Below are 60,948 nucleotides of genomic sequence, written 5' to 3'. Positions count from 1 at the left end.
TCCCATTTGTCCACCTGTTCATGCAGCCACTCATTCCATGAGTACTCCGTGAGCACCATCTTTGTGTCTGGCACTGGGGATACCATGCTGAGTATGGGGCCTGCCCTCCTGGAGCTTTTGCTTTATGTGGGGGAGAAAGACTTTCGCCAATGAGTCGCATACATCAGTACAGATTCAGATTTAACAGGTGCCAGGAAGGAAAGGGATGGGGTGTTGGGGGAGTGCCTAACAAGGGCCACCTCCTCCCAAAGGTCAGTACTTGCTGGGTATCTGGCAGTGACCTAAGTCCTTGATGTTGACTCCCTGGGTCCTTGCTGTGTCCATGTGGGCCATCGTCATCTCCATTTTACAGACGAGGAAACTAAGCAGACCCAAGATTTCAATTGTTTACCCTAATTCTGTGCCATGGCCGGTGGGGGGGGGGGGGACGGGAGGGAGGGGCCTTCCCTCTTCCCTCTTCCGTTTTCCACAAATGAAGCAACTGAGACTTTAGTGGAAGTCAAATGTTTGTCTCAAGGTCACAGAACTGGAATGGCTGAGTTTCCTGGCTCATCTCCTCCAACCAAACTCCAACCAACTTGGGACAGAATTTTTAGCCCAGTGAAGATAAATCAGCCAGTTAAAGTTGGAAGATTGATTATATTTATGACCTCGCAATTTTTCACCCGTCCCTGTATCCACATGCTTTGCTCAGTAAATCTGCAATGCTCTGCTACCGGGGTAGAATGTTCTGCAGTCCTTGGCTCTGGACTCTGCCCTGTGATTTGCTTTGGCTGATGGGATGTTAGCCGACTCAGGGCAAGCAGGGGCTTTGCAAAGTTCTTGCACATTTCCCCTTTTGCCCGTCTCCTCCGCCACATGACTTTCCTTGATGAAGAGAATGTGGTGGAAGTGCCTCTGTGCCCATTCCAGGTGTAGCCTTAAATGGCCCGGGGCCTTCTGCTTTCTCTCTCTCATTTGGAAGTCGGCCGCCATGGAAAGAAGCTCGGGCAGAAGGACAGGGACAAGGAAGCACGCAGAAGGAGAGTGGAGAAACCCCAGCGCAGGGGCCTTGAGGGAGGCCTCTTGGACATTTGGGGCCAGCTGAGCTCCCGGCTGAACGCAGCCACGCCGATCGCACGTGAAGCTGGGGCTCCACGCAGCCCACCTGCAGAACCAAGAGTGGGACTAGAGCACTGTCATTTCAAGTGCTGAGTTGTGGGATGTTTTGTTATGCGGCAGAGGTGACTGAGACAGGTGGCCTGGCAGACGCCTAGTTTCTGGGAGTCTCTGGGACTTCCCACCTCCTCCAGAGCCCTGAGCTCTGTTCCCATGGTTCCCAGTCAACTGGCAAGCACTTTTCTCCTGTTTTATTCTTGCCAGGGAAGGGGAGGGAGGGGAGTTGTGTGGTTTCCTCACATCCCATTTTGAAGGTGCTCCTATGACAAGCTAATGGAGCTCCTATGATAAGAATAACAGACTATGAGTTTGGACTCTGGCCAGTCAGACTGCTGGGATTTAAGTCCCAGCTCTGCCCATTTCTAGCTGTGTGACCTTGGGCAAGTTACTCAACCTCCCTGTGCCTCAGTTTCACATCTGTAAAATGAGGTTAATGCTCATACCTACTCATTGAGTTCCTATGAGGATTAAATGAGGTAATGTACACAAACTCTTAAAATAGTGCCTGACTCATCGTAAGCCCTTGACAAATATTATCTATTGTTTTACTACGACTATTACTTCTACTACCACCACGACTCCCCTTGCTGCTGGTTCTAGGAATAGCAGGTAGTAGGTTCCAGGGATTCTGAGCTGGATAGTTCAGTGTTCTTGACCTGAAGGAGCTCCCAGTCTCACCAACTAGGAGTAGCGCTGACACCTGAATAGGTATGTTGCAATACAGAGGGATAAAAATAAAAACGGGAGAAGGATCAAGTCTGGGAGTGGTTTATCCTACCTGGGAATTAAGAAGGCTTCCTAAGGGAGGTAACAATTGAGCTGGGTTTTGAAGACTGACAAGGAGTTTGCTGGCTTTATCAGTTAGGTTTATGCTCGGCTCTGAGTAAAAGCAACCACCACCACCAAAACAAAAACACAAACACAAAAATAACAATAGCTTAAACAAGATAGAAGCTTATGTCTGATCCAAGTAGGAATCTGGTGGTGGAAGGCCCAGGGCTCCTAGGCTGCTCCACGGTAGCAGGCACCCAGGCTCCTTCTATCTTGTTGTTCCAACATGCATAGCTTCCCCCCATGCTCTCCTCCTGGTGCAAGGTGGCTGCAAGAGCTCCAGCAACCCGGCTCATTAGGGACACTCCCAGATGTCTACACTGCATTTACAAGCTATTGTCAAGGCTTCATCCCATGGCTGATCTAATTGCAAGGGGGACTGAGAACATATTCTTTATTCTGGGTGGCCTTGTGCCCAGCTAGCTAAGAAGTGGGTATTCCATTACCGAGGGGGATGTGGGGACACCCCTAGAACCTGGAGGTCTAGGTTCCCACAAGAAGGAATGGCACGTCCAGAGGCCTGTGTATGTGGGGCACATGGCCGGTTCTGTCTTCACCAGGCCTTCAGAGATCCTCATTCCTTCTCTGCAGAGGCATTCACGGGTTCCTCATGGCCGGTTCTGGGGACTTGCATTTCCACCAGCCTCCTGTCGGGCAAGCACACCCATTCCCAGCTCTCCTGCTGCTCTGGAGGCTCCCTCCCACCCAGTGCCTCCTGGGAGAAACTGAGACACCCTTGAGGAGCTCGAGCTCACTGAGGAGATGGAGCTGCTGAGTGGAGGGGCTGCAGAGAGAGGGCCCCCAGGCCAGGGGAAGGCTGTAAACAAAGGCCGGGAGGTGGCTTGGTGTGGGCACTTGGGTGGCCCTCGAGGAGAGCCGTCATGTTCATTCAGGGGGTCTGAAGCCTCAGGGGCCACATGCTTGAGGGATGAGAGCTCTCATCCCTACAGATGACATCACACCTATGTGGGTCGTGGCAGGTTGGGACCATGGAGTCAGTGCTCTTGGAGAAGAAAGGGAGCCACAGAGGATGGCGTCTTGGAGTGGGCAGGACGAAGCACAGGGCGAGCTCGGGGCTTGGAGGCAGAGGAATGGGAGACTCCTGTGGCACAAGGTCTAGGCATGGAGCTCCAATTCGGCCTTGGACATGCTGGGTGACTTGAAGCCTCAGTTTCCCCATCTGTCAAGTGGCGATCCACTTCTCAAGGGCATAATGAAGGTTCTGGATGGTGGCTGGGAAAGGCCTCGGCAAGAGCTCAGGTGCTGTGCACACACGTGTGTCCCGTGGAGATTCTGCACGAAGGGCCTTGCACAGGGCGCCTTCTCAGGCCTGCGCTGGGGCTTCCCAGGCCTCCGCCCCTGGCCACCTGCGCACCCCTTCCTCACCTCCCAGCCTTTCCTGTCCCCTTGGTCAGAGGTCCGCATGCAGACTGGAGCCAGGCCAGGATTCCATGCACCTGGGGCATGGGCGGAGGTGGCCGAGAGAGCTGGACAGCCCGAGTGCTAGGTGAACACTCAGGTAGGACTCCTCACTCACACGCGCACAGGGAGTAGGCAGGCAACCAGGGTGCAAAGGGGCTCAGGGGGTGGCAGCCTCCGGGCACGCAGCCCGTGACACGCTGGGAAGCACGTGCCCACCCAATTCAAATGAAGTGTTTTTATACACTCGACTACGAAGCAGAATGGCAAGTTGGAGGCTTTGTGATCTGGATTCCCAGTCACGGTATCTGCTCTGTGAGGGTTAGCGGGGAGGGTGGGTATGTGTTTCACAGACCGAGAACATCAGCCGGCCTGGGGAAGAGGCCATCTGCTTCGCTTCTGTGCTGGGAGGTGGGGTGGGGGTCCCGGGGGGGTAGAATCTGAAGCATAAAAGAGACACCTGTATTTGTTGTTGTCGTTGCGCCTCGCGTTGTCCCTTTGCTGGAGCTGCTCCACACCCTCATTAACCACACATTTCCAGTGGGATTTGCCACATTGATTCTCCCCAGGTGGTGAGCACCTGGCCCACGCGGAGCCAATCAGTGTCTTCTGCAGAGAATTTGGAATCAGAACCAAAAGACCTCAGCTAAGGCCAGCTGTCTTCACATCTAGAGGCCACGTCAGGCCAGGAGCTGTTGACGGACCTGATTTCCACTACTGACCGGAGGAGTGGACCGAGCCGGCCGACAGCGGCAAGGTAGGAGAGGGAGGGGGCCTGGCTGGGCATCCACGGCGCTCCCAGCCCTGACAGCGCCCTTTCCTGAGGCCCACTGGGTCCTGTGCTGGGGTTCCGGGAGACACTGCTGGCTCCTTTCAGGGACTTCCCTGCCCCTCCCTCCAACATTTTCTTTTTCTTGCTCCAGCTAGTGTAGGTGAGTTTCTGTTGCAATGAAAATAATCCCACCTGATATAAGGAGGAGCACAGTGAGATCTATTTTTATATGACTGCCACTCCCTGAGCCAGCAGCTTCACCTGCATGATTTCCTTAGCTCCTTATGAGGACTGTGAGGTAGGTCTTGTTATTTCCAGTTGATGGGCGAGAACAGAGGCCCAAAGAGGCTAGGCGACTTGCCTAGAGTCACACAGCTGACAGGAACTTGAGTTTGGGCTGGCTGATTCTAGAGGCAAAGTAGACCTCCTGTGCACTCAACCCACCTGCTGTTAGGGGTTGCATTTGAAAGTCACTGGCCTGGGAGTTCTGCTGGGCCTCCCGCATAGCCCATGAATCTGGGCTTATTGGACTCTGTTCTATTAAATAAGTTTGTACATCTCGAGAAAGAGCCCGCTGGTTGGGCTTTACGTTTTCAGTACTGGGCTGGAGGTGGCCTCCTGGGGGAGCCCAGGCAGAGCCCAGCCGTGCCCCTAGACCAGGCTGGCTAGTAGAGGAGGCTGATTCTATGTCCTGCCAAGGCTCTGAGGCTGCCTGTGAGTAATGGATAGCCTGGATAGCCTGGGGCAGAAATGGTCCTCCCCGAGACCCCAGGTGGCCGTGACCTTTCCTCTGTTCTCCGTCATATTCACTTTGCCCTTGTTTGGGTTCTCCTGCTGAACAGCCATGCAGGGCAAAGCTGACACCTGGGATAGGCTTGGCCCCCTCCTCCCCAGGGGTGGGCGGTTGACTTTAGAAGGTCAGATAGAGATGACCCAACACGGGCTGGATCATGGGAAGATATGGGTCCTAAGAGAAATAGCAAGGGGCTTGGCAGCTCCAGGAGGCTCAAGGAAGACTCTCGGGTATAGGCTTAGCCGTGTGTAGACCGGTAGGCTCTCCAGAAACAGGGACCAGCCATCCCTGCCCTTTGAAAATCTTTTAAAGTTCGTTCATTTGAATTCTATGAATGTAGAGTTTTCAAAAGAAATGGAGTCGTACTATATGACACATACAATTTGTTTTTCCACTAAATAGATTACGGACATTCTTCGAAATGAACAGAGGTCTGAGTCATTCTTGTTAATAGTTGCCTAGCAGTCTATAGACTGGACAGCTTAAAAAAAACTCAGGACTGGTTTCATTGTGAATGTAGATATAAGAATTCTAAGTAAAATATTAGCAAAAGCAATCTAGCACAACAATAAATGAAAAGAGTCCTTCATAATCCAATAGGAGTTTATTTTAGGAATGCAAGGATGGTCAGTATTGGGAACTCCACCAACAGTGTTCATTACATTGACAGTCGAGGGAAACCATGTAATTCTCTCAATAGATAGTAGAAGAGGTTTGCATGCTGACTGGCAGCCCTTCCTGATGAAGTGGTGAGAAGGAATCTGAAAGATGGTCAGAGTATTGCCTAAACCCCAAGAGCCAACAGAGGGGGATCTATACTAAAGACATTCTTGTTAAAGTCCAGAGCAGGGGCGCCTGGGTGGCTCAGTCGTTAAGCGTCTGCCTTCGGCTCAGGTCATGATCCCAGGGTCCTGGGATCGAGCCCCGCTTTGGGCTCCCTGCTCCGCAGGAAGCCTGCTTCTCCCTCTCCCACTCCCCCTGCTTGTGTTCCCTCTCTCGCTGTCTCTCTCTGTCAAATAAATAAATAAAATCTTTAAAAAAAAAAAAAGTCCAGAGCAGACAAGGCTCCAGGGTCCTCCATGATTATTAGTCCATGTTGTCCCAGCTAGAGGCCCGGGAAGAGTGACTGTGAGTGGGGCAGTGGTGGGGAGAAGCTAGTGCCCAGAGGCCTCTGGGGAAGGTCCACTCTCTGGAAGCCCTTCTACCAGAGGTGAATTTACCCAGAAGTTAAAGAAATTCCAACCTCAGGGCTCCTTACTTGTGGCTGTCCCTTCAAAGTCTCTGTAACCAAGTCTACATTCATAATTTGGTATTCTTATTCTTACAATACTTCAACAGTACATGGTTCAGGCCCCCGCACCCGGACCCTTCCCTGACTCTAGTTCAGCACGCCCCCTCACCCCCCAGATTTTCATCATGGCGCCACCTCGAATCCCCAGCAGCCAGCCTGGGCCTGTCCAGGTGTGCAGAGCAGACTGTGGAGTGAATGAATGAGGAAAGTGGAGGAATTTGACTTGTCCCAGGATACTCTGTGGTCTTTGGCAGAGCCAAGACCAGAGCTTGGGTTTCTACTTGCCTTGTGTGGGGCCCCACCCACTTCACCAGGCAACTGCTTGGCTTGGTTTTGCCCCATGACATCCAGGAGATGCTAAAAGCATAAAGCAGGTTGAACTGCGACCTTTAGTGACTGGAGGGACACCCATATGAGGAAAGATACTCAGGCTGCCCTGTGTGTGGGGCTGCCAGCCGTGGAGACAGAGAGGTGGTAGTCTTGGCCCTTGTGCTCCTGACCTTCCACCTGCAACCTCCTAGGGTCCCTGTACCAAGGGGCCTGGGGGCTACCTCGCGACAAGCCCACTTACCCCAATCCTCTTCTTGGGGCCTTCAAGAGCATGTTGAGTTTCTGGCACTGCTGGGGCAGGCTTGAGGCAGTAGGGACAGGGAGAACAGTGACAAACATGGCCCTGTGCCTTCCTTTCTGAGGCTGTCTTGTATTAAATGAAAACAGCCGCTTGGACAACAAGGGGACCCCATTTTTGTAAAAATAAATATATATTTATATGTGTGTATTCACATGGGCGAACATCTAGAAAGATATTCACGGAAAAGTTAACAAAAGTAATCTCCAGGTAATGGAATCCTAGTGGGTTTCTTTTATTTTTCTTTCAGTTTTTCTGTATTTTCTAATTTATCTATAATGGTTATGTGTTACTTGAGGAGGGGCAGCAAAGAGCAGTGTTTAGGAGTCAGAATGGGGGGCAGGCGCCTGAGTGGCTAAGGTGGTTAAGCGTCGTACTCTTGGTTTTCACTCAGGTCCTGATCTCAGGGTCGTTAGATCCAGCCCCGCGTCAGGCTCCCCGCTCAGCGTGGAGTCTGCTTGATGATTCTCTCCCTCTGCCCCTCCCCCACTCGCTCATCCTCGCGCTCAAATAAATAAATAAATAAATCTTTAAAAAGAAAAAAGAATCAGAATGGGGTTAGCATCCTAGCCCTCCTTCATTCTAGCTGTGTGTGTGTGCACATGTGTGTGCAGGGGGGAGGTCACTGGACCCCTCTGAGCTTTGGGTTATTTATTTGCAAAAGGAAGCATAGGTGACCTTGACATGCCTCATGCGCTGTTTGGGAAATCCTGTCCGACTCCACCCAGGGATCAGATTTAATCGAACTCATCATGGGGCAAATGCCCCTGAGAAGCATACGGTACCAAGATTCCTGCTGAAAACATTGAACCTGACCCTAGTCATGAGGAAATGTCAGACAAACCGAACAGAGCGACACTCTGCAAAGCACCTGGCCTGGACTTTTCAAAAAAGGCCAATGGCATGAAAGGACTAAAGAAAGAAAAAGTCTGGAGAACGATTCCGGATTATAGGAGATGCGAAGCGTGGTCCTTGATTGGATCCTGGGTAGGACAGGGAAGCTATAAAGGACATTATTGAGACAATGGGGCACATTTGCATATGGACAGTAACATTAGATAAGAGTATGAAAATGTTAAATGTCCTGAGTATCATCACTATGTAGGGGTTGTGTAGGAAGATGTCCTCCTTCTTAAGAAATAGTTGCTGAAATACTTAGGGGAAAATACCATGATGTTGGCAACTAATTCTTCAATGGCTCAGAGATAAAGTCAATGTAGCAAAAATTAAAATAAATTAAGTTAAATTAATTAAATTAAAGTAAATGCACAGCGCAGATCTCAATAATCACTAGCCACTGCTCCATCCGGCCTAGAGCTGCCTCTGCCCTGCCTCCTCCCTGAAAGGCCTCTTTTCTTTCCAATCTCTTCCCTGAGGCCGCTTTTCCAGAAGAGGTGACCGCAGAGAAGGATCTGGGAGAATAGGAGGAATCAGACCGTGGCCTTCTCCTGAAATTCAAGGCTTCCCCAGACTCATGCTCCAAACAGCCTCATCCCACCTCCATCCACAGGCCCTGGGTCCTCATTCATCACACAGACAAGCCACGGGCTGTCCCCTCTCTTCCAATTTGCTCCTACAGTTCCCTTGGCCTAGAATGCTATCCTTCCCTGTCCTATCACCTAAATCCAAATTACCCTTCAAAGAAAGCCCACTGAAGTGTTCAGAGACCTCCCTCTCTCCCAGCGCAATGAAGAAGCATCCTTTCCTGGAATGACCCTTTTGCTGTTACTCTAGTCTGCAATGCCTAGTCATCCTGTTGCCTCCATGAGCCTGGGAGCTCCAATTTGCATGGACTGGTGGCAACCCCCGGGTATCTCTAGGATGTACTGAGTGCCTGAGCCCTAGTAGACACTCTATACATGTTTGTTGACAAAAGTCTAGAGGCCCGTATGAATCTGCTACCATTTTGGAGACTAAATACATGTTGATATATTGATAAAATAGAATACTATGCAGGTGCCAAAAGAATGACATAGATTGGCATGGAACAATCCGAGATACAATAGTAAGTGAAAGAAGCAAGTTGTACTACCGTGAACGTAGTAAACTACTATTTGCGTTAAGAACAAAAAGTGTATATAAGGTACGAGCCAAGACTGCCTCAGGGAGGAGAATGGGAGCTGGGGAGATAGGGAGGGAGTATGAAGTTTCACATTTGTGCCGTGTGTATGTGAACCTATGCACAAATTTTATGATTTATAATAGAGCTCCCACTCTTTGGGGGAGGTTGAGGGAACCCCAGGAATTGGATGCTGAGGGAAAAGGGGAAAAGCAGGTGAGCATCCCCCTAGGTGGAGGAGAAGCCCGGGCTGCCTGCCTGTGGCTCTTGCTAGAGGATCCTGACACTGAGCCCTGGATGGAGCTGGCAATGGTGCCACGAAGCAGCCTCCCAGAATCCTCAGCGCCATGGGCATCTCCCGCTTCTGTGATGTCCCATCCTCTGGGCCTGCAGCTCCTCATGCCCCCGACTTCCACACCTCTGCCAGACTTGCGTCCTCGCTGGAAATGCCCTGCCTCCACTTCCACATGCTAAGTCCTATTTGGCTTTCAAGGTCCCCCTCAATTCCTGCCTCTGCCCCGTGTTCCCTTGACCCCCTGTCAGAGGCCTTCCTCATGCCATCTTGCTGCCTCGGCCCTCAGTGTTTGCTGTAAAGTCCTCAGAGCTGAGTGGGCCCAACTATCAGAGTAGAAGGTGGGAAGAGCTTCTAGAGAATTCTGGCTCCGCTGGCCTTTCTCAGGCCCAAGGCCTCCTGCTGCCCAAGCCCTTTGCTTGTTCCTGGTGTTGGGACAACGGACGGCCTGCCTCCAGCCTACACTCCCCTTTCACCACCCAGGGAGCGGTGGGAATGTTGTGCCTCCTGGAACCCCTTTGCATGGGGAAAGGACTAGAATACGTATAACAAGATGCATGTTTTAAAGAAAAATTATTTTTGACACTGGCTGAAATGATTAAAACAGTGGGTAAGGAAGATTTTATTCAGCTGGTAAGGCTATCACAGTAAGGAGAGAGACTGGGCTGCACTCTGAACACAGCAAAGACAGCTGGGGATATAGGACAACAAGCAGAATTAGGGGGCAGTGGATAGAACATCACTAAGAGCTGACATCAAGAGTATGGGTCTTCTTACTAAACTGACTTAACAAGGTTCTTACTGAAGGCAGGAAAGGGTGTTCAGATAATCCAGGGTCGGGGGATTCTTGCTAACACTGGACTGGGCGGGCCAAAGACAAGGCCCCAGGATGAGGCCTAGTGGAAAGGAGGCTCAGAGGAACCTGTCTGAGGTTTGGCCAAGGAGATAGTCTTTGTCACATGTTATGGGATCTTGGGGAAATTCCCCTTTTTACAGGCAAGGAAATGGGGGCTCAGAGAAGTAGCCCTTCTCCTGAGGCCTGCTTTAGTCCACCTTCCCCTCCAAAGGCTCAGCCCCGAGCCCCCTGCTGCCTTTGCCCCTGGTCCACAGGCCCCGGGGGAAAAGGCCCTGGGCTCCAGACCTGACCTTGCCACTGACTCATTGCCACGTGACCCCGTGTAAGTCCAGCCCATCTCTGGGCCTCTCAAGATGACCCAAGCACAAAGCTCCTAGAGTCTTCTGGCCAAGCCACGGGAGCTGGGGGGGAGCCGGGTGGTCCAGGCCTGGGACGGGCAAGGCAATAATTAGCTGAGCGCTCCTCTGGAATGTTAAGTACCCAGCCCTGGAATGCAGCGCCTGCTGGCTGCAAATACCACCCCCTCCCCATCAGACAGGCCCTGCAGGGAAGATAAAAATCAGGGTGTGCAGACACTGGGGACCCTGTCTTAGGAATCCCTGGAGCACCAGCATGTAGCACCGCTCTCTGACCTCTCCCAGGATCGCCCTCCATTTGGAGCTCCCTCCCTCCGAGGACTTTGCTCAGAGTGTGGGGCGCCTCCAAGGTGACCCCCAGTGGCCCTGCCTCCCGGTATTCATGCCCTTGTGTAATAATCCCCTCTCTGTCGGTGTGGGCTAGGCTTCGTGACCGCCTCCAGCAAACAATACAGCAAAAGTGATGGAATGCCGCTTCTGATATTAGGTTACAAAAAGACCACGGCTTTCATTCGGGACACCTTTTGCTCTCTTTGAATGAAGCCAGCTGCCATGTTGTAAGCTGCCCAGGAGAGAGGCCCATACACAAGGACCTGAGTGGGGCCTCTGGCCAGCAGCCCGAGAGGCTGGCAAGATCAGTGAGGAAGCGGGGTGGGCAGTCCAGCAACCCCTGAGGCAGCAAATCCTGCCAACGAGCACGGGAGTGAGCTTGGACAAAGACCCATCCCTGGTCAAGCTCAGACGACTGCAGGCCTGGCCGCCAGCTTGATTTTGGCCTATGAGAGACCACGAGGCAAAGGGCCAGCTGGGCCATGCAGACTCCTGACCCACGGACACTGTAAGACAATACGTGTAGAGTTGATGCTTTGGACAGTGGACAATTGGTGGATCTATGGACACAGACATAGGTTTTTATGGAGATATGGATTTGGATACAGATATAGCTGCAGGTGCTGGTAGAGGTGAAGATACAGAAGTGAGGTCCCTAAGGAAAAAGGGCATGCTCCTTCCCTCCCCCTCCCCCTGCCCAGGATGTGGGTGTAGTGTGGAGAGCCAACTTGGACACATCAAGATGGCAGACAACAAGGTAGGAGGGGCCTGGGTACCTAGACACCCTCCGGGAGTAGGATCACTGTCCCGATCCTGGACAGTTTACTCCCGGGTCATCCTAGGAGAGAGTAAACTCCACTCTGACTTGGCTCTGACCAATACATCACGCTCCCATGTTCCCCAGCAGACAACAAGCTCCTTGAGGATAGGGACAAAGCCTCCGTCTTTCCCACCAGAGCTCCCAGAACATAGTCTAGCAAGTTTCAGTTCGGGTTCTGCCCTTCATTGGCAGGCGGCCTGGGGCAAATGACCTCCCTGGCTATTTCCTCTTCTATAAAATGAGACTAAGAAACAGTCTCACCAGATTGTCATCAAGCTTAGTGAGATGCTGTGTGTAAAACACTTAGCCCTCTGCTGGCACATAATGGGAGCTAGATCAATGGTGGTTATTATCAGCTATTAGTTTTCAGAAATCTGATCCTGTCCCCTCCCACCCTGCTTTACACCATTGTTCCCCATTTCCCTTAAGATAAAGTCTAAATTCCCTACCATGACTCATAAGAACCCTCTATGCACCAATTCTGCCCACCTCCCCGGTCCCATCACTCATACTTGGGACAACACAGCCGGATAGGGTTGCTCTGGCCCCCCATCTTTCCCAGGGAGCTGTCCTAAGGTCAGAATAAAAGGTAAGCAATGTGCTAAATCCAAATGACCCTTGAACATCTTTTAACCTGTCCAAAGGTACAGTACCTAGACCTAGCACCTCTCAGGAAGTCCAACATAATTTTCCTCCAGTGGGGCTGTATCTTCAGCTGAGCACCAAAGTAGCTGCTTTGTGTCTAGGGGCCTCACTGGACCAAAAACACGCATCTTTAATCAGTGAAGTCACATTCGGAATGAAACGTTCATGCAATGCTTCTCTACTGAACATTCAGTCCCATAACACGCATTGTCCTACCTCCCAGCATTTGCACATGCTGTTCCTTCCACCCCCAATACCTTTCTTGCCTCCCCCTCCACTTGGCCTGGCCAATCCTTATTCCTCAATCAGGGCTCTGTGCAGATGCCACTTCCTGGAGGAGAAATTCCCTAACTACCTGCAGCCCCCCCCCGTCCGCCACTTGTCTGGCAGGCGTAGTCCCCTAAAACTCCTCTGCCCTATGCAGCAGGCCTCCCACTGCGTATCACTGCAGGCCGCTGGTTGCACTTTTCCACCAAGTCCTTCCTTCTCTCTTATTCAGCGCTCAGACCGCAGCGCCCAGCACAGAATTAGGTGCACGGAGATGCCCAATAAATGCCTGCAATGAATGGACCCGAGAGTGACCGCTGGTCAGGAATGCCTTTGCTTCTATCATCTGGCATCCTGGGGAGGGCAGGAAGGGGACAGGGGCCACCGTGGGGGCCTCTCCTTCCCCGTCGTCGTCCCAGACCCTTTCCCTGCCCAACAGGGCGCCACTGGCCTGTCCCACACCCTCTCTGCCGCCTGCCCAGTGACCTAATTATTGTTTTTTCTTCCAGCCCCGCGGAGGGGAAAACAGAAATTCCTGGTGGATGACACAGGCCCGGCGGCCGCCTGAGAGCCGAGCACGGGACCGGCTGGGCCGGCTTCGCCCGCCCTGAACCCGCCGCCCGCCCCGCCATTAGGGCCGCGGGAACCCGTCATCAGGCTAAGTACAGAGCGGGCGGCGGGGCGGGCGGCCGGGAAATTGCCGGTTCCCGCTGACCCGCGGGGCCTGCGGGCGCCCCGAGTCTGGGGGCTCGGGGCGGGCGGGCCGGGGGCTGGGGGAACCTCGGGGGTTGGGGGGCGTCCACGAGCGGCCCGAGGCCGGTTCTCCTGTCCCGACCACGGGGTGGCCCTGCTGGGGCAGGATCCCGGGCCACGCTCAAGGGAGGGTGGGGGTGGGGGTAGAGGGTGCAGGGGTGGGGGTGGGGGTGGCGCCAGGCGGGGGCGGGGGTGGGGCGGGAGGAATTCGGAGCAGCTCGGCCCAGGGTGTGGCTTGCGAGGCGTGAGGCCAGAGCCTGGTGGCCACACCGCGACAACACGCTGCCAGGGCTCTGGGGGCCTTTGGCATCTCTTCTCTTTTCTGGGCACTGCCCCCACGCTTAGAAGGAGCCCTGGGCTTGGAGCCAGCCCGCCACGGGGTCGAAGGCCCTAATCCTGATGGACTGCTTAATCCGCCACTCACCCTCCGTGGGTCTTTGATGCTGGAGGGAGCCGCAGTTCCTCCATCCATGAAATGGGTTAACAAGGGCTGTGGAAGAAACGAGAGGTGCATGGGTCTGCCCTCTCCTCCATGCCCAGCAGATAATAGATGCTCCATTTTCTTTCACTTATTGGGGAAAAAGGCACTCAATCATGCATGCCTTCCATCAGCAAATATTGATTGCACACGTACTATGTGCCATGCACTGTGTTAGGCCTTGGGGTTATCGTGATAAATAAGACAGATAAAATCTTACATTCTCAAGGGAGACAAACAATAAACAAATAAATAGACACATCAGACAAGATAGTGCTTCAGATGGTGATTGGTGTTATGGTATAAAGGGAAAAGGCATCGTGGCGGAGGGGGGGTTCTATTTTAGACTCAGCGGTCCTAGAAAGAAGGTCTTCATGGTAAAATGCCCTTTGGCCTGCGACCTGAGTGAGGTGTGGCAGTGAGCAAGGCCATTTTCTAAGGGAAGCCTTTTTGTTCCAAGCAAACAGCAGGTGCAGAGGCCCTGGCTCCCCCTCCCCACCCCTTGCCAGCAGAAATAGTCTCTCAAGCTCCTGGGCTCCTGAAGAACAAGATTGCTCCTTTCCTCCACTAGTCCACAGGAAGGAAGCATGAAGAGCTGCTCTTGAGTTAGACCTGAGTTTTAATTCTGACCCTGTTACTCCCTGGCTGTATGACCTTGCATGAGTCACTTGATCTTTCTGAGTGGTCGTTCTTGCAATAATGGTGTGTTCCTTGCAGAGCTGTGTGAAGCTTCAATGAGGTAACGCTGATGTGCTGTAAGCCCAGGATGCATGGCCAAGTGAATGGTCTGTGGGATCCCTGGGAAGATCTCGGTTTCTTCATCTGAAAATTGGGTCTCTTTGTGGCTTGGAGTGAAAAGCAGACTTACACCCGTCTTGGTGTCACAGGGAGACAAGTCGTAGAGCAGTGAGCAGCTTGGACAAACTCTGGGAGACGGCTCCTAGCTAGTGGTCTGATGTTGGTAACTTTCTGGAACTCAGAGCCCTGTTTCCACAAAGAGAAGCAGTAGAACACAGCTCCCCACCCACCTGCCTGGACTGTCCACACCTCAACCAGGCACTCAGTGAGGTTCAGAAAGGAAATGTCCAGCAAGCGCAGGTCGGGGCAAAGCTGTGACCCTGGCCAGGTTCATAGTTCATGTCCTTCTCCTCTTCCCTTGGTTCCGTCTCCCTGCCTCCCTGGATGAACTTGCTCTTCCTTGGGAAAAGGACAGGAGGTCAGTCACTTCGCTCACACCTGAGCGGGGATTTCAGTCCCTGGAGATAGTTCTGCCACGTTACCTCATTTGACACATAGGGAATCTGAAGCCCAGAGAGGGCAAGACTTTGCCAGAGACACACAGCAGTCCTGGGACATGAGAATTCATGGCAGCAGACCTCTGTTCCAGAGCTGTTTCTTCACTGTACTTCATGGCCAACTTCCACCCATTTTGTAGAAGGAAGCAACTGAGGCCCCGAGCCATAATGTGAATCGGCAAAGGCTTCCCAGGCCGGCGAGTAGCAGTGGGGAATGAAGAATGTATTCTAAGCAAGGGTAGATAGGGATGGGGGAAATAGGGACTTTTCTGGATCCCTCATATCATTCCCAGCCCCACCTATTTTAAAGATCTCTGAGCCCCCACAAGGGAAAAGGCATTTGGGGAGATTTGTGGCCATTGTCTCCTCCTCCTCACCCAAGAATCAAAAATTCCCCTTATCCTGCAACACCAGCCCAGAAGGAGCCCAGATGCACATTGTTGCCCTTGTCTGTCTGGCTCCCATGAGAATTTGCTGTGACAATAGAGCTGTGGCAGGGCCTAGAGGCCACCATGATCAGACTGGTACTGCCTCACCCCACTCAGGGGCTCTAGACCAATGCCCTGTTGGGAGCCTTATCTCAGGACTTAAACATCAGCCTCTGGGACTGCAAACACAGTATCCTCTGGGCCTGTGATTTTTGTCAGTAGCTGCTCCAAGGGGTTGCTATTCATGCATTCATTCATTTACTCATTCATTTGCCAATTCATTCATTCACTCAATCATTCACTCATTCATTCACTCATTCATTAACTCACTCTTTCAGTCACTCATTCGTTCATTCACTCATTCATTCACTCACTCTTTTGTTCATTCACTCATTCATTCACTCGCTCACTCATTCATTCACTCATTCACTCACTCATTCATTCATTCACTCATTCATTCACTCATTCATTCACTCATTCATTCATTCAACAAGTATTTCCAGAGAGCCTCTCAGGTGCCAGGCCTGCTCTGCCTGTTGAAGGTGGAACAGAAAGCAAGGTGGTGAGGCCTGGGCTCTCTGGAGCTCACATTCTGTGATGGAGGACAGGCAAAAAACAAAGATACACAGGATATGAGGTCAGACAGAGTGAAGAGAGAGTTTAAAAGGTAAGGGGACAGCATGTGATGGCGATGCTCTCTTACACTGGGTGATGGGCAGAGACCACAACCAAGTGGGGGATGTGCCATGTGGGTGTCTAGAGCAAGAGGTTCTGACAGTGGGAGCTGAGGTGGAAAGGCTGTGAAGCAGGACATGCTTGGCATTTTCAGGGAAGATAAGGAGGATGATGTGGCTGGGGTGATGGGGAGGGAGAAGGAAGAAATGAGACTGAAGAGCAGAGGGGATGGACTGTGCGTGGCTTTGTGGCTCCAGAGACCCCCGCCACCTCTTCTGTGTCTGCTCGGGGTGGAGCTGTGCCTTCCAGGACGGCCTGGACATCCCAAGGGGCCAATGGCAGAGCAGGCCATCAGAGTCACCCTTCTCCTTCGCCTTTTATTTGGCTTTCTTCACCCTCGCACCTGCTTTACCTGTTCTAGAAAGCAGGATTAAAAAGATCAGCAAGAAAGCTGACCCCTCCTGAAAAGAATTTGGAGTCAGGAAAATCTCTCTGGCTTCCAGACCAGGCCTCGCTACTTAGTAATTCCATGAGCTTGGATAAGCTGCTTAAATTCTCTGAACCTCTATCTCCATATCTGTAAAATGGGACTACACATACCTACTGTCTAAATAGCTGTGAAGGCAAGTGTATGCTCACCTTCTGACCCAGCAGGCACACTCCTAGGTCCATAACCAAGGGAAATAAATGCACATAGGCCCAAAAGGCACTAAGGGGTTCCTAGGGGTTGGTCACAGTAGCCCCAAAGGGGATCAACCCCAATGTCCCTCAGCAGAAGAGTGGCTGGATAAGGTACGGTATCGTCGCACGATGGAATATCACACAACATTAACAAACTACGGATGGATGTGACAACATGGATGAACCTGGCATTTCGCTGCGTGGAAGAAGCCAGACACGAAGGACAGGTATGTGGTATTCCATTCATAAGTTCAACCACGGCTAGAGCAATCTGTGCTGGGAGAGGCTGGGGTGGCAGTTCCCCATGGGGGCTGCTGACTGCGAGGGGGCTTGAGGGAAACTTCTGGCATGTTGGAAGTGTCTTCTATCATGATCTGGTTGGTGTCACGCAGGCTTACATGTATGTGAAAAGTTCACTGAACTTGAGTTCCTTGAACAATTTGAGGTCAGTGTGCATGGCGCTGTATGTTCTATTTCAATAAGAAGGTAAAAAGGAAAAAACCCATGTACCGCCCAGAGAGCTGGTGAAGAGTGACCAAGAGCGAGAAGGTAGACATGCCTGTCTCAGGACAGGCACCGGGGAACATTCCCTACTTCCCCAGTGCTCTCTGAGGGACAAGGAATGCCCTCTGGTCCCCAGGCCCCTGCCTCATCTGTCCTGCCGCGGACCAGGCTTCCGTGGGGGTCTGATGATGCTGTGGGGTGCAACTGAGAGATGGAATGGGATTGCATTGCTTTTCACTTTTTGCCTTTTGGTTTATTTTTTTTTCTGGTGCTTTGCTTCATGATGATAGTCTTTATAATCTTTATAGTCTTTATCATTATTGAATGTGGCAACTAGCTGCAGGTCAGGTCCCCACGTTTAATGTGTGGTAGAGACCCAGAGTGGGAAGTACTCTGCTTTCCAGGCCGGCAGCCTATGAGGTAGTGTTGAGAGCAACCCCCTCCCTCTGAGATGGGCAAGAGTCACTGGCGAAGAGCCCCAGGACCCCGGGTTCACCCTGCAATGGAGTGCCAAGCCCCAGCCCCCTATAACTCTCATTCACCCACATCCCGATGCCCCCAGGATCAGCTGGCTGGGGACAGCTGTACTACTTCACCCCGCCCCCAAGGTACGGTGCCACGCCCAGAGAGGGCAGTGACTTCCCCCAGGCCACACAGGAAGTCTGCAGCAGAGCCAGGCAGCGCAGGGAAGGACGGGAGGCTGAAGGCCTCGGCGCCTGTGCCCCCGGCCGAGCTCCCCCCTCCTGCTCACAGGGACAGGGCCCCTCCTGAACAAAAGCCAGGATGTCTGACTTGCCTCCTGCTCCGAAGAGGAAGGAAGCATATCTATAGTATTAACGGGGGGAGTACTTTCATTATCAACTTGGCATGGAGAGTGGGCTTCTCTGCCAGGTGCTGTGAACCCCATCACCTCGGCCCCTCCCATCTCAGAGCCACAATCCAGGACCCGCCCGCCTCGCCTTTGTGCCATTCCTTCTTTTGCCTTGTATAGAAATACCACAGACTATCCCTGTTTTCAGCCTGTGTGATCTTGGTTTGAGTCCTCCTGGGGGTCCTGGGTGTGAGGTGGGGAGGCCTGAGGGAGGGAGAGGTTCCAGAGGTGAGCGTGTCCCAGCCCAGGGCCAGCACTGGAACTGATCTGCTCTCCTTTCTCACCTGCCTTCAGGTGTCCGTGTCAATGTCACCCCCTCAGAAAGACCTCCCCTGGCTGGCCTGATGTCCCCTGCTCTCTCAGAGCCTGTGCTGTCTCTTCACACCCTTACCACTCACTGGTGGTTCTCTGTGCACTGGTGAGATTGGCTACGGTCTGCCTTTGGCCATGGGAGGGCAGGCTCCTTGAGGGCAGGAGCTGTGTCTGCCGTGGTCACCTCTGGGCCCGGGTGCCCTGCTTGAGGGCAGACTGACCGGATGAATGAGGAAGACGTGCTCTGGCAGGGAGGCAGACAGCAGGTGAGGGTGCCCGGGAAGGAAGCGTCAATCTGGGGGGCTGGAGGGGGGTGTCAGGAAGGAGCACTGAGGCTGAGCCTGTGTGGTTGCAGAGGTTCACAGGGAGCCGGCTGGAGGCCCGGGGAGAGCGGGAGGCCTCTCTTGACACCCGTGTCTGAGAACTCAGGCCCTTCCTTTATGAGCCAGAGGCCTGCCTGGGAAATTGTGTGGGGTCCCCACTACTCAGGGAAAGGCAGTTCCTGGGTCCCCACTCTCCACAGGACTCCAAGCAGAGCAGGCAAGACATTCCTCCTCCTTGGGGAAAGGAAGCAGCCCAGGCCTTCTCCCTCTAGGTACACTGGCTCTGGACTGGGACTCTCTCTTGGGGCTTTTGTCAGAGAGGGCCAGCGGCTTGCCCTGGGTCACACAGCAGGAGAAAGGTAGAGGCCGGGGACGGGGGGGCTCTGGCTCTCATTGTCTACTGAGCATGAGGGCCTTATAGAGGTTGATCATCACGTGGCAGGCAGCCCCAACCCTGCATCCCATGCTCTCCCTGTGGTTCAGCCAGGAGCCCGGTGTCCCCATGCAGTTCCAGGGAGCAAGGCTGCCATTATCGGGGGACATCTTCCCTGGCAGTACCCACAGCCCACCTGAACAGTGCTCGGGACCTGTGAGGCCTGGCTTCCGAAATCCTATTCTCTGTGCCTTGGGAAAGGTGTCTTCCAACTCCCCTAGCAGCCAGCCTGGATCTTCCCCAGGGCGGGGCCTCCATCGGGCTGGAGACTCCTTGCTCATGGGTGCCTCGGGTCTCAGCTCTCCAGCCCTTTGGCACTGAGTCTCGCCTCAGGACCCCAGTACCCCCAAGGCTGGCTAGGTACCCCCTTATACACCTCCTGCTCCAGGCCAGGCTCCTTTGTAGGCCTGGGGTGCAGGCCCAGGTCAGGTCAGGGTGGGGTCGATCTTCCTGTCCCCTCTTCCTGGAAGCTCCAGTGGTCTTGGACCATGTCTTTATTCCTGTGCCCCTGCTCCCCATCATAGAAACTATCATAGAGTAGGCTCTTGCGACATGAAAGAGATGACTCAGGATGTCATTTGAGGGGCTCTAGGAAGAGATTCCAGATCCCCAACTCCCATCCCCCCTAAATCCCCAGGAGCCATGGTCTGGAATTCCATTGAGAGAGTCACATTCCTTGACATTCTCTTCATGGGAATAAATCAGAGGATTAGTTTATTCTGCTCTTGGGCCCAGAGGCCTTAGGAACTTTGGAGAGTCAGACTGAAGATATGAGTGGGGAGGGGTCTGCCAGCCTGTCCCTCAGCCTCTGGCAGGGAAGGCTGAGAGCCCGGAGAGGGGCTGACCTCTGGAGACAGGCTTGGGCTACAGGGGCCCTTGGGGCCGGCGGGAACAGCGGGGCCTGTCTGGGAGGAAGCCTCTGACAGACGCTTTATCAGGCCCTGTCGCCTGTGTTATCTGCGGCTTCTCAGCAAAGAAGGAGTCACAGTCCTCAGCTGCGCTCAGACCACTCCAGGCCTGGAACAAAGCAGCCGAGTCAGCTGGCGGCCCCATGGCTCTGCAGTCAGACCTGTGGGCTCCAAGCTCTGTAGCCCACGTGGGCTGTTCAAGGGGGTGGCCGGCCCAGCCTGGCGACGGCTCGTCTGCTGGGACTCCTCCGCGGAGTGCCTGCCTCGGAGGGACCACCTCCCTAGGGCCTGTCTGCAGAATGAGGATGGGGCACGGGGTCACCCCAGCCCCTCCAGGGCCCAGCTGAAATGTCAGCCACAAAGGACGGGACACAGAGGGGCCTGTCCAGGAACAAGGGCCAAGTGTTGGCGTGGGATGATGGCCGGGGCTGGGCTGGTCAAATGTTTACTTGGAATGGTTCAAGTGGGCACCCTCAGGCCAGGGGGGCAGCTGGCGCCTGGCATGGGGCCCCTCTACCCACCCCCACAGGCTACTGCAAGGATTCAGACCATCCCATATGGGCCCAAAGCCAAAAGCACCCAGAGGGGGCTGCCGGTCTAGGCCCTGGCATGGTCACTCCCTCCCAGTCCCTGCCCACTGCTGGGGAGAGGAAAAGCTGGGAGGGCGGGTTCAGCCTCTCTCATTCTGGAAGCACCTGCTTCTCTGGCCACTGGTGAGGCTACCATGAATGGTTGGGCAGGTTGTGCACTACAAAAGGACACCTTACCACTGAAGCAAGTGGACCTGAAATCCTTGCAACTGGCCAAGGGGCTGCATCAGCCCAGAGGGTGCTTTTTTGGTGACTGTCTGCTAGGAGGGGGTACTTGGGGATGTTAAGAGGATGACATGGTTCTTTTGTAGGAGCTCATAGACTGTTAGGGATGGGGTTGCCAGGTATCAAACAGGATGTCCAGTTAGGCTTCAATTTCAGATAGACAACACATACATTGTTTGAAGTACAATTATGTCCCATGCAATATTATGATGTATGGCGTAGCGAGGAGTGGATGAGGTCTGGTCACAACAGACCTCCCCCCAACACCCCCGGCACATAAGGCCCTAAAGGTCATGGAGAAGACTGTGGGAGGCTGAGGAGAGGCCAGCGTGGCTGGAGAAGAGCCCGAGGGGTAACACAGGTGAGATGGAGTGCCGATTTGGGGTACACGGAGTGAGATGGGGCCACTCTGGAGGGTTTGAGCCTGGAGACTTGCACGGTGTAGCAGGCTCCCTCTGGCGGCCGTGTTGAGAATAGGCTGGAGGGGCAGGGCTAAAGCAGGCTGACCTGTGGGAGGTGATCACCACCATCCAGGCCAGGGGACCAGGGCAGTAGTGAGCGTCAAGCTGGAGAGAAAGGGCTGGTTCTGGACATAGGAACTTTTTGTTATGGAAAACGTCAAATGTGTACAAAAGTAAAGAGAATAGTACAAGGAACGCCCGTGTCCCCATCACCCTCTTCCACCATCATTAGCCCATGGCCACTTTGCTTTCACAGAAACCTTTCATCCCCTCCTGGCAAATGGATTATTACAAACCAAATCCCAGATATCACATTATTTCACATATAAATATGTCAGTGTCACTGAAAGATATTTTGAAGAAGCAGCCTCCAGGAATTTGCCCAAAGACTTCTAGCAGCTCTTTTAAAAGAGAGGGGGCCCCTGACCCCACTAGGCTCCCATTGCTATGCAGCTGGCTTCCCGAGAACTTAGGATGATTTCTCCTAAAGCTTTCTAGTTTTTCCTCCGCTACGTTGAGTCTTCTGAGGCTTCTTCTCTCCCACCCCCTCCTGTCTACGCACTCACCTAGCATGATGCTCCTCAGGCTGGGGTCTCGGGACACTGGCATTGACTTTCCATTGGAAGCTCCTGCCTTCTCCTCAGACCTTAGAGCAGCCCGAAGCCTCCCCTCTTTCTGGTCCCTTGATGACAGGAATGTCCGGTGTCTGGCATAAAGGCTCCCTAGGAGGTCAAAGACACCACACCCTGGGAACCCAGAAAATGTGGGTGCTCTGGCTGAAGGTAAGGGAAACACACCAGAAGTCACAGGATGAGGTACAAGGACACAGAATCAGACATCGAAACCCTAGTAAGTGCAGGAAGGCTCTTTGCTTTCCAGAATGCCATCCCCTCTAGGAAGCAGACTGGCTCTGCTTCCAATTTACTAGGAGACTTTGGTTAGATTCCTTTCCCTCCCTGGCCTGGAGAAAGGAACCAATTCATTATGCAGGGTTTCTACCTTTCTCCCTACTCTCAGATTCTGCACCCCCAAAGTCCCTGGGATGGGAGCAGCTGGGGGGCAAAGCTGGACTCGGGGAGAGGCTGCTGGGGACATGCTAACTTCTGAGCCAGCTGCACACACACACTGAGCCCTGTGAGGCTTGCATCATATCCCCCACATTATAGAAGAGGAAAGCGAGGTACAGAGAAGTAAAGGCACTTGACTAGTGTCCCCTAGTTTGTAGGCAGCACAACCAGGCCTTGAGTTGTGGTCAAATGTGTAGCGTTGGTGCCCGGGGGCCTCTGTGGTTTTTGAGCATCTCTCCCCCCCACACCCCTGCCGCCAGGGCTGAGGCCCAATTTTGCCGACATAGTCCATACTGCAGTCACACTGCTGGCTCAGAGTCTCCTGAAGCCTGGAGCTCCTGGCAGCCTCCTCGCCATGGGACCAGGAGACCAGCTCACCTTCCTGTTCACTTCACTTTCTCCACCTAGCCCTCCCATGGCCTGTGCTCAGTGGGCACCAGACACACCAACCAGTTTCTCTCACTGAATCCTCAGCAACTGAGGGAGGTGCTTGGCCCATTTTGCAGGTGTGAAAACTGTATGCTCAGAGAGGGGCAGTGACACACCCAAGGCCACAGAGCTCTATGGTAATGCAGACAAAATTGAAACCAGAGTTCTCTGAGTCCAGGTTCTCCTTCCACTACATTGCAAGAACTGGCTTAGAACAGAAACCTGTCTCACGACCCAATGCCATTTGGTAGTCCTGGCTTCAGGCATCTTTTTTGCCCCTAACTCCTTTGTATTGTTTCATCTGTGTGATCACACTTGATCTTTCGAATAATCACGAGAGGCAGGTGTGACTACCATTTGGCTTTTACAGATGAAATGCCATACGTGCCCCTGGGGAGACTGAGAACTTCCAGAATCTTCCCCAAGGCTTGAGTTGCGTTGTTGCTCGGCCCACGGATGCTTACGTTCTTCTAGCGCCCCCTACAGCCTGTCAGTGACATTGAATCACCCTGCTGGGTCATTGAGAAAGTCTTCCTTGAAAAGTTTTTTCTCCCTTTTTAACCCCAAACCTCCCTCAGTTGCCACATCTGGGCCTTCCCTGACAAGGTTGGACCCACCTTGTCTTTCTGTGCTCCACATATTCAGAAGTAGTTAAAACACAGTTGCCTTCTGTGACTTCATCTTTAAGAAACGCGGATGTTACAGAGGATCCACAAACTGGGGAGGTGGGCACGCTTAAAAACCACAAGAATGAGTCTGGGTTTCATTCCACAACTGGGCAGCTCTTGGAGTGAGATTAGACTAAGGGTCCTCCAGGGAAGGGACTGTGTCCCCTCCACGGCCCCCACACGCTGGGATGAGGTCCCTCAGAGCAGCGCTCGGGCAGGGAGTTGGGGGAGGTGGCTCTGGGCTCTGCCCCGCACCTGCACTCAGTCAACAGGCTTTAGCAGGGACCCACTCACGCCTTACCTTGCTTCATCCCCCCTCCCCAGCCCAACAGTGACCAAACCATATCTGAAGAAATCCCAGACATCTTATCATTTCTTTCACAAATATTCAATATTACCTCTAAGAGATAAGGATTCTTTAAAAAAAAAAAAAAAAGCCACAATACCCTATCACTCATAACATGTGTGCCATCATCATACTTAATAGCATCAAATATCTAATCGGTAGTCAGTGTTCATGTTGCCCTGATTGCCTTCTGAATGCCATAATTTCTTTTTCTTTCTTTTTCTTTCTTTCTTTCTTTCTTTCTTTCTTTCTTTCTTTCTTTCTTTTTTTTTTACAACTTGTTTGTTTGAATGGGGGTGAAATAGGGTCCACACACTGTGACTGGTGTGTGTGTTGTGTGTCTTTAAGTCACTTTGCTTGGAAGTCACCCGGAATAGTTCTTCTCTTTGTGATTCTATCACTAAGTCCATGCATAGATTCATTTGCTTCATTTTGCTCTCTGCTTTTATGAATTGATTTAAAATGTTTCAATTTTGTTTATGGCTCCAAAGTCGATTGGACACAATAAAGAATATTCAGAGAGGTCTAACTTTTATTTGTGTCCCCTTCACCCACTCCCCCCTCTGCCTAAGTATTAATTTTTTAAAAATTAATTCAAAAAAATTTTTTAAAATTACATTGGTGTCTACGTGTGTCTTATATGTAATACCTGTGTATCCATATCCCTCCCTCCTTTGCTCAGAGGAATGTTAACACAAGAACTCGCAGTCACGCTTGCCTCCACCTTGCTTCATTCACGGAACATCTCGCCCGCGATCTCGCCCGCAGGTGTCCGTCCGGATCTTCCTTGTTCTTCACGGCAGACTCCTCCATTGTGCTGATAAGCACAGCCCCCTGCTGATGGACATTTTCCTTGTTTCCTGTCTTGTGCTGTCACAAATAGAATGGCAGTAAAAAGCCTTGTGCTTCCCGTGTTTCGGGACACCTGCCCGAGGTGGTTTACAACAACGGGATTCCTGAGTCACAAGTCAAATATGCGCATTTTTGCTAGCTTTGGCCACATTCCTCTGCCAAGGGATTACACCATGGCACGTTGTCACCAGCTGTGGAGGAGGGTGATGGTTTCCCTCACTGCCTCCCAAGCAGACGTGTTGCCAAACTTCTGGATTTCTGCCAATCTGATAGGTGGGAAATGGTATCTCAGACTCGTTTCCATTTGCATTTCTTTTATTTGAGCGTGTTGATCATCTTTCCTACGGTTCAGGGCCATTTGCATTTCTTTTCCTGTGAATTGTCTGGTAGTATTTTTAACCCATTTTTCTAGGAGGCTGTTGGTTTCTCCTTTCTACTTTTCGAAGTTCATTATAAATTGGAGACATTAATCCCTTGTCTGATATAAAGGTTCAGGTGTTCCTTCAGTTGCTCATTTGTCTTATTTGTTCATTCATTCGTTCGTCTCAAGCCACTGGATGCTGGAGAGACAGCGGTGAATAGGGTGGCCCCAAGGGGCTCCACCACCATGTGCTGCCCAAGCTGGAACCTTGTTCCCATCCTGGATGCTCTTTACCTTAACCCCCTTCCATGCTGTCCTTTCTGCCCCTGGACCCCTGGCCTCCTGCCTGGTGACCACCCGTCCCCTGTCCTGCCCTGCTCAGGCCCTTAGCATCTTCCACTCTGAGCTCAGCAAGGGCCAGAAATAAGCCCGATTAACTCTGTATCTCTCCCCACATGCCTAGCACCCGATGGATGAGGAAATGAAGAAAGAGTGAGGGAATGAATGAATGAATGAGTTAATAAATGAATCTTATGAGGATAAAACCACATTTGGCCCAGGAAACCAAGTCAGAGGGGAGCTTGGAAAAGCCCCTTCACGATCAAAGTTTCTTTATCCCTTGCCTTCTCTTCAGATCTAATTCAAATCAGAATGCTACTCTTTTTTTTTTAAAGATTTTATTTATTTATTCATGAGAGACAGAGAGAGAGAGAGAGAGGCAGAGAGAGAAGCAGGCTCCCAAGGAGCAGGGAGCCCGATGCGGGACTCAATCCCAGGACCCTGGGACCATGACCCGAGCCAAAGGCAGACGCTTAACCATCTGAGCCACCCAGGCGCCCTACTCTTTTTTTTTTTTTTTTTTTAAAGAATTGTTACTCTTTAAATTGCTCACAGACAATATATTATCTCTGTTATATTATGTCTGTTTCATTTCATGATTTATTTATTTAAGATTTTATTTTTTATTTTTATTTTTATTATTTTTTTAAGATTTTATTTATGTATTTGACAGAGAGAGACACAGCGAGAGAGGGAACACAAGCGGAGTGGGGCGGTGGGAGAGGGAGAAGCAGGCTTCCCACTGAGCAGGGATCCCGATGTGGGGCTTGATCACAGGACCCTGGGATCATGACCTGAGCCGAATGAAGGCAGAAGCTTAACGACTGAGCCACCCAGGCGTCCCTAAGATTTTATTTTTAAGCAATCTCTACACCCAACGTGGGGCTAGAACTCACGACCCTGAAACCAAGAGTCGCAAGCTCTACGGGCTGAGCCAGCCAGGCGCCTCTCATTTCATGATTTAAAAAAACGTCTGCTTATTGTCAAAAGTGTGGAAATTACAGGGAGGCACAAAGAAGAAAATAGATATAACTAAAGGTCCAGAGTGAGCCACTGTGAACATTTGGGTGTATTTCCATTCAACTTTCTTCTTTAATTTACATTTTATTTTTGTCTGTTTTAAACGTATCTGCATATGTATATATACATACATGTACCCCCTTGAACATTCTAACATACTTCAGCACATCATCATAATTTTAAGGGATCATATAATATGTCACTCAATGAGTGTATCATATCCTAGCTAAGCTCTTCCTCCATGTCCTCATCTGTAAAATGGAGATACTATGTGTGTCTACTTTGTAAATTCCTTGTGAGTGTTCATTGTGGTCCCAGGCATGGCAAGTACTCAGTGGGTGTTAGACATTGTCATTATTGTTATTACTATATCCTAATTGTGGACATTTAAATTCTAACCTCATTCTATTGCAAATAACTCTGTAAGGAAACTCTCTGGCTCAAGGCAGTTTTGTGGGGGGCCTCAGAGAGGTTGCTCACCCCCACACTCACACTGAGTACAGCGGTGGACAGAGTGAGCAAGGTGTGCTGGAGAGAACAAAAATTAGGACGGCAGATATGTGGCACTGGGAGCCTGGAAAGAGGGGAGTCTGGGCAGGGGGGAGCAGTGTCTGCAAAGGCTCAGAAGCCTGAAAGATATGGGAATTCTGAAGAGCTTGGTGGGGCAGCAATGCTTGTCTCTACTTTACCAATGGGAAAGCAACTTGTCTGCCAACAGGGATGGGAACTAGCTTTGGACCACCTGACTCCCTGGCCAGCACTCCACACAGGCCGTGGGCCATCCCACCCTCCCTAAAAACGTCTGTGGCTTGAAGGGAAGAGGAGAGGAGAAGAAGAGTTGGGGGAGGAACAGTTTGGGGCCTGGGCAGCTGGTGTGCCTATGAGCTCCAGCTTCATCAAGGCTCTGCTGTCCTGCAAGGCTAGGCTCAGCTCCCTTTGCCTCCACGTCTTCTGGAGGCCTCCCAAATGCAGACCCTCAGGCTGGTGACTGGCAGGCCTCCAGAGACCCCACCCTCACCTCCCACCCCTCAAACCAGCCCCTTGTAGACAAAGGCTGGAAAGTCCTGGGGCCCCTGCAAGTTATCAGCCAGAACACATAATTCAGCTGCAGCCTGCCCTGTGTTTATTTTTTAAAAGACTGTGGCCATGACACCCAGGACTTCTGCCAAGAGGGAGGAGCCTGAGCAGGTCCAGAAAGAGTTGGGGGCTTGAGCAGGGTGAAGGTTCAGGGCCTTCCAGGCCAAGTCAGCCCAAGATGCAGATGCTGACAAGTGAAATTTGAAGACTCTTGCCTGTTACCATTCAAGGTCCAACATTAAAACTGATTCTATAGCATCTCCAAGGCTTTCTAAGCATCAAAAAAATTAGTAATTCTTGGAAAGGAACACTTCTCTCCTTTTGTGGGCTGAATTTGAAAGCATTGTCTGTAATAGCAGCCTCATGGCTGCATGGTCCCCACACATGTGTGTAATTCTTTTCCACATACTGAGGAGCTCCTGTCCCCTGTTCTTTCGAGAAGATAGGCCAAGGACTAGGAGATGGCAGTCCCATGATGGTGGGAGGTCCACACTCTAGGCTTTGGACATTTTCTGCTAAGAGGACCTGACATTTCTCTGAAGGGCCATTGGAAGTTAAACCTCAGATTCAGAACATATGAGTGGGAAGGGATCCCAGAGGTGTTTGGCCTTTCCTCTCATGGGCAGAGGAGTGTTAGGAAGACCTCAGAGATGGGGAGGGACTTAACCACACCAGTTGGTGGTAGAGTGGGGATGAAAACATAGGTCTCCTGATTGCAGTCCCAAATCTCTGGGACCATGGTGTCCCCCTCCATCAGAGAGAAGTGGGGAGACATTTAGCAGCAGCTGGGTGTGGGGGGTCGAGGGAGGCTCTGAGCCAAGTGCCTGGTGTGCCAATGAGGGGCTTATAGTCCCCCAACCCCCCTTGAGGGGCGGCTAGAGGCCGAGACATCTGAATCAGGGTGGGTAGAGGGCTGGCGGGGGCGGGTCTTGAAAGCTGTGGAGAACAGGGTGGAGAGACACGGGAAAGTTTCAAGTGGGAGTTACATAAAAGGTTGAAGGGTGAATGGGATCTCATTACCAGGAGAGGTAGAGAAGGGGCTGTCCAGCCGTGGGGAGGAGCAAGGCGACATCTTGAGAAAAGGAGGTGGACCTTCCCACTCCTAGTTGCAGTGAGTCCCTGGGGCTGTAGCCAGGACCCCAGTATCTAGTGCAGACCTCCCACTTCAGGGCCCCAGGATGCATCTATCACCCTTAGAGGGGCGTATATGTTTATACAGAGATCAGTAGGACATGGGTATTTTATTCAAAAGAGTAAGTGTCTAATGGTGGCAAGGCAGGCATTGTGCCAGGTGGTGAGGAAAACCCTTTCCGGAGCAGTGGCAGTGTGGATCTGTGTGTGCTGGGGGGGGGGGCAGGGGGTGCTGCTTTCTCAGTCTTCATTCTCTTGACTTTCAATTTGCAGTTTAAGAGCCATCTGTTCACGTTCAACTGTTGAGGTGGCTACTCTCTCCTCCTTTCACCTTAATCATGTCCCCCCCCAACCCCTGGCTCTCTGAGCCTCGGTTTCCCCACATGTAAAATGAGGCAGGTCTTAAGCCCAGTCCAGGCTCTTTGCTGGGATGGCAGAGGCGCCCTCTGGTGGCCATCATGGTCCATGCAACCTGGGACCACGCTTAGCTCCTTGCCTGGCCCTCTGAGTGTGCGGCTGTGTGCGTGAGTGTGGCTGTGTATTGAATGGTACGCAGAGGATGTGTCAGGCTTGGGATGCACAAAATGCAGAGCTTCCCTGACTCTCAGTCCCTGATAAAATCACGGACAGAGGGGTAGGGCCATTTAAAACAAAGGAAAACGGGCTCCTCACTCAGTGGGGGTCTGCTTCTCTCCCCTCTCTCTCTCCCTCTGCCCCTCCCCCATCCTCTCTCTCTCTCTCTCTCTCTTTCTCAAATGAATAAATAAACCTTTAAAACAAAGGCAAATACTGCCAAAACCTTCCTGGGGCGGGCCTGGGTTGCCCATTTTGCTAACACACATGGAGAGCATTACTCCTCTGCTCAAAATCTCATCTTGTTACCCCTCTGCTAACCAGGGTAAACATCAAACTCCTGGCCAGGGCATTTAGGGTCCTCCTAAAGGTCCTTTCTTGTCCCCTATGGCCTCATTTTTACTTTTGTTTTCTTTCTTTCCTGTCCCACTTCAGGTGAACTATTCGATCCTTTCCCATCTCCTAGTCTCTCCTTACACTGGTCCTTTTCCCAAGAGTGTCCTACCCTCTCCTTTGGTCCCCACAGTATCTTTCAAAAGTTGCCAAATGCTATCTCCCCCAGGAAGACTTCCTGGATTTTTCCAATTAGGTCTGAGCTCTCCTTCCCCTGAATATCCTGGTAACTTTGTCTACACCTGTCTCCTTGGATGTAGAGAGTTTCCCTAGGTAACTCAGGTCGAAGATGTCCAGTTCTCTAGCCCCTCCCTGGGAATGGCTCCATGTCTGCTTCGTAACTGAGTCCTTTCAAACACTGAACCCTCCCCACTGGCATCCAGGCTGTCCTCTGCAGTGCCCTGACTCCCACAAGGAGTCCCCCTCCCTTGTACCCTAGGTTTTAGCCAATAGCCAAGCTGCTCTTGTGGAAGGAGGTCTGGTGGTAGAGGAGAAAGACATGAGACTTAGGTCAGACTCTTGTTGGGTCCTAACCTTCAGAAGGCAAATGGCTACCCAGTACATAGGCTCCAGCTGCTGAGCTGTGTATGGAAGACTGGTTTCTGCATGCCCCAAATTAAGAGTTAGACCCCACTGGCCTGGCTCTTTCCTTCAAAGACAGAAGTAGTAACTGTAGCCCTAATAGTTAATACTTCTGGCTATTTGTAGAAGTCTGCGATTATCAATGTGTTCTGCACTGTAACATGACATTCTCACACAACCCATTAATAGATGAGGAAACAGGGAGTCAGAGATGCTAAGTAACTCACTCAAGGTCACACAGCTTTGAGTGGGAACGCTCAAACTCAGTCCCTGCTTTCCAAGTGTCTCCAAATCCTGTGCAGTTTCTGGAATACTCTGCTGTCACTGTGCTTTGCACATAGTAAGTGCTTGATAAACTTCTGGATAATAAAACACAGCCATCAACAAATATGCAACTATCTCTTTCTGCTAGCCTTCTAGTTTGCCTCAGTCCCACACATTCCCCTCTGTGTGAGGAAAGAGTCTCAGAACTGGGATTGTCTGAGAGAGGAGGGGCTTTAGAAGCTGAAGGGGGAGGTGGTGCCTGTGTCCCACGAGGGGTGAATTCCTTGAATCAGGGTGTTAGGGGGTAATGGGTCCTGGACATGGTGAGGACAGGCAGGCACCTGCTGGGCCACTGTCCCAGTTGGTGTGTGGCTCACCAATGTCCCATCACTTCAGGCGCCACGGTGTGGCTGCAGGGTAAGGACTGGAATTAATCCAGGTTCTCTGAGAAGCAGATGCCAGGGCAGGATTAGATGTGCAAGAGGTTTATTAGAGGACATATCTGTGAGAGGAAGGGCAGGGTGCTGGGGAGGCTGAGAGAGCAGCAGAGCATGCGGATCTGACCCCGGGGTGGGGGTGGGGGGGGGGGAGGCAGGGAAGGAGGCAGGCAGATGGAAGGGGCAGTATTTTTGAGTGTAGAGCACTTCTAAGAAAGTTGGGCAAGGGGCGCCTGGGTGGCTCAGTCGTTAAGCGACTGCCTTTGGCTCAGGTCATGATCCCAGGGTCCTGGGATCGAGTCCCACATCAGGCTCCCTGCTCAGTGGGAAGCCTGCTTCTCCCTCTCCCACTCCCCTTGCTTGTGCTCCCTCTCTCGCCGTCTCTGTCAAATAAATAAATCTTAAAAAAAAAAAAAGAAAGAAAGTTGGGCAAGACCAAGGCGGGGGGCGGGGGGGTCCTCTGGCCAGGGGGCCTGCGGGCGGGGTCCTGCCCTCCGGAGAAAGGGTCTTCTCCCTAGCCCTGCGTGCTCAGTCACCGCCGGGTGGGGAGCGCCGCCCCTGCAGGCACGTGACCGGGCTGTGTGCCTGGGGTGGAGAGGCGGGCGTTGTGGGCGAGGGTGAGGAAAACCCTCTCTGTCGTAGAGCTGGTGTGAGTGCCGTGTGTGTGTGTGTGTGTGTGTGTGTGTGTGTGCGCGCGCGCCCGCGCTCGCGCCTCTTTCTCAGTGGTAATTCTGTTGACTCCTGTTCACATCCAACTGTGGAGGTGGCCATTTCCTCCCCCCTCCTTCACCTTGACCTTGTCACCTCCCTCTGAGCCTCAGTTTCCCCACATGTAATATGAGGCAGTTGGACTTGCTGGTCTTTAAGGCCTGAAGGGCAGCTGCTGAAGCCACTGGTTAACTATGCTGCCCTGTCAGAGAGCTGAGAGGGGCGTCCTCACGGGCCCCCACAGGCCAGCCCCACCTCACCCGCGGGGCCCGGGGAGACAGACATCCGCGGCCACCGCCGCCGGGAGGGAGAGTGTGCACCTCCGCAAACCCAGCAGAGAGACTGATTGGCCCAGCCTGTGTCACGTGTCCAGCTCCAGTCCAATCAACGATGGCCAGAGGGTGGAGCCACTTGCAGCTGCCCACTCAGCGGGGCTTTGGCACTTGCGCTCCCAAATGAAGGCGCGCACCTTGGAGTAGGGGCGCTCGCGGTGCAGGTGAGGAAGTGTGAGGTGTAGGTGGCATTCTGGCTGGCCGTGTCCTCTCAGCGTGACACACCTGGTACCTCCACAAGGCCAGGAGCTGGACTTTTGTTTTTCCCAGTGCTGGGTTGTGCACACTGCCTGGCCCCTAGGAGTGTCCCGGCGGCCGTGCCCTGCTATTGCCCACCCTGAAAGGCTGACCTCTGCTGGCCAGGACAGGCACTACACCTACCCGGTGGCCGCAACCCCAGGGCAGGAACACGGGGATCTGTCTTCCCATTAGCCTAGAAGCCCCTGGTAGGTGGGGACACTGCAGTTAAATAGCCCAGGCTTTACTGTTGGGCTCAGATGTGGCTCTTTCACTAACTCGAGCAAGTTCCTTTCCTCCTTAAGGCGTTTCCCTCGTCTGTCAAGTGGGTATCATCCCACTGAACTGGTGCGGAAGAGGCTATGTAGTATGGAGGTTGGGGGCTCAACTTTTGAGCTGATTTGAATCCAGCTTCTCCAGTTACTTGCTGTGTGACCTTGGGCAAGTTACCCAATCGCTTGAAGCCTCAATCTCCCCATCTATAAAATGGGAGGGAATAAGAATTTCTCATTTGTTCTCTAAAAGGTGATGTGAGGATTCAATAAGAGAATGCATGGAAAGCTCTGAACATGGAATCTGGCATCACATCATTGTGAGGTGGCCTTGCTAGGCAGTATGCTGGGGGCATGCTCATTTATCCCTTATCCTTCACCTCTTCCCCAGCACCACCTCTCACAGCACCCTGGCTAATGGGCCAACCAGTGATCGGTGTCTGGCCTACAGCGGGGACTCAACCATGCATGAAGAGTGGGAATGCACTGCAGACCTCCTCCCTGGGTGGCCTCAACTTCATCCAATCAGCTTTTATCGAATATTCCTCACCTAACAGGTAAGTCTCTGTTTTGAAGCATTCCCAGGCATTTCTGCACAGGCAGGATGCATTCTACTGTGTGAACACTCACTGCAGGCTTGGAAGGAGCCTGTCTTAGATGTCTGAACATTTGGATTTCAGTCCACTCTTTGCTACTCACTCCCTATTTACCCTCCGCCCAAATAAAGAAAGATTCCATGAACTGGGGTGGGAGAGGAATCATGGGGGAAGTGAGAAAAGAGGAGGGATCCCCCAGTTAGGTCTCAGGATCCAAGCAGGGAGAGGCCTTGGGCCCCTGGTGCAGCCAAAGATGTGGGAGGAGCCTGGACCTCCTTGCACCACAACAGGTAATGGAGTGGAAATGGAAGTTGTCCAATGGGTAACACCCAGGCAGATGGGCCTGATGCGGCCTCATGGAATTGCCAGGAGCAGCAAAAGGTTTCTGGGTGCCCAGGAGGGATTCCCATAACCTGCAGTGGGGTGGACTCAGGCACGTGTTTCTGATGTGCCCAAGAGTGTGGCACAGACAAGGCACAGAGGGCAGGAGGACCCAGAGAGGCTGAGGTGGAGCCTAGAAGGAGACTGCGCATCATCAGTGGGCACCAGTGTCTGATGTCTAGATGTCTTAGGGAAGAACAGCAAGACAGAGGACCAAGAACTGGATCTCCCTCGTGTTCTTCCTCCCCCCACCTCAGTACTACATAATTCCCACCCCTATCCAAGAACTGAGGTATAGCCTTCACTAAGATTAGGTGTCCTCCATCCAAGTAAAATGAGGGCTCAAAAAAGAAATATGTACAGGTTCATACAGGTGAGATGAGGTAGCTTCCAAAGAGAATTAAGCTAACGTTAACCTTTGGATCTGCAATACTGGACAGCAAAATATCCACACGCTATTAGGGAAAAGATTTGTGATCCAAGAGTCTTCGTTCTAGTCAAGATACCATTAATCCTGTCAGGGCATTTTTGGGGCACATAGGGACTGAACAAAATATGCAGGGAAATTCTCAAACCAAATGGAATCTGGGTTAGAAGAAAGATCTTAAAATAGGGGATGAAAAAAAAGATAGGGGATGAAAAAGTATACAGGAAACAGTAGGAAGGAACAGATATGTTAGCTAAGTCTGAATGAATGATGACATGATTAATTTGTTTTAAGTAGGGATTCTTGAAAGGTCATGCTATAAGGGAAGACCTATTAAGAGTCAGAAATGAAGTATGGAAGTTTGCACTGTCCAGTATGGTAGCCACTAGTCACATGTGGCTCCTTACATTTAGATTAATTAAAATTAAATAAAATCAAATATTCAGTTCTTCAGTTGTACCCACCATTTTTCAAGCATTCAGTGACCGTGCATGGCTAGTGGCTACTGTACTGGACAGGGCAGATATAGAACATTTCCACCATTGCAGAAAGTTCTTTTGGACAGTGGTGATCTAAACTGTCAGCAAATCCATGGAGGGGAAAGGATGTTTTGTAGCTTAGAGGATAAAAGTATTCTAAAGATCTTCTAAAAGGATAGGGGGATGTGAACAGGCAAAACCAGCAGCAAAATAGAAAAGAGGGTAGAATTTCTAAATAAACAAGTGACCATGATGGTGGTTGTGGACTTTGGTATAAGGAATAAAGAGAAATTTGACCGAGCCAGAAAAGGGAAAGGAGAGAGAGGGAGGAAAAATATAATCAGTAGTAAATATGAAATTAGGTGGGAGAAGTAAAACTAAGTTCATTAGCTATCACAATCATTATGATCTGGGTGAATTCCCCTATCAGAAATCAAAGATGCCGTTTCCGGTAGATATGTAGAGAAGTATCCCCTAGGACAAAACATCTAAAATGCTGGATAAATTTTTTTAAAATATAGTTTTAACAACATTGCTTAGATGACAAAAAATAAGGGAAATGTCAGTGTTCAGAAGCATCAAGAAATCTTGAGTCTGTAGAGGTAAATACATTTTGGAGTTAGCATTTGCCCAAAGGATATCTGCCTATTCCTGGTAACCCAAAGTCTGGGTTTAACAGGCTATACAGCTCATGGCATAGAAGATAATTCCTGGGACCCAAGCAAGGTAGGAAATAGTTAAGAAGACCTCTGCCTAAAGCTAGGATCCCAGAGGGCTAGTTAACTAGGGTGGAAGAGCGTCCACAGAGATTTGTCTGCCTCTGTCTTCACTGGAGTTGGAGCAGAAGAAAGAAGGGTCTTTCCTGAGAATCTCTAGGACAAGCCCAGTTTCAAGTGGGTGTGGTGCCAGAATTCACCCTGCCTATTGCCCCTGCATTCCCCTGCTCAAAAAAAAAAAAAAAAAAATCTAAGTAAAAATGCAGTTTAAAGTATTCCCCAGATGCCTGATGAAGCAATTGCAAATGCTCCCTGGAGAAACACAGTTTAAATCTAGGCTTCAAAGAATTCTCACACATAAACTTCCAAGGAACAGGAGGTCATACTAAAATAAAAATTAAAAAAATCATTAAACAGAAGAGAAGATAAGCTACATGAAATAAGAGTCAGCAGAAAACAACATTGCTGAATCAGACCAACAGCAACACTGACTGAAGATACTGAAATTATCTGTTATAGAATATAAAATAATTATGTGTGGTTTGTTTAAAATAATTAAAGAAGTGATTGAATGTATGACAAAAGAATGAGAGAGAGTATCAAAACTGATCAAATGATCCGAAAAAGAACCACATAGAATTTCTAGAAATGACAAATACAATTGAAAGTGAAGCCTAATAGAAGAAGGATTGGTTCTGGGAAAGAGGGAGTACACTCTATCTGCTTTGTCTCCTACTGAATGCAGTTATAATCCCTGGACAGAATGTGTGGACCATTGAAAAGTAAATTGTAGTCAATAGATTAGAGAAGGAAACAAGGATTTGAAGTACAACTGAATTGGGTTGTTTCTCATTTTTTCCCTCCTGTATTGGCTGTCCTGGACTCAAAGGCAGCCTGAAATCTGGAAGTGTGTATCATGTACAGGCAGAAAGAGCTTCAAGAGAGCAAATAGTTTACTTTCTGGCCTGAAGAGTAGGAAAGGCGCTCCTAAGGATCAGAGAGAGAAGGAAGTTTCTCTGTTTCTTTTTTCTATCTCACCCATGCCAGCCCCTAGTCAGTCTTGCAGTGGTGGTAGTGGCAATGGTGAGGGTAGCATCAGCAAGTAGATACCTAAAATCCTGAGGGAAAGAAAACCTTCTCTCTATTAGAAGACCTGTGACCACAAGAGCTTGAACAGATTCCTGTTGCTGTTTTCTCTCTTTGTCCTCCCACTGCCTAGTCCCAGACACAGAGGCAGTCATAAGAAGGGCATAGCAGAGCTGGGAAACTATAGCCCCAGATTTCTGGCTGGGAACTGGGAGGAGAGGCCCCAGGGAGCCAGGAAGTTTTGGGGTGATTGTGGAGGGGAGAGAGCACCAGAGAGTAACTCCATAACTTTGTGTGTAAACCTCTGGGGTCACTTCCAAACTGTGCATGCATCGATCTGATGCTAAACAGAATATGAAAGATTTTGAGAACTGAACTATGGGGCAGACCACCACTCAGTTTTCAGACTGGTGTTGCACATGTAGGACACATTTGAATACCACCACAAAAGGCTTTGAAAATTGAACTGATATTGGAACCAGAGCCTACAAAAAATGGGTTGAAGCTTGTGGTTGAACCTTGCTTTGATCATTTGTCTGCTAATATATATATATATATATATATATATATTAAATCAACATTCTTCTTAGTATTTAAACAAGACCCAGAGTCACATAACATGATGTTCAAAATGTCCAGGATACAATCTAAAGTAACTTGGGATATGAGGAACTACAAAAATCCCAACTCACAGCAAAAAGACAATCAATAGCCATCAACCCTGAGAAAATATAGATAGTGAAATGATCAGAACAAGATTTTAAAGCTTCTCCTATAACTATAAGAAGTAAATGTGAACATTCTTGAAATGAATGAAACAATAGAAAGTCTCAATAAAAAACAGAAGATTTGAAGAAGAACCAAATGGAAAATAGAGAACTGGAAAATACAATAACCAAAATTTAAAAATAACTGGATGGGTTCAATAGCAGAATAGAGATGACAGAGGAAAGAGTCGGTGAACTTAAAGATAGATCTGTAGAAATTACTCAATCTGAACAATGGAGAGAAAAAAATTGAAAAAATTGAACAGAATCTCAGGGGCTATGGGACAATACTAAAATGTCAAACATTCATGTCATCAGAGTCCTGGAAGGAGTGGAGAAAGAGTGCAGTTCAGGAAATAATAATAAAATAATGGCTGAAAAGTTCCCAAATTTATAGGTTCAAGAAACTCAGCAAACCTCAAAGAGGATCAACTCAAAAACATCAGCTCCCAGGTACATGGTAATCAAATGTTTTTAAACTAAAGACAAAAAAGAAAATCTGGAAAGTAGTCAGAGAAAAAAATGCATTATCTATAGGAGAACATATATTTGAATGACTGTTGATATCTCATCAGAAGCCATGAAGGCTAAAAGGAAATGAAATAACATTTTGGAAGTGCTGAAAGAAAAGAATCACCAATCCAGAGTTCTATAGCCAGTTAAATTATCCTTTAGGAATAAAGGTGAAATAAACATATCCTCAGATGAAAGAAAACTAAGAGACTTTGTCATCAGCATACCTGTTCTAAAATAAATACTAAACAAAGTTCTTCAGACGGAAGGGAGATGATACCATAGGAAACTTGGAACATCAGGGATGAAGGACAAACAACAGAAATGGCAAATATCTGGGTAAATGACTGTTCACCTTCTCTTGAGTTCTCTAAAATATGGTTGACAGTTGAAAGCAAAAATTATGACTTTTCTGATAACATTTTCAATGTAGATCTAATATGTAAGACAGCTATAATATAAAGAAAGGAGGGTAAAGGGACTTATATGGTGGTAATATTTCTACATTACCTTTAAGGTAGTAAAGTATCTGTTCAAAGTAGTGAAAAATTAAGTATGTAAGTTGCAATCACAAGAAAATTATCAAAAATATAGTAAAAAATACAAGATAAATTAAAATGGAATACTAAAAAATGTTTATGTGACCCAAAGAGAGAAGGAAAGGGGAGACAGAAGAACAAAAGCCAGAAAGAGCAAACAGAAAATAAATAATAAAATGACAGCCCTAAATGCAAAGATATCAATTATTACATTAAATCTAAATGGACTAAACATACCAATTAAAAGACAGAAATAGTCAAAATGGATTTTAAAAAACAAGATACAACTATATGCTGCCTATAATTATATTGATATAATGATATAGATAGGTTAAAAGACTAAGACATAGATACTAAAAACATTGAGCAGTACTCTTTATTTTTTATTTTTTTAAAAAGATTTTATTTATTTATTTGACAGAGAGATAGACAGAGCCAGAGAGCACAAGCGGAGGGAATGGCAGCGGGAGAGGGAGAAAGCAGGCTCTGCACTGAGCAGGGAGCCTGATGTGGGGCTCGATCCCAGGTCCCTGGGATCATGACCTGAGCCGAAGGCAGATGCTTAACCATCTGAGCCACCCAGGCACCCCAGAGCACTACTCTTTAAATAGGTGAATTTATGATACATAAATTATATCTCAATAAAGCAGTTAAAAAAGATTAAGATACATCATGCAACACCAATCAAAAGAAAGCTGGAGTGACTATATTAATATTGGACAAAGTAGTCTTCAGAGCAAAGAAAATTACTAGGGATAAAGGGATGCATGACATAACAATAAAAGGGCCAGTTCATCAAGAAGGCATAACAATCCTAAGTGTGTATGCACCTAATAACAGGACTTCAGAATAGAAGGGGCAGAACCTGATTAAACTGAAAGGAAAAGTGGAAAACTCCACAGTTATAGATGGAGACTTCACTATTCCTTGCTCAGTAATTAACAGAACAGGTAAATAGAAAATAGCAAGCATATACAAGAGCTGAGCCATAAACCAACTGGAACTAATTGATGGTGATAGGACATTCAATCAAAAACCAGTTGAAAACAAATTCTTTCCAAGTGTGCAAAGAACCTACATCAAAGACCACATTTTGTCATAAAACAAGTCTTAACAATTTAAAAATAATTGAAATCATACAAAGTATGTTATTTGATCACAACAAAATCAAACTAGAATTTTATAGCAGAGCAATAACTGGAAAATCTCTAAAGACTTTGAACTTAAAAAACACACTTTTAAATAACTCATGGGTCAAAAGGAAAGTGTTATGGAAATTAGAAAATGTCCTGAACTGAATAAAAAGAAAACATACCAAAATTGTGAGATGCAGCTTCAAAAATGCTTACAGGGAAATTGATAGCATTAAATGGTTATATTAGAAAAGAGGAAAGATCCCAAATCAACAATCTCAGCTTTCACCTTCAGAAACTAGAACAAGAAGAGAAATATAAACCCAAAGCAAGCAGAAGGAAGAAAATAATAAAGACAAAAGCAAAATTAAATGAAATTGAAAATAAGAAAACAATAGAGAAAAACAATGAAATAAAAAGCTGATTCTTTGAAAAAAATGAATAAAATTGACAAAGTTCTAGGTAGACTGACTAAGAAAAAAAAAGAGAGAATACACATATTACCAGTATCAGGAATGAGAAATGAATTATCGCAACAGACCTCACACACATCGAAAGACTAATAAGGGAATAATAATATGAACAACTTTATAAAATAAATGGACAACTTAGATAAAATGAACTAAATCCTCAAAAGCCACAAACCACTAAAAACTCATCCAAGAAGAAATAAATAACTATATTTATTAAAGAAATTGAATTTATAGTTAAAAACCATCTGAAAAAGAGAATTCCAGACCCAAAAGATTTCACTGGCAAATTCAACCAAGTGTTTAAAGAAGAACTCAAACCCATCTTTTGACATATAACCTCTTCCAGAAAATAGAAGGGAACACTTCCCAATTCATTTTATGAGTCTAATTTAATCCTGATGCCCAAACCAGACAGATAGTACAGGAAAAGAAAACTACAGATCAATATCCCTCATGAACATAAATGCAAAAATTCTTGACAAAATATTAACAGATTGAATCCTGCAATACATAAAAAAATGAATGGTCTTAGGAATGCAGGGCGCTGAAGATGAGTCAATGTAATCCACTCTATTAACAATCCAAAGAAGAAAGACCACAGGAGCGTATATCCATCAATGCAGAAAAAGCGTTTAAAGCCAACAGAGCCAGCTCCAGAGGTTTTGCTAGGGCAGAGTCGGGTGGATACCACAAGCAAAAGAGGAGACTGCAGCAAGGTCTAATGGTAGTAGAGCTTAGACAAAACCACCCCTGGAAAATGAGAGTCTCGCCTGAGCGGAGAAATACTGAAGGATCAGAGTGCTGTCTATTGGGGAACTGAATAAAGGGGCTTGAGAGTATGAGACCAAGGGTGGCAATCTTACAAGGAGTCATTTTTGTGGGAGAGAGATGACTTGGAGAGAGAGGAATCTTCTGGATGGTTGATGGTGAAGGAAAATAAGGAAGCGACGGGCAGAAATTAAAGGCTCTATAGAAACAAAGGAAACCTATTAAAACCACTTCACTTTACAAACAGAAGAGGACACTCTTGAACTAAAACTGAGAGAGACTCTCAAGTGCTTTACCCTTGTCTACATAGAACCACCTGTAAGTCCTGCTCAAGAAAAAGATCAGATATTTAAAGTAGAAAATGGAAGCCAACATCTACATAAACCTACGATAAAACAGAAAATGAGAGTCAAGATATTTTCAGCTGATAAAATTCTCTCCAAAACCAATGGCGAAGGAGAGCAAAAACGATTAAAGAACACCCTGACTTGTCATCAGCATACCTGTTCTAAAATAAATACTAAACGAAGTTCTTCAGATGGAAGGGAGATGATACCATAGGAAACTTGGAACATCAGGGATGAAGGACAGACAACAGAAATGGCAAATATCTGGGTAAGTGACTGTTCACCTTCTCTTGAGTTCTCTAAAATATGGTTGACAGTTGAAAGCAAAAATTATGACTTTTCTGATAACTTTTTCAATGTAAATCTAATATGTAAGACAGCTATAATATAAAGAAAGGAGGGTAAAGGGACTTATATGGTGGTAATATTTCTACATTCCTTAAACAAATATTTGCAGATAGGAGGAAAAAAAAAACAACCCTACCTCAAATCATAAATTTGAAAGCTCAGACAGGAAGTGGACAAAACAGAAACAGTAGATGCAAAATGAGTGCTTACTAAATTCAGGGAAGAAATAGGAAAGAACATAATCTCAGAAATGAAACACATTGCAAGGTGCCCAGGGGAGAACAGATTTGACCGAACAATATAATAGGAGAGGGATGAAAACAGCTAAGAATGCCAAGATGAAATAAAGAGATTTAATAACACCAAAGAGAAACTGCTATCTGGAGAAGGCAGGCAGAGAAGTGTCAACTTGTATATAATTAGAGCCCCTGAAGAAAGAAGGAAAGAAAAAAAGACAAGTAAACAGAACAAAAAATTAAAACGATAATACAATAATACTCTCTGGAAATGAAATAAGATCTGAATTCCTGTGTTCAAAGGGCTAACTCTGTACCTGGGGAAATAGACCTGGAACGGTCAGCTCCAAGACATTAGACTTTGGGGATAAAGAAACAAATCCTCTGGGCCCTGAATTTGAAAAGACCAATTCCTTACCATGGAAAGGAAATCAGTTTGGCATCAGACTTCTTCATAGAAACATATGAAGAAGGACAACAATGGAACATTTTCAAGAAGCTCAAGGGAAAAAAGTACAAACCATGGATTTTTAGGTCCAGATGAACATAAATAGAAAGGCAAAAGAATAGTTCTAAACATGCAAGGTCTCAAAATACCACATTCACAAATCATTCCTGAGGAATCTGAATACCCCTATTATTCTTTTTAGTAGTAAGGAGGCCAGGGTTCGAGTCTTTCCAGGGCCACTCTGTTGTGTGACCTTGGCAAGTTATTTCCTTTCCCTGGACTGGTGGCTGGAAGTCTTTGAGATCTCTTGTAGCGTTAGCCATGTTGGTTTTACTTAGTCTTAATGAAGATCCTAGGACTGCAGACTTGGTGAAATGGAGTAGAGAGAGCAGGGTGCTATGGTCAAATGGATTTGGGTTGGAATACTTTCTCTGCCCCATCCATCATCTGTCCATCCTCCAGCCAGCCACTCATCAAATTTTGGAGAACCCTCAAGGTGCGAGGCACACTGGTAGGCTCTGTGGATACAGGTGAGCCAAGCAGATCCAGGGAGCTTACGTTCTAGTGGGGGAAGGAGACATTTAACTAATAGTCACACAAATGTATACTCACAAATTGTGGTAAGTGATGTGAGAAAAGTACGCAGGATTCTCTGAGCGTGGATACAGCATGGGACTGAGAGAGCCGAGGGAAGGCTTCCCTGAGAAGATGACACTTGGGCTGAGCTGGGAACGATGAGGGGTCTCCTAGGGGAAGGGGGCAGGCTAGGACATTCTGGGCAGAGGGGACAGCACAGGCTGAGAGTACTGTGGTAAGAGGAAGCACACATTTTTGGGGGGCCAGGTGGCAGAAGCAAGTGGGCAAGTGATGGGACAGAGATAGGGGCCGGATCCCAGGGTGAGGATGTGGTCTGTCTATAATAGCATTGGGAGCACATTGAAACATTTGAAACAGGGAGGCAGGATGATAAAGATTATTCTGACTGCACTGGGGAGAATGACTCAGTGGTGGGGGGAGCAGGCGAGGAGGAAAATAGATCTTTGCTGTGTGGCTCTGGGTATGTCACTGAACTTCTCTGAGCCTTAATCTCCTCTCTTGTAAAAGTGGAATAATAATGCTAACCTGCAGGACTGCCATGAGGATAAGATGAAATCAAGGGCGCCGAATGCCTGGCACAGAAGAGAGGGTTCAACAGCTCTGGCTCTGTGTTACTGTTTAATTTACCTCAGACAAATGTGCAGTCTCTAAAAATGGTTTATGGTGTCCTCTTTTCCTCTCCTCTGGGCCCCTGTCTGGGCCTTCTGCTCCCCACCCCAGTTTAGGAATGTCTGTGACAAAAATTGAATGTAACTTCAGTTTGAGTAGGTAAAATCACGCCCTGGCTCAGAAACACATATGGGGAGCACAAGGACCCATGAACCAGAGAGGAGCAGGGTCCCCGGGATCTGATCCCCACCCTCTCATTGCCTTGTCAGTGTTTTTGAGGCTGCAGCTCAGCGCTGTTCAGACCTCAGACCAGAACAAGAATAAAATCCTTCCTTGTAGGACTATCATTTCCAAAGGAAGCACCAAAGCTACGAGAGAGATTTTCTTTCTCTTGCTGTTCTCTCTCTCTCTCTTTTTTTATACTACTTTCTATTTGCTTCAGAAATGTAAACTAGTTTGAATCTCCAACCCATTGAGCCCCAAGACAGTGAGAACCCAGCTTTGACAAAGCTCCCCCATCTGCTCACACTGTGGGAGAATGACGGGTGAACAACCATTCATTGCATGCGTATGGCCTGTGAAGACTGGCCTCAGAATTTTATATACTGATTTCTTTTATTTTTATGTGAAGTTTAATATACATATGATGAAGTGCACCATGCATTCCAATCTTACATGTACAGCTCAGTGACATTTTACAAATTTAACTACCACTGTATCCAAGATCTAGAACATTCCCAGCACCCTAGGAGGTCTCCTGTGTCCTCTTCCTGGTCAGTACCACCCCTGCCCCCAGAGGTCACGATTCTTCGACTTTTGTCACCATTGGTTAGTTTTGCCTGTTCTTAAATTTCACAGAAAGGAGATCTAGTCTCTTAGTTTCTAAATGAATTAGGAAACCTGTTTCCTAATGGATAAAAAGGAATAAGCACCTTCTTCACAGGTATTAAATAAGTCATAACAGCTAATGCCTCTCACCCATAATAGATGCTTAATAAATGTCCCTTCCCTCCTTGCCTCATCAGAGCAGGAGTTCCTGCCGGATTGGGATGTGAACCCTCCTGCCTTATGATCCCTACAACTGTGTTTTGTATCTAAGGGCTGCTTTTTCTTGCGAATGGCTGAGAGAATTAGGGGTCATCACTCTGAACTGTATATGTGCTTCCTGGTGGCTCTGTCATATTTACCCTGCACTGGATTCAGTGGGAAAGGAGAGATTTGGATGCTGGCTGCATTAGGAATAATGCTCTGGGAGATTCCGCAAACAGCAATTTAAACAAATTAGTTTCATTTCCTTCCTTTGGATAAAAGAATTATGGAGGCAGGCCACCCGATGCTGATACAGCCGGTCCTTGATGCCACCAGGCGCCCAGAATGTTTACTGGTGGAACCATTCCCATCACAAAGTCCCCAATTTGAGCTAGTTCGGCGGGGCCTCTGCTCCTGGCAACCAAACATACTGGCCTTCAGCAGTTTTATTTTTTTTTTATTTTTTAATTTTTAAAAATATTTTATTTATTTATTTGACAGAGAGAGGACACAAGCAGGGGGAGTGGGGGAGGGAGAAGCAGGCTTCCCGCTGAGCGGGGAACCCGATGTGGGGCTCGATCCCAGGACCCTGGGATCATGACCTGAGCCGAAGGCAGCCGCTTAACCGACTGAGCCACCCAGGCGCCCCAAGCAGTTTTAAATCAAGGTCATCGAGTGCTTTATATAGAAACTCAGCTTATTTCAAGAATGGAATCAAAGTAAGTTTTTGTGAGTTCATTCTGGTGAAGGCGAAACATCTCACATTGTTGTAAACAGTCTTGCGCATTTGTTTACAAAGTTCAGCATTGAAGGTAGAGTTATTTGTGCTTGCACATAAATTTTAGTAGAACACAGCAGCATGGTAAAAACAATATTCACATCCAATTAGGAAATTCATGGAGCAGAAATGAACTTGGAATTGGTGCTGGTGCACATATTTGAAAATAGGGATAAAATAAGCTGCAATGGTATATCAATTGAAATAGAAATTGTACTTATTTGTCTGTACACACACACATAAAGAGTAATTACACTGCAATATTTTTGTGGCAAAGATTATATTTAATATGAAACATATTTCAATATGGCAGCAGGGCCAGGACTAGGGGCTAGGGGAAGAAGGCATCCACCTCTGATGCAAAGTGTAAGAGGGGGGTACCAAAAAATATAGTAGTCAAGAAAATAGTATTTTAATGCAATATTTTAAAAATCAAAATTAAAGCAAAAATCCATGTGAACAAAATATCAACATTTTTTTTTTTTTATTTCAGAGAGAGAATGAGAGAGAGAGAGAGCACAAGAGGGGGGAGCAGGAGAGGGAGAAGCAGACTCCCCGCTGAGCAGGGAGCCCAATGCGGGACTCGATCCTGGGACTCCAGGATCATGACCTGAGCCGAAGGCAGTCACTCAACCAACTGAGCCACCCAGGTGCCCAAAATATCAACATTTTGAATAGACAGGATCAGGATTATCGATTTTTCCTTTTACTTCAGTCATCCAATATGATTTGGCACGGCACTGCATAGCAAGATGTGTTTTGTTTTTGTTTTTGTTTTTTGCTGTCTGCCATCAGTCAGATTTTTAAATGAGGCTTTGGAGAATTACTTTGTAAATCATTTTAAGTGTTTACAGTGGAATTTTGTAAATGAGTCCTCTAAATTTTGTTCAAAAGAAACTAAAAGTCTTTAATCACAATGTTCCACAAGTGTGCCAAAAGAAAACTGTAACTTTTAAAACTTGTATTAAATTTTAGGTATTATAGACAAAGCCTTGAGCAAATTTCAGTGATTTCACACTGGAAAACGTTTACATTTATCCCTCAAAAGCGAGGGAGTTGTTGAATAAATTAGCTGATGGGAGCTCAAATGGGTGGCCAAGATTTAATTTAGCAATTCAGTAGTTTTTCTTTGACTTGTGGGAAGAATGTTTTGATGGAGCTCCTATTTTTAATTGGGCAAATTTATATTTTGTGCTTGAATTGAAGGGAAGATGGAAGGCTGACATTTTGCAGCATCTACAATTGGCAAAATATTAAAAAGAATTACAAAGTGAAGTTATGTGGTGAGTTTTATCTCCTCATAGTATTAAAGAAAGATATTCTAAATGGAGGTTAAAAAGACACTACCTGTGAAAATATTTGGGCTGAAATAGGTAACTATTCCTATCTAAAGAAATTAGAAGTGAGAATATCCTCCATTTGACAGAATTTGCTCAGAGCTTCCCAGGCATCTCTGCAGAGAAATGACATTCTTATTAAAAATATTGTGATTTCAACAACAGCCAAACTATGGAAAGAGCCCAAATGTCCATCGACTGATGAATGGATAAAGAAGATGTGGTGTATATATATATATATATATATAAAATATATAGTGGAATATTATGCAGCCATCAAAAAGAATGAAATCTTGCCATTTGCAACAGTGTGGTTGGAGCTAGAGAATATTATGCTAAGTGAAGTAAGTCAGTCAGAGAAAGACAAATACCATATGATCTCACTCATATGTGGAATTTAAGAAAGAAAACAGATGAACATATGGAAAGGGGGAAAATTAAAAAAGGAGAGAGGGAAACAAACCATAAGTGACTCTTAACAATAGAGAACAAGCTGAGGGGTGATGGAGGGAGGTGGGTGGAGGCTGACCTAGATGACTGATGCGCATTAAGGAGGGCACTTGTGATGAGCACTGGGTGTTGTATGTAAGTGATGAACCACTGAATTCTACTCTAGAAACCAATATTGCACTGTATGTTAACTAAAATTTAAATAAAAAAAAATTGTAATCTACAGAGAAGAGTCTACAAAGCGTATCAACAATTCCCATCTTATTAATCATAAAATATAACTTTGAAGATGATTATAGCAATTCTTTGAGGAGGGGAAAAAGAGACCATAGTTTTTAAAAAAACACATATTCTTTAAAAAAGTACCAGTGACATGATATTAGAAACAAATGTGGCTAAGAAATTGATTAAAGTACATGAATATATACCAAAATTATTATTCTTTTTGTTACTTTTAATGCTCAGATAATAAATACCATAAGTTGCTAACAATTTAATGTATATATTAAATAACAATTTAATGTTATTTAAAAATAAATTTTTAATATTAGAATAGCTTTATATTGACAGAAAAATTGCAAAGATAGTACAGAGAGCTTCCATGTACCTCCTCACCCAGCTCCCCCTCTTACTGACATTGTACACTAGTATGGTACATTTATTATCATTAATGAACCAATATTGGTGCATTTGTATTAACTAAAGTCCCTACTTCATTCACATTTCCTCTGTTTTTACCTACTTTTTTCTTTTCCAGGATCTCATCCAGGCTGTCACACTACATTTACAAGTCTCTTTAGGCTCCTCTTGGTGGTGACAGTTTTTCAGACTTCTTGTTTTTGATGACCTTGACAGTTTTGAGGAGCACTGGTCAGGTACGGCTCTATTGGACTTTGCTGTTTTTCTCATGCTTAGACTGGGGTTATGAGTTTTGGGGAGAAGACCACAGAAGTAAAGCGCCCTTCTCATCATACTTATCAACATACACTCTTGATGTTGGCCTTGATCCCATGGCTGAGGTGGTGTTGTGAGCTGTCTCCACGGTAAGCTACTCTTCTCTCTGTTTCTCAACCATGCTCTTTGGGAGGAAGCCACTATGCGCAACCTGCACTTAAGGCTCGGGGTCTTGTGTTCTTCTTCCCTGAGTGTGGAGCATCTGCATAAATTATTTGGAATTCTTTTGTACCAGAGATTTGTCTTGTCTCCCTCATTTATTTATTCATTCAATCATTGATTTATAGCACTATGGACTCATGGATATGTATTTTATACATTGGGTTATAATCTGATACTTTTTTATTTTCTTGCTTAAATTGTCCCAGCTCTGCCCATTTGGAGCTCTTTGAGTTGGCTCTTGTGTCTTTTTGACATAACCTTCATTGTGAGACTTCTGTGGGAGTGTTTGGACTGTAGCATTTTAGACACTTTGGCAATTATATTTTATATGTTGATTTCTTTGTTTCTGAGGAAGGGAAATTAGGTGTAAAAATCTCTAGCCTGAGATTTAGTTCATATCCTTGAAAGATGGCTGGAGACCAATCCCTCAGGCTGGTTCCCTCTCCAAGGCCCTGGGCCCATGGCCTGAAGGGACTGATGCCTGTCAGCAAGAGTTCTGGGGCTAAAGTGACGGAGGCACAACTCCAGACCTGGGCTACTTTTCCTCCCCTCCCCAGGGCACGGGGAGTTTTGGAGGAGAACTTCCAGGAGAGCCAAGCCTAAGCAAAGGAATGGGTCCCCAGGCATGCCCTTCCCAGAAACAAGGCATTATGGGTGACCTTAGGGCCTGCACCCAGATCCTAGCTCCTATGTTCACTTGCTTCAGAATCTGGGGCAAGCCACTTAACCTTTGTGAGCTTTGGATTCCTGACCTGTAAAATGCCTCCCTCGTGGGGTCTGTGCAAGGGTTAAGATGTGTATAATGTGTGTGAAGGGTTTAGCACCCTGACGTAGGCAGCACGTCAATGATAGCTTGCTGCTATTGTGTTTTGCAATTACTAACAATTTCCAAGGGGCACCTCGGTTTTGAAAATAAATGGTGCAGTTATGAAGGCAGATGGATTTGCAGTTTGTAGAACCCTCAAGCCCAGCCAAAGCAGGCTGGGGACAGCGATGGTGCCCAGAAATGTGACCAAATAACTCACTGTGAAGACAGATGATGATCCTGCCCTAGGTTTGTGTGAGGAGGAGCTCCTTTAAAGAGCAATTGAACAGGGTGATTGCTGGGGCCACCTTCCCCACCCCATCCGTGTCTTCACAGGGGCCCTGGGCACGCCAGCACTGCCCATCCCCATCATGGGATCCCCAGCCCTTGCCTCTCCCCTGGTCCCAGCTGGGAGGGAAGAGGCTACCTCACTGGCTGCAGCTGGGCTGCAAAGAGAGGCTTCGAGGGGACAGTGGCAGATGGCAGCTGCATGCTTGGCTGTGCTGGAATGCTGTGAGCATGGAGGAGCCGTAGTTACTAAGTGCCCAACTCTGCGGGTTCTGTACACACCCTTCCCCACACACACACGTGCTTCTGGGCACGCACATTCACACGCCGTCACTCTCCCTGCATGCACCTCCATGCAGTCACACTACCACGCGTGGTAGGCAGAATAAAGACCCCAACAGGTACCCACATCCTAATCGCAGAATCTGTGAATATGTTACCTTTCATGTCAAAAAGGACTTTGCAGATGTGATTATGGATTTTGAGATGGGGAGAGTAGCCTGCATTATCCAGGTGGGCCCAATGTAATCTCAGGCATCCTTATAAAGGAAAGAAGGAGGCAGGAGAGAGAGATTTGATGTTGACTCTGGAGGTAGGAGAAGAGGCCACAAGCCCGGGAGTGCAGGCAGCCTCTGGAAGCTGGAAAAGACTGGGAAACAGATTCTCTTCTGGCCTCCAGAAGGACACGGCCCTACTGACCTGTTTTGTACTTCTCACCTCCAGAAATGTAAAATAATAAATTTGTTGTTGGTTTAAGCCCCTGTGGTTTAAACCATTAAAACTTTTAATAAATATTTGTGTATTTGGCATCAAGATCAAGAAATAGAATGTTGCCAACACCCCTGAAACATCAATCATTCACATATTACCTTCCTGGATTTTGCTTCATTCAGAAACCACTACAGGCCACCTTCAGGATTTTTCTTACACTTACTTACTCAACATTTTCCTTGATTCACATCTTTGAACATAAATTTTCTATCACTTTGTTGAAAGTTAAAAACTATTATTAAGAGCCAATATTTATGGGAACCTGGGTGGCTCAGTCGGTTAAGTGTCTGCCTTTGGCTCAGGTCCTGATCCCAGGGTCCTGGGATTGAGTCCCGTGTCGGGCTCTCTGCTCAGTGGGGAGTCTGCTTCTCCCTCTCCCTATACCCCTCACCCCTGCTTGTGCTCCCTCTCTCTCAAATAAGTAAATAAAATCTTTTAAAAAAAGAGCCATTATTTATGGCAAGTACTCTATTTGAAGGCAAGTATAAAGATAATTGTTACTTAAATTCTAGGCATACCCTCCTCCCTGCTACCCATTGTGCACCTGACAAGTGTTTTCCTTTATTAAAAGGGGGAATTAGCAGGAGAATTTGAGAGGTGTTAAGGACTGACTCGCCTAAAACCCTGGCTTTCACTTGTATCCAATTATAAGGATTGAGAGATAAATGAAAAAGAACTTTAGATAATACTATTTAATACCAAATCGGCCTCCCCTCACCCTTTATTCCCCACTTATGTCCCAGGCCACCAGCATTCACCCCACACCTCATGAAGGAACCGAGTGGAGGAGGCACTTAAGTGTGACTCCTCTCAGAATGGCCTGGCCCTCACTAGCTGTGGAAGCTCAGGTGGGTGACTTAACCTCTCTGAGCCAATAGTTTCTTCACCAGCAAAGGACAAAGATAGTCATTATTTGTGGTAGCCATGTTCTTGAAAGCAGCAGGGAACAATGAACTAGCAAATACTGAGCCCTCATCCTATGGAGAATACAGGGTTAGTTTTCTGTGAGCCTCTGGTTGCATTTTCATCGATTGATCAATACATAACCTTGTTTTATGTGTGTTTCTGTTTAGACACCTTATTTAATATAAATGGTTGATTCATTAACAAAAGGAAGCTTATCTAATATGCTGATTTTCCCTGTGAGGCACACGATAGCCTTTTTGCACCTAGGAATACTAGACAGAACTTTGGCACTACGTTTGGGGCCACCTTAAATAGTGAAATCCCCAACAAAAAGCACAAAAATGTGAAAAGTGTGGCTCTAAATAGACCACAGAAAGGCCACTTGTTTGCAGTGTGAGCTGAGACAATAAGGCAGAGCGTCACCTTGTTGGACTTCATCTGGGAACATGTGAATAGGGTCACTCAAATTTTTTGCCACTTTGCTCATGTCTGCCAACAACCCTGAAAGCACAAGTATTGATTGGGGGTAAAAATATATTTCATTGAGCCAGCGAATTCGTAAATATGGAATCAGTGAACAATTGGGACTGACCTCTCTGGGTTGACCCAAGGGTTAACAAAGTAAGAGATGGAGGCCCTACTATGAGGATTGGCACACAGTAGGTCCTCACTTCATGGTCGTTGTCACTGCTCTTGTTCCACTATTCGCTGGCTCTGTGACTTTAGCACATCAGACTTTGGGACAGTGAGGTACTTTCAAAACGGGGTGCTATGACAGGACGGAGGTGGAGGGGCACAGCCCTAAGCTGGCGCTCAGAATCTGAGCTGAATTTCCTGCAGCACCTGTAGTTCAGTTCTGAGGAGTCCGTGGATATGCCCACTCCTGTGCGGAGGATGGCGGAGCATATGCAGGGAAGGTGGGGCAGGCTGGACCCCCAGCGTGAGGGCATCTCTCCCCTCACCTGGTGCCAGCCCTGGCACCTACCTCAAAGGATTTTCTGTAAAGGCAGATTGGGCCTGGGTGCTGGAGGAAAGCCAGGCGCAGGCATGGGATTTTATGTTTAGTGTAGAAGGGAGCCATGGAGGTTTGTGGAGCAGGGCTGTGATCAGGATGGAGTGGGTGTTTAGAAGGCAGCTCTGGCGTTAGTATAGAGGAGGCGCCTAGAAACAAGGCTGGGGGTGTGTGGGGGGGGTAGCCTCCCTGATCTGTGACAAAGGCCAAGTGAAGGTAGCTGCCGCCGTGTCCCGGGTCTTTTGGAGCCCCTTACTGCTTCCTGTGCGGTGGCTGCGGTTCACCCCAAGAGCCCCCTGATGCGGGAACAGTGAGCGCTGTGGGAGCTGCCCCTCTCCCTGGGGCTTCATCTGCCAGAGGCGCCAAGCGTGCAAGGGCTCCCCAGTGCTCGGCAACCATTCCTCTGCTCACTGAATTTTTCATTAAGAAAAATGGTCACCAAATAGCAGTGGCCGGGTAAAGTTTCACGAGCACTGCTTGGGAGATGAAGGAGCCAGACCCAGAAGTGTGCGGAAGTGTGACGCGGCCTCCCTCTTCGGTCCCCCGCGCGGCCAGTGCGCCGGCGCGCACACATGCACGTGCGTGTAACAGCCCCGGGGGCCCAGGCGCATGTGACACCTACGTCAGCACTGTCATAGTGGTGCATAACACACACAGGAATGACGTGTGCCACAGCCACGGGCTGACACGGGACACAGTGTAACTCGCGGCTTGGGAGTCGGGCAGGGGCTTGGATCCACACTCCGAAACTTCCTAGGCAAGTAACTTAACCTTCCCGTGCCTCGGTGTTCTCGTCTGTAAAATGGGAGTTACTTAATAGACCCTCCCTCAGATGTCTGTTGGGAGGGCTTAACGCGATCACCGACGTATAGTGCTTAGCAGGGGGCGTGGCACACCATAAGCGCTCCATCAGTGTTCGCTTCATGAACATTCATAAGGGGAAACTCACTAAAATGGAGACCGGAGGTTGGGCAGGCGGAGCTCACAAGCCCTACCACTCATTGCCAATTGAAAACCCAACAGGAAGCCAGGGACCATGCAGGTGGATACTACTTTACGACCTCAGCAGGAGGAAGAAAGGCTTCCCGCCCCTCCCCAGAGCCCAGCCAATGAGAGACTGTCTCCCCTTAGCCAATGAGAAGCCACTATACTTCCAACTCCCAGTCTTCTCCAATGGGCTTTTTGTTTACAACAGCCTTCCAACCTCGCCCCTTCCACTATAAAAGAGTGTTCCTCCCCTTAGTTCTGCAGTTGTACCTGTGGTTTTGCTACAGTTAGAGCGTTCAGATTGCAGTTCTCTGCTATTCCCGAATAAACCCATCGTTTTCTGGTCAACTAACTGGCAGTTTGATTTTTAAGGTTAGCAGCCTTTATCATTCCTTGGTTTTGGTGGTAAGGACACACACCATACAGACCAGCTCCAAAGTCATCCTCCTTCTCAAACTCCTAAACTTCTGACTCCCACCATTTCATAACCTCTATGTGGATAGGGCTTAAGGTGAGGGCCTTAGGTTTATTCAAGCAGCTTTTGACCAGTTACTTTAAAATTCTGCACAGTGGACCCTTTCTCACTTGGGTAATGGTATATCTAACATTTTAGGGGCTGAGCAAAAAACTTTCATTAGAAAATTGTAATGGAGGGGCGCCAGGTGGCTCAGTCGGTTAAGCCTTGGACTCTTGATTTTGGCTCAAGTCATGATCTCAGGGTCATGAGATCGAGCCCCACATGGGCTCAGCAGGGAGTCAGCTTGAGAGTCTCTCTGCCCTTCCTGCTGCTTGTACTCTCTTTCTCTCAAATAAATTTATAATCCTTAAAAACAAAAAGAAAATCCTAATGGAGAGGAGAAGGAAAAAGGGGTAAGAGAGGAAGGGGAAGTGTGGAGAGTGACCTGTTTCTGATTTTGGCCCTTTCTGAGGCCAGCTGCCATCTCCTTGGGCCCCTCCTAAAGCACATTCATGGCCTTCCAGCAGATTCCCCTTTTTGATTAAATAGCTTTGGTTGGATTCTCTTACTTGCAGCCAAAACTAGTTCAGAGCCAGGTAAATGAGATGTGGCCCCTCCCTTCCTAGAGCTCAGCCAAGTGCAGGGACAGGCAGATGAACAGGCCATGACAACCCCTCTGAGAAGTGGAGGGAAAAGGGTTTCTCTAAGGAAATGACCTCTGAGGCGAAGAAGGGAGGAAGAGACGGTAGCCCCAGCAGGGGGTCATCAGACACCTCCAGGAGAGCCTGGCATATTCTATACACCAACATCCACATGTGTACCTTTATATCTGTCACAAACATTAACAATCTCTGCTGCTGGAAGAGCGTCATAGCCCCCATGCATTTCCCCTCACATGGTCGAGGTGGGGACAGTATCATTCCCTCCTTCCCAAGGGCAGAGACCAAGTCTCAGGTGGCCCTACCTGAGGCACCTGTGTCCTCCACAGAGGCATTGAGAACCAAGGAAACCGGGTTCTGGGGGCAGTGGGAAGGCCTCTGGAGTTGGGGGTGCTGATAGGAGGACTGGGGATTGGCAGAGGGTGCCGACAGCCAGTGCAAGCATAGCGCAGAGCTGGGCCTGCAGGACATGTGAGGGAGAGGCTTTGGGCTTTTGGTCTTGCTGGGCACTGAGGGCCTCTGGTTGGATATACTGCCCTGGAGGTGCTGGGAAGGCACTGGGTGCCAGGGGAAGCTTTGATGGCCTACTGCATTTACCTAGTGACATACCCCAGACCCCCGTGCCTGATCCTAATTTAAAAATATTTACATCAATATCTTGGAAAGAGAGATGGAGACAAAGAGGGAGAAGGCGAGTGCCAGGTGCCACACGAGATACATAGCACCATCTCATTTCACGCTTTCCACCTCCTGGCACTTAGTCACTCTTGGTTTACACATACTCCTCACAAATAGCACAGTGGAAAGAGTGCTGGTCCAGCAGAAGTCATTAGCATCTCTCTGTGTCTCTTCCCTTATCTGGAAAATCGAGATGAAAAGAAGTGCTTCAGGAATGAGGGTTCTCTTCAGGTCAGAGAATTTTTTTTTTTTTTTTAAGATTTTATTTATTTATTTGACAGAGAGATAGAGAGAGAGCACAAGTGGGCAGAGTTGCAGGCAGAGGGAGAGGGAGAAGCAGGCTCTCTGATGAGCAGGGAGCCCGATGCAGGGTTTGATCCCAGGACCCTGGGATCATGACCTGAGCCGAAGGCAGCTGCTTAACCAACTGAGCCACCCAGGCACCTCAGGTCAGAGAATCTTAAAGTCATGGTACCCTTCATAGAATGCTGTGACATTTTGACATACTTCGTTCCATGGTACAAGAGCACATTTATGGAAGAAAATATAACTACCTATCATGTCTGTAGGATAGTGTATCTTTAAAAAAAACTACATGTAGAACTTAAATCAAGAACTTAAAATCAAGAAAATGCCTCCCTTAACTTCCCTCTATAAATTGGAAAAGTCTCACTATATGATGTTTCAGGCAAGACACCCAGGTCCAGCTCATCCACAGGTGCCAGTTTGAGAAGCCCTGGGCTGGAGATGGGAGACTGGCATTCTAGCCCCTGCCTGGCCATCACCTTGCGGTTTGCCTTTGGACCAGTCACTCACCTGCTCTGGGCCTCTGTTCTCCCTGGATGCAGAGAGGGCATGAGGGTGGATCAGAGATTATCTGGGGGCCTTTTAGTGCCAACCTTCGAGGATGGACTTGATTCCTGCACGTCAGTGTCATTCTCAGGATCCTCATGGGCCATGGTCAGACGTGAGGTCATCCTCTCCTCCAGTTCCCCATCTGTGCCTCTACTCCCACCCCATGGGAAACCATACATGGGAGCTCTTTGGGCCAAGGAAAGGCTGCTCCTTCCCCTCACCTGAGACCCCGTCTCCCCAGTCTAGAGTCTCAAGCCCCTAAACAATTGTCTGGGGGGGATCCAGGCTATTAAAGTAATTTACATAGTAATTAACAAGGTTCCATTAGCTGATTCCTGGAGCCAGAACACTCTGCCTCCATTTCCCTTTAGGGGTCCGCATCCCGGGCTGGGACTGGGGTTTGGCTGGTGAAGCAGCGAGGGGAGGAATTTTCCATGCTCACGTGTTCCAGCTCTGCACCCAGGGACGAGAAACAATGCCTGTTCGAGGGCCCCAGCTGGCTGGGTAATGAGGTCTGGGGCAAAGAGGCGCCCTGTGAGCACGCAGGGGCCTGAAGCCCCAAGAAAAAAGGCAACCATGAGTCTTGCAGCCATGTGTCTGTTCTGCATACCAGGGCCAAGTGCCTCCAAGAGTGCCTGTTTCAAAATGACATAAGATTTCTCGTGTCCTTCTGGGCCCCCTGACAGTAAATTTTATGTGTGACCATAATAAGGTGCAGAGCTACCAGAGCTTTGAGCTTCTCAGCGGCCCTGTGAGGGAGACACTGTCTTCTCCGTCATGGGCATGAGAAAATTGAGGCCTGGAAAATTGAGGCCCCGTGCAGTGACTGGCCCAGGGTCGCACAGCCTGGGAGTAGCAGAGTGGAACCCAGCTCTCCCCATGTGGCCAGTGGCTTCTAAATAGCTCTATGGAGCCCCAGGGCACTCTCGGAGTGGTTTGCCTCAAGGATAGGGTGTTGTTGAGAGGACTCCATCCACACGTCCCCCCACTTCACCCAGGGCAACTGTTTATATGCTGGACTTTTAGGAAGGATTTTGTTTGAATTCCACAGCTAGGAAAGCTTTGAAAACCACTGCACTTGTATAGAACTGTCCCAAGAAGGGACCTGTCACAGGGCCACTTCACTGTGTATCTCTAGCTCTGAATGGAAGCCTCTGGATCTATGCAGTGGTGGCATAATTGACTCTCTGAGGCTCCAATCTGTGGTCCCAAATCCCTGGCCTTTGGTGGCCCCATCAGGCTCCCTGTAGGTGGGGAAATGACAATGATTCTGGGGTCTCAACAAGCTTTAAGTGATTTTCCTACTCTTATTCACTCAGCAGGCATTTGTAGAGCTGTCAGAGCCAGGATCTGAGGATAAAAAGAAAATGAGCGTGAGTCCTGCCCTCAGAGACCTTTAGGAAGGCATAACGCAGACTCATCAACAGTGGTTCCCCATAGACCACGTCCTGGTTGCGGTGCTGGAGGGCGTCCCAGACCCCATGGAAGGGAATGAGCAGGGGACTCCTGGAGGCCAGAACAGGGCAGATGTTCAAGAAGGCTACATAGAATTGAAGAAGGCTGATCTGCTTCGAAGAGGAGGAGTTGGCTGGTGGGGAGGGAGGGAAGCACATTCTAGCTGAAGGGAAGGTGAGAGGGCTGAAGGCAGGAGAGCAGAGGGCATCTCGTGTGGGTGCATTTCATCTGGGTGCATGGGACAAAGTGGAGGCAGGGGGAAGAGGGCTGGGGAGGTGGGTGGCAGCCAGGATGAGGAGCCCAGTGAGGGGGCCATGGCCCTCAGGCCCTGCTACTGTCCACCCCCTCTCTGGTTCTCTTCACGGGGCCCCTCCCCTCAGGGCACCCCAAGGAGCAGCGTAGGCTGTGGGTAGGGGTCGACAGGGGTTTATTTGCCTGGGAGAACCCCCGCATTGGTGCCCCCACCTCTGTGCTCTCCCCGACCCTGGGCCTCACCTCCTAGGCCTTGCCCCTGGCTGGAGGCGGGCCAGTGAGGCTCAGCAGGCTGCTTTCTTGAGATCTGGGGAAGAGGTGGCGAAAGTCACCACCAGTCGGACAGCAGCTTCTCCTTGGGGACCTCAGTCCCTCCGTCTACACCATAATGGGGTTGTTGCAGATGATGGCTACAACTCTTCTGGGCTGGATTCCTCCTTTACAATTGAGGAATGTATTTTAGTTTGGCTCGTCCCAGGAAAGGAGCCTGAAACAGGATTTGAGTGCAAGTCGTTTATTTAGGAGGTGGTCTCGGGAAGCACCAGTAGGGACGTGAGAGGTGGAAGGAAGGGATAGAACAGATAGAACACAGGGTGCTTGATGAACAGAGTACCCCTGGGGGCGGCGGGAGGCTGCGAACACGTGCCAACAGGGTTGTCCTATTCAAAGGGACAGGAATGCCAGTCTTCACCCCCCAACTCCTGTCACTCTTCTGTTGAGGGCTGTTCCTCAGGCATGAGCTCCCCCATTTCTGGCCTGCCCCACCTTGGGCGCAGCACCCTCCTGCCACTGGAAGAGGTCTTCAGGCCGAGTGACAGAGGGTGGCAATGAGAAGCCACTAGCATGAAGGCAACGGTGCGTGGTGAACAGTACTTCCAAAAGGGAGGATGGCCAGGCACCGGGAGTGTCCTCTTCAGAAATCAAAGGGACTGAAATGACTTTCCCTGGGTCACATAGCATGTTAGCAGCAGGCTGAACCGAGAAGCCAAGCCTCGTGGCTAGTCCCCCCGGGGCTCTTTCTGCCATCACTTCCCGCTCCCCACCCTCCCCTCCATGTTGTCAGGTCTCCAAATCGTCCTCGCCCCTCCTCCCACACATGGTTTCATAAGAAAACTTCGGTAGCACATAGAAATGTATCTTGAAAAAAACACCAAATGGTTCAAATCTCTAAGACTTTGAGCCCTTCACCGAAAAGGCCTTATCACCTCCATCTTTAAGGCACCCATCCTTGACCCAGTGCCCCACACTTAGTAGGCCCTCAGCACACCAAGGATGGACTGATGTTTTGGCCATCTGCTGTGTGGTATGGGGGCAATTCCTCGGCCTTTTTTGGCTCTCAGTTTCCTCGTTTGGAAAGTGGGCATATTGTGCCCTCTCTGTTAACTTCCATGGGTTGTCTGTCCTGTTGGGTATGCAGCATGGTGCCTGGCACCTAGTAGGTGCTCCACAAATGTTTGCACCGATGAAGAACATTTGGGAAACTGCACGAGGCTCTCACCCCACCGGGAAGGGGCAGTCACGGTGGTTAGCCGGCAAGAATGCATTATGAGTCAAAGGATCCGCGCCTGCCCTTCGGGTCTGCGGTCCGTTGCCTCTCACCCCCTCCCTCCTGCACATTCCCCTGTCCCTGAAGCTCATGAGTCAGGTTTTCCGCCTCCTGCCTCCTGCGATTTTACTGCTCCCTGCCAGCCAAGCTGTTTTGCAGACCCAAGTTGGTAATGACAGATTCCTCTCTCCTGGCCCTCCACTGGCGAAACCGCGGAAAGTATTTGAAACATGCAGCCCGGGAATGTGCAAGCTTCCCTTCCCTGGGCTTGGCAGGGCCCAGCGATTTCTCAGCCAGCGCTTTTGACTAAGACTTCTGTGGCTCGGGTTTCCCCTGAGCTTGTCAGCTCAGTTTTTCAACAGTGTTTATACCTTTCTTTTTTCCCTTCAAAAAAATTAACCCTAAAGCCGGTTCTGAATCATACGATCCCTCGAAGCATGACTTTCTCTCTGTTACAGGTGTTTGGATGCGCCTCAGGAGAGCTGGCCTTGGCCTGGGAGGTGGGGTGGGGGGATCTTCTGCCCATCGGGGCTCCGTGGATCCAGGTGGCCTGAGTTGGGTGATTCTCTGCTGAAAGAGATACCCAGAGGTCTTCCAGATCTTTTGCCTCCAGAAAAGATCTGGTTAACCCATTCCAGACCTCTGCAACTTTGATTTTAGAATATCCTCCCATGGGGATGAAGGACCACGGGCTCTGGACCTGGGTACACCTAGATGTCAATTACACATTTGCTCCCACTTGGTTTCACCATCTGTAAAATGGGGAGTAATAATTTCAGGTTATCGTGAAGTTTAAGTGCAGCATATGAAAGCACCTAGTACAATTTCTGCACACCGTAGGTGCACAATAATGTCCCCTCTTCCCTATTTCTGATTCACTGATTTTACTATCTCATCACAAAGTTGTTTGGTGAATGAATGCATGAATGAATATATGAAGGTCTTTATACATCTAAACACCCTCTGCTCTTAATGGTCCCCTTCTCCTCTCAGGTCAACAGTTCAAGGCCATGGAATAAATATTTCCTGAGCATCCATTCTGTGCAAGAAGCAGAGCTAGGCCTCATGGAGACACTCTTGATGCCCAGCCCCAGCCTGTGTTGTAAAGGATTTTCTGGTCTAGTGAGGGAGCAGGCACCACAGGGAAAATGTCAGGATGGAGAAAATACCATCCACTGGAGGAACATTCAGAATGATTTTACTCACTCGCTTGTATATGTTCACCCATTCCTGCAATAAGCATTTACCGGGCCTGGCCACCCCTCACCCCTGGTGGTGGTTCTGGGGGCTTCCAAAGCAGGCCCTTTCCATGTTACAGGCTTGCTTCTATTTGCCGTGAAGTGATCCAGGAATGTGCTTTGGAAATGAAAGGCCGTGCTGTTCCCTCTGCCTAGAAGCCCCTTCCTGCCTCTCCCACCTCGCGGATGCAGGACCAAACCCAGAGAAGCTGGGTGCCACTTCTCCGAGGTGCCCTCCTTGACCTCCGGAGGCATAGTTAGCTTCTCCCTGTCTGAGCCCCCCAGCATGTTTGTCATAACCGGAGTACTGCCCTTCCTTCACTGCCTTATGGTGGGCTGTGTCCAGGTCCTCCTCTGAGGGAAGATGGAGTACCTGGGTCAGGCTACCTAAAAGCAGAGCCCGAGACAGAGATTTGGATGCGTGCCGTTCGTCAGGGGTGAGGGGCATGTTCTTGGGAGAAGGGGGGGGAGGGGAGCAGGATGGGGCAGCAAGGATGTAGTCTCAGCTGGAGTCCAGCCTCAGCCTGATCGATCAGAGTGGGAGCTCACCTCAGAGCATGAGCCCTGACAAGGCCGTCAGTCATGGGGCCCAGCCTCTGTATCCCTGGGTCACCTTGTCTGATGTCAGAGGGACAGACAGGGATCCCCTCCCAGGAGGTGGGAGGTTTGGCCAAAGACAATTCTCTGCAGAAGAGGGTGGCTGTGAGCTATGGCTGCCAGCACTCCCGGCAGGGGGGGATGGGTGCCTCAGCCACGTGTGGAGGGGACCTGGGTGGGACACCCACCGTATCACAGGGAGAGAGGGGCAAGGGAGGATCGAGAAGGATCGTCATGATCTCTCCCAGATCTTTTCCAAGATGGTGCACATGTCCTATGGATTTGTCTCCTGTCTTTCTGTCTCTTGCTAAAAGGCCTCACAGGTGGGGCAGAGGAGCTCAGTAGGAGCTGCACACTTCCGGTGAGCCAGGGCCAGTGTCCCTGTGGGCCCTGGGGAGGGGCAGCAAGGAGGGGACGGGCCCGGCTCTTCACCACTCCCTGAGAGTGTCCTGCCATCCTTTAGGCACCATGGGCCTGACCTTCCCTGCCTTACCCAGGCCCCTGGGTCCTTCCATCCTCTGAGTACCTTCCACACTTGACCACAGACCCAGCAGGCTGGGAGGACTTGCTTTGCCTCACTGAGCCCACGGCGAATTCTTATAAGTGAGGGCTTCATCTTACTTTGATTTTCCAAGTGCCTATCTCATTGCCTTGGCCTTTAATAGGTGTCCACTAAATTGAGCGAATAAAATAGTAGAGTCCTTAATTTTTCTGTGAGGTGGGAGGA

General features: G+C 48.8%; 1 long non-coding RNA gene across 1 annotated transcript; it reads left to right on the top strand.

Annotated features, from left to right (window-relative positions):
• Positions 1–15,830: 15,830 nt before the first annotated feature.
• LOC144382752 (uncharacterized) lies at positions 15,831–25,322 on the top strand. Its single transcript, XR_013450145.1, has 2 exons — positions 15,831–17,054; positions 24,647–25,322. It is a non-coding gene; the product is annotated as an uncharacterized LOC144382752 (long non-coding RNA).
• Positions 25,323–60,948: the final 35,626 nt, after the last annotated feature.

Source organism: Halichoerus grypus, chromosome 8 (genome assembly GCF_964656455.1).
Source record: "Halichoerus grypus chromosome 8, mHalGry1.hap1.1, whole genome shotgun sequence".
NCBI classification, from domain to species: Eukaryota; Metazoa; Chordata; class Mammalia; order Carnivora; family Phocidae; genus Halichoerus; species Halichoerus grypus.
Note: the sequence above shows the minus strand (reverse complement) of the source record. Positions and strands in the feature narration are given on the sequence as shown.